Source organism: Salarias fasciatus, chromosome 20 (genome assembly GCF_902148845.1).
Source record: "Salarias fasciatus chromosome 20, fSalaFa1.1, whole genome shotgun sequence".
NCBI classification, from domain to species: domain Eukaryota; kingdom Metazoa; phylum Chordata; class Actinopteri; order Blenniiformes; family Blenniidae; genus Salarias; species Salarias fasciatus.
Window position 1 is genome coordinate 5566151 of NC_043764.1, and position 72089 is coordinate 5638239.

General features: G+C 41.8%; 3 protein-coding genes across 3 annotated transcripts; all 3 read left to right on the forward strand.

Moving 5' to 3' along the window:
* The first annotated feature begins 5091 nt into the window (after nucleotides 1-5091).
* On the forward strand, nucleotides 5092-9113 carry LOC115408488 (taste receptor type 1 member 1-like). Its single transcript, XM_030119283.1, has 6 exons — nucleotides 5092-5273; nucleotides 5740-6028; nucleotides 6146-6871; nucleotides 7328-7534; nucleotides 7840-7960; nucleotides 8182-9113. Exons 1-6 carry the CDS (start codon nucleotides 5092-5094, stop codon nucleotides 9108-9110), a joined length of 2454 nt encoding a protein of 817 aa, XP_029975143.1. The 3' UTR covers nucleotides 9111-9113.
* Nucleotides 9114-19825: 10712 nt separating this feature from the next.
* LOC115408490 (taste receptor type 1 member 1-like) lies at nucleotides 19826-28848 on the forward strand. The gene is made up of 6 exons (XM_030119287.1): nucleotides 19826-20007; nucleotides 20576-20864; nucleotides 20982-21707; nucleotides 26405-26611; nucleotides 26828-26948; nucleotides 27821-28848. Exons 1-6 carry the CDS (start codon nucleotides 19826-19828, stop codon nucleotides 28747-28749), a joined length of 2454 nt encoding a protein of 817 aa, XP_029975147.1. The 3' UTR covers nucleotides 28750-28848.
* A 5119-nt stretch (nucleotides 28849-33967) lies between these two features.
* On the forward strand, nucleotides 33968-41016 carry LOC115408335 (taste receptor type 1 member 1-like). Its single transcript, XM_030119035.1, has 2 exons — nucleotides 33968-34058; nucleotides 39906-41016. Exons 1-2 carry the CDS (start codon nucleotides 33968-33970, stop codon nucleotides 40832-40834), a joined length of 1020 nt encoding a protein of 339 aa, XP_029974895.1. The 3' UTR covers nucleotides 40835-41016.
* Nucleotides 41017-72089: the final 31073 nt, after the last annotated feature.

Sequence of the window (72089 nt, forward strand, 5' to 3'; positions counted from 1 at the left end):
AAGTGGATTCATTGTAGTCGGTGGGTCGCGTCCTTGTTGTTTTAGCTCCAATACTCTGCTTCTGGTCATATATGGAGGCGTCCAATGATCCAGTGGGGGCCTTGATGCCATTGCATCAGGCACAGGTGTGTCCAATAAGAGCATTGGGCCCTCTTCTTCTCCCCCTTGTGGAGGATACAGCTTTTGCTTTCTCTGCCTCGGTGTCTCTGCTGCTTGTGGCATTTCCCCCCCCATGTCTTTCTCATGTAATTCCTGTTTCATCCGTTCCCAGCTGTTCTGTGTTTTGCTCAAGATGTTTTTCATCTCATCCACCACTGGTCTGAGCTGGAGTTTCTTCTCTTTCTGCTTTATTTTGCCTGGGGGCTCTTCGCTCATTGTTCCTTCCACTTCAAACTTTATTTTATACACCTCCTCTGAACTATGAGTTCTTCTTATCTGTGTGGCTGCATTCCTTTCAACTCTTGACAATCCACCCTCTTCTCCCCTCTTTGAGTCTCGGCTCCTCCTTTCAATGTAGTTTCCTCCAGATGGCGCTCTCGACCTACTTCCAGCTTGGGTGCGTTGGGGGTTAAATTCTTCTGGGTGATGTCTCTTCTTTATGTTCTCATAGGCCTTTCTGTCCGCACTGCCCTCAGACAGGTGTTCCTCCAAGAGGCTGTATCTATCTTCATCATCCCCTTCTAACTCATTAGGATGATCTATTACATCAGCCGCTTCAACAGGTCCTCCCTCCTTTCTTGCTCCCCCCACGTGATCCCAGGAGACTTTGACCTTTCCTTCCAGCTGCCCGCTGCACTCTCCCTCCTCCGAGTGAAACAGTGGATACTGTCCCACAAATGGATTGACGTTTGATGAAGGGCTTTGACTTGGATTTTCTTTGAATGGATTCAAGTCTCTGGGATATTTATAGGGTGGAGGCTGCTCCCCGATCCATGGTGGTGCCGAAGCATCAGAGCCGTTCCCCTTTGCCTGGCCACTAGCCATAAAGCCCCCCTTGACATTCCCCTTGTCGGGGGATGACAGGCGGGAGGGGCTGCTGGAAGCCGTGGGCCTGGCTGGTTTCAGCTCTCTTTGTCTCCGTCCTTCCAACCAAAACCATTGCAAAATTTCCTGTTCCCGTAACCGTTTACCTCTCCTACTATTACTGAGGTCATTTGCTTTATAATGCTTAATGTTCATATTCATTTCCTCACAACATTTGTCATCAAAAGCTCCTTGTATGGGCCACTTTGCCCCTTCGGGAGTTCTGTTATTCCATTTTTTCATACATTTTAGAATTTCCTTTTCAAATTTTGGGTGCTGTCTTATTATTACCTGTACCGGACTCCTCCTGTTGTCTGCCTTACCCATTTTTGCTCCCATAATTCTTTCCACACAGCTGGCTCTTCTGTCAGCTCCACTTCAGTATATATATGGGTATTTTATATTAGTGATTTATTTTTCTTCTCTTAAAACTACCGTTCTCAATACTAGTTCTATAATATAATCCTTCAATAACACTTTACTCCCCGTATCCTTCTGGCTTTCTTACCAGTCGGGAAGATTTACCTAACTCTCACTTTCCTTTCTGTGAACCAACCAGACCATCCAGCCGAAAATTTTACTGCCACTCCGTGCCGTAATAAATTACTTAGCAGATAAGAGTCTTGCCGTGACGACTCTTCACTCAGCTGCACTAAAACCTACAAGCCCCTTTTGTATTCCAGCAGCCTAGTCTCACCAATGTCCAGGCGCGTCAGGGAATCCCCCAGTAATTCTATTAAATTAACAATCTCAACAAATGCCACAGGTTCTGCAGACCTTGCCACAGTTCAACCTCAACTTCTTTTCTTGTCCATTAAACATGGACGCTCTGTCCCAAAGTCCAAAGGTAAGGTCTTTTTCCATATATCCCAATATTTCCCAATTTCATCTATGTTCTCCGAAGAGTAATACTCTTATCTCAACTTCTTCCTCTCACAAGCAATCACTCCGTCAAGCTCCCCGCGTATTTCACTCACTCAGGCTGAGTCCATTCTTAGTATACTCAGTCAAGCAGCCCTGTAATAAAGTTCTAAATTTGATTAATTAGTTTCTTCCCCCGTCCTAAATACAGTTGTTTATCTATAATTATCCATATCAGTCCTATTACCAAAAGTATTAACGCCACACAAGCAACAGCATATAAAATACTGTTACCTCGTTTCGTTTGAAGGCGAATCTGCTGTAAATTTTCCACCTTCACAATTAGTCAGTCTTCCTTTATTGTCTATTTACACTATTTATATGATTATGCTAAGATACCCTATAATTACATGCGCATTTTATTTACATAAGTACTTTTCCAACCAAAGTTTCTACTCCTTTACCGTAATTACCTTCTCCTGTTAGAAGGCTTACTGGTTTACTGGCCTACGCTTCAGACCCAGAGTTCGCTTTGACATCCCAGTCTCTCCGCTGGGTCAACACATTAACCTCTCATAGGTTGGACCGGCCGTCCGTAAGGGACCCACTTCTGGGTCTCCTGTTTTATACCCTCTCCCTCCTAGAAGGCTTTATTTATGGCAGAGATTACCCATTCAGCCCTAAGGTTAAATTACACAGAAACAACACACTCGCATCCGAAATAGTATGGAGCGCTATTTGCTTAGAACAACCGCAACAACCATCCACACATAAAAACTATGAGTAATCGTTACCTTAGTTATTTCCAAATAAACATCACTTAACTGCATAATTCTCTTTTTTGTTTTAATAAAGATCACTAACCTTTTAAAGTACTTAATCTTTTCTAAAATTGCCTAAATTATTTTTCTTTAATTTAGTTGAGTAAATAATGTGTGTTATTCAACCGAGCAAATTAGCATGCATTTTACTCCATGTCAAATTTAGAACATTATCTAAAGTATTGATTTACAGTTGTTCCTGTCTAACAAACCCTTAGCGGTATCCGCATCTCCACACTGGCGCCTACTCCCGTCTTAGGAGAATTATCCTTAAGCGGATCCTGCCCTTATACTTAGCTGGCCCTTCTCTAGCCGCGGTGTCGCTTCCTCCTCAGAAGTTAAGACACATAGCAGGCAGGCAGAAGACAGCCAGCGCATGCAAGCAGACCCCTTTTACCCTTTCTAAATCATGGTTATTACTCCTAAACCATGGTTATTACTCATGCAGTGTGGTCTTTTTTGCATTCTGACTCCGAACTCCCCCTCTGAATTTCTTTTAAATCAAATTTTTCTTTTTTTATCTTTAAAAATCACTTTAACTTTAACTAGGTTCTTTTGGATTAATTTAATCCGGTTTTAGATTTCACCTGGGCAGAGACCCGACATAAGCACACAAAAAATTTAGACGCAGAATAAATTAATCTGCTTACCTCCAATTGTTGTGGCCACAGTGTGCTGAGCCGGTCCTCCTCCACAGATAAAAATCAATCTCCGGTTACTCCTCCTGGCTGGAGCTCGCCAATAATATGTCGTGGAATTTTATTTAAAAAGTATCCTAGGCCAGTCACGGTGCAAAAAACCCCACAAACATATATTCCAGAAAAAACGTAAAATCCTCAATTATATCCACTCCTGGTTCTTGAAATCTTCAACCGTAGTTCTCCTCGAAAAAATCAGGCAGAGTCAGAGTCAGAATGCAAAAAGAAGGACTTTATTCCCAAAAAACCCTCCGGCAGCCAGACCGACCAAAAGAACTGACGCTCCGATCGCTCTCCGATCCATCTATTTATACTATTTCTTGGGTGTTCGTCAACTCTCCATGGACTCTTCGTCAAGACACAATTGCTCCCCCCTTCCTACAAAGGTCATGGTCCGTGACCCCTTGGGAGGCCCTCTCAGCCTCCATCAAGTCTCCATCAAGTCTCCATCAAGTCTCCATCAAGTCTTCCCAAATGCCAGGTGTTGTGCAACAAATCATGATGTTACATTTCTTGTCCAATGAGCCTCATTTACACCAGAGGGAGACAGAGGGAGAATTGACCTGTAGTCTTAACTTTAGAAAAACAAACTGTCCAGCTGCCAAGAGGCTGCCGTAAAAATGAAACATGACAGACAGACAAACCTGAAAGAATTCATTGTTTTGTCCACCCATGAGTACACACGCAACCAAAAACATGCATTTTATGAATAATACTAAATAACATAAGATAATGACGACTAGATAAACATTATATGAAGAATACATAATATGAAGAATACATAATATGAAGAATACAATATAATTATTCAACACTGGTTAGTGCATATTGAGAAAAGGTCACTGTTTGCACTGTGAGAGACTGGAAACATGCACTCTGCCTTCACTCACAGTTATCTTGCATGGGTTCCAGTACCCTGTGATCCTGACTTGGAAACAGCACAATAGATGATGGATGGATGGATGGATGGAAGATTCATTGACTGAATAAACACATGAAAAAGAAGTTAAAAGGAAAGTATCAATGTAGTTCAACATAATGACCCAATTTACACCTGATTAAAAATGAAAACTCACTTGCCCATGGGTTATTTTCTGTGTTCCTGCTTCCATAATTCATAATTTGCATACAGATTTAGAAAAAGTTTTCTGACGATGTGTAGGTAACTGTGTATCTATAAATGTCAAACATTCCCACAAATATAGAAATTATGAGGTTTTTACCACCAGAATGTCTTATATGACCAAAGATGGTGGCAAATCTCATCATATGACACCCCAGTACAAAAGGGACCTATCGACATCAAATGATGAAACCTCTTGATACAATTTGGGGCTGAATGTTTTCCAAGAGACAAGTAAGTCCAGCTGATGCAACCTGATGGCTCTTACCTGAACAGATAAGAACAAGCACAGTCATATTGAAAATTTTGCATTTGTTTACTTAGTTGAAACAAACCCTCAGCTGAAAACTCAAGCCAATCACAAGAGATCAAGTCAGATGCTGTCAACCTGCCTGCACCAGTCCCCTGTAAACACAGTTCATATTACGTTTGCATACAGATTTGTGGTTTTCCACCAACTATTAGAACTGGCTTTTTGTGTCAGTCCTTCTTCATTCTCGAATGACAAAGTGTGGATTTCGCTTTAGCCAATGTATTGGCAATCAGAAAAACACTAAAGGCAATGATGGTGCAGATTTTGGCTTTTGTGTGTCTGCTGGGATCTGTCCTGAACGATGTACCTCAAAACACCATCCCATCCTCAGAGTTTCAGCTGGATGGAGATTTTTTGCTTGGTGGGCTTTTTAACATCCATCATGTCAGCTCTCCTCTTCATCTCCACAGACCAGAGGCCATCGACTGCACCAGGTGAGTTCCATGCCTTCATTTAAGCTTTTAACAAACTTCTATTTATATGAGTCAATCAGATCTGTTCATTCTTACATTCGGTCTGATGCCATTACAGAATTCTTTGTATGAGTCATGACCCAAATCTTGAATTCCCTCAGTGTTGGGAACATAAATCTGAACAAATCTTGAGAGCAGGGCTATCTATTTATTCATTCATTCATGTTTTACAAAAAGTGAATTTTTAATCCGTCTGAACAAAGATTACTTTATTTTGACACAGATCAGCATCAGTTTAAAATATTAATAAAACGAGTAGAATGTTAAAGTACAAAAACATGAAGTGTTGAGTGACTTTAGGAAAAAAAACATTAATCAAATCCAGCGGTTCAAGTTATACGTTTACTGTTTTTTTTTCTTTTTTTTTTTGCTGCCATCAAAATGGGACCACTGTGATTCAAATACATTGTCTCTTCTCTGTTTACAGCCACTCTTTAATTCTGTCAAGTTATCAAAGGTTTCAGTTGATGAGATTTGCTGTCGAGGAAATCAACAACTCCACCAGCCTCCTACCAAATATATCACTTGGCTATATTCTGTTTGACCAGTGTTCAGATGGGCATAGCTTCCCAAGCATACTCAACCTCATCTCAGTGAATGGCTTGATTGATCCTTGGGGTGAGCCACCCAAGAATTTGATCGGTGTGATTGGTAGTCACACAACCCCTAAGACAGTGAGTGTGGCTCCGCTCTTGATGATGGATCTCATTCCCATGGTAACTTTCCAACCTGTTTTCTATTGTTTCAGCAACCCCATTACTCATTCTGTTACTTCATATTTGGCAATGTATTACCACAGAAAATAATGATAAATTCTCTCTTCTTTTCACCAGGTCAGCTATGCTGCAACCAGCTCAGAATTTTCAGAAAAGAAAACCTATCCATCTTTCTTCCGAACGTTGCCTTCCAACAAAGACGTCATTGAAGTTATCGTCAAGATTTTGAAGCACTTTAAGTGGCATTGGGTGTCTTTCCTTTATAACGATAACAATTATGGCAGTGATGGTCGAGAATTATTCATAAGGAAGATTCAAGATACTGAGATTTGCCTGGCATATACCAAAGGCCTTGATCAACGAACAGATTACCCCCAAATATTCAGACAGATAAATACTCTGAGGGTACATGTTATAATTGTTTTTGCAACCGAATGGGTCGTAGAAGTTCTTTTCAAATCGGCAATACAACAAAATGTCACCAACAAGGTGTGGTTGGCAACAAATGCATGGTCCTTGAATAGAAAGCTGCCCAAGACAAAAGGAATCAGGAAAGTTGGGACTGTGTTTGGGGTTGCTGCATCTGCAACGACAATACCAGGCTTCAGTGATTTTGTCCATTCTGCCAAAGCTGTTGCTCTTTGTGAAAATGCAGAGCAAGAGACATTTTGCAATCAAATTTTCAACTGCAGTGGGTTGAGTGCTGCAGATGTCATTGATGCAGACCCAAGTTATTCTTTTCCTGTTTATGCTGCTGTGTACTCCATCGCCCACGCCTTACACAAAACATTAGAATGCAAAGTTGGCAGATGTAATGACAATATCACGGTGTACCCACACATGGTAAGCATGCAAATATTTTACTTTGATCCTTTGTGTTGGTTTATGTGAACATTAAAAGCGTCATTCATATAACTGGATCAGAAATCATTTGCGAAGTCTGAGGCTCATATCAAGTTTCACTTGAAAGGCCAAGCCTGTGGGCCAACCAACAGAAAGTCTCTCTGAGGATGGTGGAGTTATGAAACACTTTGCTTTCTTCACCACCCCATGCAGGTCGTCTGACAACCACACAGTAACGCAGATCAGAAGGCTCTGCATGCCCAAGTGATATATTGTAATCATGAAGAAATCCATCAAGAAGTACAGAAATGATTGACAGCATTGTAGATCGGTTAAAGTTATGCAATCTGCAAACAAATTAAGATCATCTGTGATCTTGTGACCTCAAAAGCATATTTAATATAAAAAAAAAAACCTTTATATTCACCTACAAGTGTTCTTTATTTCTATTTTCAGGTTCTGGCAGAGCTGAAAAAGTCAAACTTCACACTTTTAAATCAAACTATACACTTTGATGAGAATGGTGACCCCAACTATGGACTCTACTTTATCGTCTTTTGGAACCACAACGGTGAAGCACAGGAAATCGGATATTATGAATTTTTCCCACCGTTCCATTTTGTTATCAACAGCCATGAAATTCAGTGGCATACAAATGGAAAAGTAAGCCCCCCCCCCCCCCCCCCCCCCCCCCCCCACCACCACCCCCACCCCAGTGCAATTAAAAATTCCATTCTTGTAAATGACAGTGCTTTGTTTCACTATTGCACATCTCGTTGTGTAAATGGATGACAACACAAAGACAAGTTTTTTAACTCGTACCTGTACAAGTCAAAACCATCCACTGGGCAACAAAATAAATTAGTGGTTTGTTTGTTTGTTTTCACAAATATTGTGCCCTAATTTTTTTCCTGAGCCACAATCTGAAATAAAGTCAATCTTGTGTTCCAAATGATTGCCTCCAATAGGTTCCAGCTTCAGTTTGCTCCCAGGAGTGCCCTGTAGGATACAAGAAAGAAAAAGCAGGAATCCAAAATTGCTGTTTCAACTGTGAAATCTGTCAAAATGGGACTTTTATCAATGTCACAGGTGAAGTATTACACAACGAAACATCAACTACAGATGTGTAAACTATGGAAATGCTGAAACTGATGTCAGACTGCTGTGAGTTGTCTTACCAGGCAAAGATGGTTAACTATTCACTAACTGGCTCGACTCAGGCATACAAGTGTCAATTGGTCACTGCATATATAACGTATTATTTTTTTCATACCTTAACTGACAGCGTGTCTCCCTGTGTTGTGAAACAGAGGATCCCTACACTTGTGTCTCCTGCACTGATGCTGAATGGTCTGCAGAGGGAAGCACGTCATGCAGCCTGCGGGTGGTGGAGTTTGTACCGTTCACAGACACTGGAGCTGTGGTCATCATGGTTGCTGCCTTGGTCTTGGTGGGACTGAATCTGGCTGTGTCTGTTCTCTTTGCCATCAACTTTAACACACCTGTGGTCAGATCTGCTGGAGGACCCATGTGCTTCCTCATTTTGATCAGTCTCACTCTTTCTAGCCTCAGTGTGTACTTTTATTTTGGTCAGCCAACAGCAGCTTCCTGTACCTTGAGGTTCTTACCATTTCTGCTGTTCTACACTGTCTGTCTGGCCTGTTTTGTTGTACGCTCTTTTCAGATTGTTTGTATTTTTAAGATAGCAGCCAAGTTGCCAAAGCTTTACAGCTGGTGGATGAAGTATCACGGACAGTGGCTGGTCATCACTGTGGCTTTTGCCATTCAGGCCCTTTTACTTCTTATTGGATACTCTTATGATCCTCCTAAACCCGTCAATGAAACATTTTGGTACAGAGACAAAATAGTTCTTGGTTGTGACATTAATTTGAAAGCATCATCCACTTCTGTGATTTTCCTTTTATCCCTGTGTTTCCTTTGCTTTATTTTCTCGTACATGGGGAAAGACCTCCCAAAGAATTACAATGAAGCTAAATCGATCACCTTCTGTCTGCTCCTGTTCATCCTCACATGGATCGCCTTTGCCACAGTGTACGTACTTTACAATGGGACATACATCCAGACTCTGAATGCTCTGGGAGTCCTCTTCAGTCTCTTCTCTTTCCTTCTGTGGTACTTCCTCCCAAAATGTTTGATCATTATTTTACAACCACAGAGAAACACACAGCAGTACTTTCAAGGTCTCATTCAGAGTTACACCAAAACAATCAGCCAGTAGCTCCCAACAGTTTATATGTTTCTTAGCAAACAAATGTTGTTTTTTTTCTTGTTTTTTGTGAATTTTAGTGTCCATGGATAAACCTGTACTTTTTAATGAAAGTCTATTATTGTTTGAAAAGAACACTAAGTTGACAACAAATACTTTGCAACCACTTAAAAGGAGCACAACAGCACTTTTACAGCCTTGTTCAGTACTAAATCAAAACTACTTTTGGGAGCTGACAACTCCAAAGATACTGTACATTTCACATATAATATGTATTTTTCATTCACTCTTTTCTCCATTACTATAATTTAATCAATATTTACTCAGAAGACTTACAGTAGAATTCAAAACTCCATTTGCATGTATGTGTGTAGCCTTTGCAATAAAACTGTAAAAATCAGTCTGTTGAAACACGTGATATCATTTCAGAAAAACACCTTGAGGAACTCCTGAACCCGAGGAATACGCCTTGCATCGAGCAGAGCTTGAGGTCTCTGGTGTGTTGTCACCCATTTCTCTAGTTGGATGTTGTCAAAGTAGTCAAAAAAATTATTGGTGGCAGGAACTCTGGAGTGGATGAGATATAAGATGCTCAGAGACCTGGATTGGAGAGTGTGACTGTCTTGTGTGACACACTTTTACAGTTTCACATGGGCCTTAGTATATTCATACTGGCAGATTGAGGTGGTTGTCCCAATTTAAGCAAACAAACATATAATAAAACACAATAGATATATGTCAATATATGTCTGTACTTCCATTTAAAAGCTGTCTTTGAAGCATTGCGGCTGTTTTTCACACAATGCATTACGGTGTACATGCTATGTGTGTGTGTGTGTGTGTGTGTGTGTGTGTGTGTGTGTGTGTGTGTGTGTGTGTGATGGTACATATGTACAGTATAAGAAGGACATGTGGCCAAGATAAATGCCACACTGGAGACGTTTTCGTTCGTATTTGAAGGTTTACATGCTAATATGTGTCTGTGTGTACTGTCTCTGTGTGCGTGTGTGTGCATGTGTGTGTACTGGTGTACATACATAAGAAGTACATTTTTTGCTCAGCAAACATTGACAGGATGCCACCAAACACGATTATATTTGTCATAAATTTAGAGAAAATGAAAGGCTTCTGGGTACGCCACACAAAAAACCTTCAATGCATGCTCTTAAGGATATTGTCAAACTTGCAAATTTTCATCAGGTCATATCAGCTATTCCAAAAACTTAAACTGCAACTGTGATGTATTGATCATTTCTTTAAGACAGAGGTACAAAAAGAGACCAAGTCTGAGGTCATTTGGTGAAGTCAATTAACATTACTATATAAGATTGTTTTACAGTGAGCAAAAAATTTAGTTTGAGATTTGTATAACATAACAATTAAAGGGACTTAAGGCAAGATTTGTGAAAAACTACACATGCTTTTCCAGTTTATTCAATGCTAATGGATCGCGAAGCATTAAAAACCTAAAATAACAGGCCAATCCACATATCTGTCTGTTGCCTTATATAGGGTGTGTGCCAAATAATTTGTTGCTGTTTGGGGTCCGAATTTCCCGCGCACTCGTGGGGATGTGACGTAAATTGATGCTGTATGCGCGTTGCCGAACAGGAAGAACATGGCCGCCGTGGACACGGGCTCAAACACTGCTGGGATCAGGGGCGGGCAGTGTTGCCAACTTGGTGACTTTCTCGCTAAATCTGACGACTTTCCGAAGCCTCTTGGCAACTTTTTTTTTTTGTCAAAAGTGACTAGCGACAAATTTAGCGACTTTTTCTGGTCTCCGCTGTCCTCAACAAGCAGTGGGTGCTGCTGTGAGCCCCTCCCCCGTCCCAAAGCACTCACAGGCGGCCAGTCTCACGCAACGCTCCCTGCTGCAGTCAGAGCAGAGAGGAGACCCACACCACTCCGCGTCCACATTTCAAATGAATTGCGCGTGTGCAATTACGCCGCTGCTCACTTGCTGACAAACCAAGAATCAACAGAAGAAAGTTAATTTGTAGTTCTATTTGTAGTTTGATTTGTCCGCTCTCCCGGTATATTATATATTTGCTCCTGGTCTGTGAATCGAAGCACGAGCTTGATAAGAGTGGAATGCAGGTCTTTCAGGTGGACAGGTCACTACTGCCAGCCCAGCCCAGATTAATGGCTGTGTCAGAGAGAGAGAGAGAGAGAGAGAGAGAGATCTTTTGTGCTCATCATGGCAAAACAAACCTGTTGTCACTGTTATTTGATTGGATGATTACCGTATGTAAATATGACATGGCTGTAACAGTTTACACATAGTTTGTGTGTGTGTGTGCATGCATGTGTTTTTCAGAACTGAAACACCCTTCACTGACAGCTACAATTTCTTTTGTGAGACTCTCATCCATCAAAGGGTTATAGTTGACCAGGAAGTGCTGCGAATGGACAAGCTACAAACAACATCTGTGGTCAGAGGGTCTTGATGCTTCAGAATACAGGTAACCCAAATATCATGTGTTTCTCTCACAGTTCTTGTAAACAAAAAAAGTAAATAATACAAGATTAATTGTTATTGACTAATTCTCAAAAAAAAGGGTATGCGTGTATGCTTATGTAAACACACACATGCATGCACACACACATACGAATCTTTCCCCATATTTTTTGTGTTTCAGGCAGGATGTACTGAAGAGGCAGCTGACGCTCACCCTCCACTGCCCTGCCAGTTCACGACTGGATTTGTTGCACAGGTGGCATCCCAAGACAGCTCCACGCTGGAATTCCCTGAGATCCTGAGAGCGGCCCCTTCTTTCAGAAATTTTGCATGTCAAAAAGAAGAATACCTGTCTTGGTCTGCAAAGCTGGGCAGCAGTTTCAAACCTGACCAACCTACTTTTTACACGCTTAATAAATATGTGTGCCACCTGTATGGCCAGTCATCTGCCAAAAATGTAAATGATGCAAAGTACAAATCTTTTCTGTATGGCCTCATCAGCCTTGCCAGAACTCTCCATTCCCCCAACAAGTGATGCCCTGTGCCGAAACTGCAGGAGAGCAAACTACCAAGCAGCGATTATGAAACATTGTCTGACTGGTAAAATGTGTGGCAATGGGTGGTACTGTGAGGATGGGGAGCTGGCAGTGACATGGAGGACTACAAATCCTGCCCCTGATAATGCTTTGCAGGTATTTCCACTGTAGTTGCAAGACAACCAAATGTGACACTGAAAGACATTATTGTATGTCTCCAAGACTGTTTTCTACAGATTTATGTTGGTGCCAAGCATGCAAGAATGTTTCAAAAGAAACAGAGGACAGAACTGTATGGGATGATGACTTTGATGAAAATGATATTGATGAGTTATATACACACCATGTCACCATGTACAGTTTTTCTGTTTCTTTCTTTATTTTTTTTCTATATTTGTTTGTGTATTAATCAATATTTTCATATTCAGAGACACTGTCATATTTGAATAAATGTTTTATATCATAGTTGTGAATGATTCTGACCTTTTGTGCATTTTTTTTGTCTTTCTCCATTTTTGCCATTATTCTGATTTAGGAGGGCGTGGTAGCAATTTGGTTGATTTTCAACCATTTATGGCCATGGTGTGCATTTGTTTTTTTATATCTTTCATTACACAGTAGGTTGTGATATTTTTAATATATGACACATAATGTTTTAGCTAAATTTACCATATATTTCATTGTGTTGGGTGCAAATCAATTAAGTTGAAGCATTTCCTTCAAGAAATTAGCTACATTTCTCACTCTGAATTCACCGAATCACCAATACTTGTTTCAAATGTTTTGTAGATGTGTTTATAACATTTGATAAAGATTTTCTGTTGCCAGAGTTAACACAGTACTTAAAACAAGTAAAAACACCAGCACCAGATTTTCGTTTTTCTCATTCTCATACAGACACATTCCTGGCTGGTGACAAAGTTTGGACAAAAATTCTGAGTAGAACTTTTAGTTCATAGTCTAGAAGGGTACTGTCTTTGAAAAAATGCATTGAACGCATAGATCCAGCGTAGTGGAGCGAAATTCACTTTCTAGGCACTTTTTCCATGGTCCCAATACAGCCAAGAAATTTAATAAATTCAACTCATTCAAGTGCGCAATTCATTCATTCATTATCTACCGCTTCTCCCTTTCGGGGTCGCAGGTGGCTGGATCCGATCCCAGCTGCTGAGGGCGAAGGTGGGGTCACCCTGGACAGGTCGCCAGTCTGTCACAGGGCTGACATATGCATATCATACCTAGGGGCAATTTAGGGTGACCAATTAACCTGACATGCATGTTTTTGGACCGTAGGAGGAAGCTGGAGTACCCTGAGAGAACCCAGGCACACACGGGGAGAACATGCAAACTCCACACAGAAAGGCCTGAGCCCTAGCTGGTATTTGAATCCAAGACATTCTGTTTGTGAGGCAAGAGCACTAACCACTGCACCACCATGTGGCCCTATGCAATTGCTTATTTTAATATGTACATTTTCAAGGCTTTTCCGACATCTACTTGGGTGGAATATGATAAATTTGGTTTTCACTGTGTTCAGTGATAATTTATTACATTTAAACCAGGTGTCAACTTTTTCCAATTCCTGATTTACGATATTATGAAGTTGTTCCAGGTTTTTGTGAGATAGGAATAAATTTGTGTCATCTGCAAAGACAACTTTATGAAGAACTGAAGAAGAATTTGAAAAAACATTTACATAAATTAGAAAAAGAAGTGGGCCTAAAATTGACCCCTGAGGTACCCCACAATTAATAGCTTTACAGTTAGATATATTATCATTTATGTGCACATATTGCTCTCTGTCATTTATGTAGCTTCTGAACCAACTGAGCAGTAGGCCCCTGACACCATAGTGCTCCAACTTTCCTAGTAAAATGTTAAAATCAATAGTGTCAAACGCTTTTGGTAAGTCAAGAAAAACACCAATTTCACACTCACCTTTATCAATAGCGTCATTTATTTTTTTCAATGAGATCCAGGATTTCCAGACAAGTGGTACTTCCCTTTCTGAAACCATATTGTGATGAGGTGAGCATATTGTGTTTGTTTAAATAGTCATAAAGTCTTTTATAAACTATTTTTTCCATAATTTTGGAGAAAGTTGGCAAAATTGCGATAGGACGATACTGTTGCAGATTGTTTTTATCTCCAGATATAAATATTGGAATGATTTTAGCGATTTTAGCCATCTTTAGTACCACTCTGTTCTGTGGGCGAAAGAAAGGCAGAGTTGGAGTAAGTCCCAGTGAGGTACTGATGGTAGGTGGTGCCCCCTTGTGGGCTTATGTTTTTAGATAAAGTCTCACCAATAGAACTAAAATACTCATTGAAACAGGTTGCAAGGTCACCATCACTGGAATCAGTGTTTTTTTGGAACACTGTGGTGTCAGGGAGAACATTTGGTTTAAGGCCCCGGCTGAGGACTTCGTTGAGGACTTTCCAGCATTGCTTTTGATCACTGCAAGAAGCCTTGAAAGGCTCAGTGTGGTGGTTGCGTTTACTCATTTTGATCACTTTAGTTAGTTTTTTTCGATACTTACTGTATTTAATTTTATTTTCTTCAGCAGGGTCTTTTATGTAATTTTTGTACAAAGCGTTTTTCTTTTCAATCAAAGTCATAATTCCTTTAGTTAGCCAGCTTTTCTTGTCCCCGTGATTTCTTTTTATTGTCTTTTCGGGAATTCACAATTTTATACTCTCACCTAATTCCTGAATCAGAGCGTAATATGCTGCATCTGGACATTTATAATCATACACTGAGTTCCAAGATTTTTTTTTTAGATTATTGGATAATATACTTAAGTTTATCTTGGTTAATGCCTTTGCTTTGTTTTTTGAATGAGGTTTGTCATTTTTAGTAGTAAGATCTGCAAGAAGAATAATAAGGAAATAATCAGTAATGTCAGACAATATCACACCCAAGTTAAAGCTCGTATTTTGGATATTAGTTATGACGTTGTCAATAAAAGACTTACTGGAGTCTTTTTCTGTAGTGTATGTGTTTATTGTGGGATAAAAAAATGAGGAATTAAGAGGATTTAAAGTGGACCTATTATGCTATTTTTCAGTCACGTCATATAGGTCACGGACACCCAAAAACATAGTATATAAGTTTGTTTGCCCCAAATTCGTCCTATGTTCGGAGTTTGAGTGGTCTAAAAAGTGGCTCTGAGGAGCCTTCTTCAGAACAGTCTGTTTTTGACAGCCTACTTTCCGTGATGAACTTGAATGCATCTGGCCACGCCCACCTCGAAAATCCATTGTCTTTGAGAAGGCACCTTACAGGAAGTTACACCGGAAGTTTCAAAATAAAACACAATGCACGACCTCACGGACGTAAAGTTTTTCCTATATGTTGTTATTAATCCGCCTCGGGAGGCACGACAATCAGCTCAACAGGGTCCCAGACAGTAGCAAACGAGGAAATTACCGTTTTTAAATAGAATAAACCTATTGGATAAAGAAAACCACTCATGTGAGATCAAAACATAAATCATGTACTCATCCTTGCTGGAAGTACTATAAAGTACATATCAATGTGGCTTGGACAAACAGAGCGACCTTGCAGAAGCGAAATGAGGGTTTTTTTTTTTTTTTTCTGTTTATATCATGTGTTGTTCGTGTGATATTGAGAGCACGACAGCCTCTCAGAGGAGCAGCCCTCCTCATCCGGACAGCTCTGCCGGTGTGCGTGGCCCCACGTGCAGTGTGCCTCCGCTGGGCACCGGAGCTTCGCAGCCTCCTGGCGAGGAGAGACATCCAGAAGTGGCCCAGCGGCCGTGCGCGAGCAATGCTTCTCCGCCGGCTTCCGGACTTGCGGAGCTTCCGTGGAGCAGCTCCGGGCCGTTTACCCAATTGGTTGGCCCCTGGAAGTCCGGCACCCGGGCGCCGTGACAGCCGAGGCCGAGCCGAAGTGCCTCTCTGCTGGGGAAAGGAGCTCCGCAACGTTACCATCCAAGCTAATTGTGGCTAAGTTAGCGAAAACTGTCAGCTAGTCTACCGTCTTCAGGTGGTTCAGCTGACCCACCTGAAGACGGTGGATGAGCGGACTTTATAACACTGGCAATGGATGAAAAATTACAAGCAACCTATCCAGGGGCCGACCAAAGGCTGGATCCTCTTCGGGGTTTGGGGGGGGGGGGGGAATTGGTGTTCCTCTTCCTGACGTCAGAAAGAGGAAGGTTTCAGAACCACGTGTTTGAGTGTATATTTTCTTAAAAGTGGAGTGCACAATTGAGGGAGGTGACTGAATTTTTCACTTATGGGGGATCATACAGAGGCTCTGGGAGGCAATATGATTGTATGATTGTAAAGACACCTTTTTAAAGTGAATTTTGCATAATATGACTCCTTTAAGAAGTCTTTTTTTTCAGAATTGTCTTTGGCTAAATTAATATTGAAATCTCCAAGAATGAAGCCATTTTTGTTGGAATTATTTATAGAATTCAATAGTCCATCCAGATTAACAGTGAAATTATGTGGGTCAGAGTCTGGTGGTCGATAGATCACCCCAACAATTATGTTTTTGCCATTTTTGATATTAAGTTCGACAAATAATGAATCGAAGTGACCATCATTGATAAATAGATCATCACGAGTGGTAACTGTTGTGGAATTTCATCAGTCACTGAATGGCGTAGACACATACCACCACCAGCTTTCCCAACCCGATTTTTGTTGAATAGTGCATAACCATCAAGATTGAGGGTGTCTATATAAGTTTTTTTGATTAATCCATGATTCGCTACATCCAATGATGTCTAACTTGTGATCAAGACTGGCCAATAATGGCAACAGATCATCATGATGCATGATCATGATGATCTTGCTTAGGCTTCTTGTGTTTAGATGTAATAAGGAAAAAGCATGTTTTTGGTTGTTGGTTATATCTTTCAGCTTTATATCTTTCTGGGGCTTCCTTGGACAGTCTGCAGCTGGAGTCTTGTCTAGTATGATACACCCCGTCCTCTATAGATCTTGTGTTCAGTGTCTGTTCTTATGCAGCCGTGATCAGTGCCGTCTTTCAGACCTGCCTTTTCCAGCCACTCATTCATTTTCTGCCGCTTTATCCCTTTCGAGGTCGCGGGTGGCTGGAGCCGATCCCAGCTGGGCGAAGGCGGGGTACACCCTGGACAGTTCGCCAGTCTGTCGCAGGGCTGACATATATAGACAAACAACCATTCACTCACACATTCATACCTAGGGGCAATTTAGGGTGATCAATTAACCTACCATGCATGTTTTTGGACCATGGGAGGAAGCCGGAGTACCCGGAGGGAACCCACGCACACACGGGGAGAACATGCAAACTCCACACAGAAAGGCCCTGAGCCCCGGCCGGTATTTGAACCCAGGACCTTCTTGCTGTGAGGGAAGAGCGCTAACCACCGCGCCACCGTGCGGCCCTATGTAATTGCTTATTTTAATATGTACATTTTCAAGCTTTTCCGACATCTACTTGGGTGGAATATGATAAATTTGGTTTTCACTGTGTTCAGTGATAATTTATTACATTTAAACCAGGTGTCAACTTTGGTACTCTGACAGCCACTGGTATGTTCAATTTAAAATCCTTAAAATACTCCATCAAGGTCCGCCTAATGCATAATATTATTGGGTAACGCTTCCTTTTACGGTACCATGTATTAACATGGTAATTGCAAGGTAAGTACCATGTAATAAGGAGAAGTTACTGTAAAGTTACCATGTAATTACAGGGTAACTATGTTGCTAATTACCTAGTACTTTTAGAGTAATTACCTTGCTAAGTCCAGGCAAATACCAAGTAACTACCTGGTAGTAAGCATTAATTACTGGGTAATTATAATGTATATAGCAACTACGTTGTTAATTGCCAAGTACTTACTAAGTAATTGCTAAGTAATTACCATGTAATCACTGGGAAATGAAGAATTTTTACTAGGTATTACTTGATACTGCTAGGTGTGTACACTATGTATTTCCCTAGTAGTCAAGTGGTTTTTACTACTTACCCAGTAACTTCTGTTGTATAATGCATTCACATTCTAATCATTATGCTGTGATCACTCAGGTATCCACTATATTAATCACATTCTAAATCATTATGCTGAGAGTCACTTGTTTATATACAGTTTTAATCACATTCTAATAAATATGTACTGATTCAACTGTTCACTATATTTTTACCTCATATATATGTAATCTGTGATTATTTCAAGATTTTGAGGCCTTCAGTATAACAGGCTGTAACTGAAAGCTCATTCTGTGTGCATTCTGACGGTCCCAGGCCGGTTTCAGGGTCAAAAGCAGGGAGTAAGCTCATCCTCCCTGCTCACTCCCTATTCTTTCTCATGAGAAACTGGACTTCTTTGGCCTGATTATTCTCTTCAGAATACATGTGACCTTCATGAAACAATTGCTGTCTGTATTGTTCTCCAGGAAAAACAACCTTTGACAGTCAGAGTTTTATCAAAATGTAACCATCAATCAGCTTGAGTCATGCAGAGACTAGAGTATAATTTCCCAAGCAATGAAGAGATCGGCACCGTTTCTGCTTGAGATTCTGATGCTGTCAGATCTTCATAGCTGAGTCCCGAGGCGCCCTGTATTTATCTATTGCTAGCATTCAGGTTATCTCCCTGTCTGATCAACCTCCCACTGAATTAAAAGAACTTGTGCAGAGACTTGAAACTTTTGAGCATTCTTGATTACTCCTTTTTTCAGTTTTTTGCTCCAGTCTCAACACTTCTTAGTATTTCCCAGTAACTACAACATTTACCTGGTAATTATGGTTGAACTGTACTCTTTATTACAGTCTGATCTATGCTTACTTGACATATTATAATGTTGTGTGGGGAAATACCTTCACAACATACCTGAACAAAATTCACATTTTACAGAAGTGATTCTTGAGAATTGCTATCATGCTACGAGTGCACCTTTGTTTATTAAATTTAACTTGTTAAACATTTTTGACATTAACACTTTTTTCACATGTATATTTGTGTACCGAGCTCTCAATGATTCTGACTGGCCGACTCACATCAAGCTCTACTTCTCCTTTAATAACCAATTCCATAATTATGCCATAAGACAGGCTCCTGGTTTGCACTTACCCTTATACAAGAGAAAAATTGTGAGCAGTTCTCGCTCAGATTTAATGGACCTAAAGTGTGGAATATGCATCTGGACTTATTAGAAGCGTCTTCGTCCATGTTCAACTACAAAAGAAACTTAAAGAAAATTTTAATTCTACAATATCTGACCTAATCCAAACACAACAACATATACATGATATATGGGGATTGCTTTAGATTGCTTTGTTTATTCTTTGTGTATTTTGTAGGATCTATCGACATCTAATGGGACCTATCGACATCAAATGATGAAACCTTTTGATACAATTTGGGGCTGAATGTTTTCCAAGAGGGTAAGTCCAGCTGATGCAACCTGATGGCTCTTGCCTGAACAGATAAGAACAAGCACAGTCATATTGAAAACTTTGCATTTGCTTACTTAGTTGAAACAAACCCTCAGCTGAAAACTCAAGCCAATCACAAGAGGCCAAGACAGATGCAGTCAACCTACCTGCACCAGTCACCTGCAAACAGAGTTCATATCACATTTGCATACAGATTTGTGGTTTTCCAGCTGGCTATTTGTGTCAGTCCTTCTTTATTCTCGGGTGACAAAGTGATGATTTCGTTTTAGCCGATGTATCTGAAATAAGAAAAACACTAAAGGCAATGATGGTGCACATTTTGGGTTTTCTGAGTCTGCTGGGATCTGTCCTGAACGCTGTACCTCGAAACACTGTCTTGTCCTCAGAATTTCAGCTGGATGGAGATTATTTGCTCGGTGGGCTTTTCGACATCCATCATGTCAGCTCTCCTCTTCATCTCGACAGACCAGAGGCCATCGACTGCACCAGGTGAGTTCCATGCCTTCATTTAAGCTTTTAACAAACCTCTATTTATATGAATCAATCAGATCTGTTCATTCTTACAGTCGGTCTGATACCATTACAGAATGCTTCGTATGAGTCATGACCCAAATCTTGAATTCCCTCAGTGTTGGGAACATAAATCTGAATAAATCTTCAGAGCAGGGTTATCTATTTATTCAGTCATTCATGTTTTACACCATTCATTTGCTTCAAAACATCTGGTGGTCTCATGTGAACATGCCCTGATTCACCTCAGATATGAATGACAACTTAACTGTCACTGCCAAACCAGCATTTTCCTTGAATTGTCCTTCAAAAAAAAAAAATCTATAATCCATCTCAACAAAGACGTGTTTAGTTTGACACAGATCAGCATCAGTTCAAAATATTAATAAAATGAGTAAATGTTAAAGTGCAAAAATGTGAAGTGTTGAGTGACTTTAGGAAAAAAAAGATCAAATTTAACAGTTCATGTTATACATTAACAGATTTTTTTATGCTATCAACATGGGACCACTATGATTCAAATACACTGTCTCTTCTCTGTTTACAGCCACTCTTTAATTCTGTCAAGTTATCAAAGGTTTCAGTTGATGAGATTTGCTGTCGAGGAAATCAACAACTCCACCAGCCTCCTACCAAATATATCACTTGGCTATATTCTGTTTGACCAGTGTTCAGATGGGCATAGCTTCCCAAGCATACTCAACCTCATCTCAGTGAATGGCTTGATTGATCCTTGGGGTGAGCCACCCAAGAATTTGATTGGTGTGATTGGGAGTTACACAAGCTCTAAGACAATGAGCGTTGCTCCGCTCTTGATGATGGATCTCATTCCCATGGTAACTTTGCAACCTGTTTTCTATTGTTTCAGCAAACCCATTACTCATTCTGTTACTTCATATTTGGCAATGTATTACCACAGAAAGTAATGATAAATTCTCTGTTCTTTTCACCAGGTCAGCTATGGTGCAGCCAGTTCAGAGTTGTCACAAAAGAAAACCTATCCATCTTTCTTACGAACGTTGCCTTCCAACAAAAATGTCATTGAAATTATCGTCAAGATTTTGAAGTACTTTAAGTGGCATTGGGTATCTTTCCTTCATGATAATAACAGTTATGGCACAGATGGTCGAGAATTATTCATAAGGAACATTCAAGATACTGAGATTTGCCTGGCATATATCAAAGCCCTTGATCATCAAACAGATTACCCAGGAATATTAAGACAGATAGATGCTCTGAGGGTACATGTCATAATTGTTTTTGCTTCTGATTGGAGGGTAGAAGTTCTTTTCGAATCAGCAATACAACAAAATGTCACCAACAAGGTGTGGTTGGCAACAAATACATGGTCCTTGAACAGAAAACTGCCCAAGACAAAAGGAATCAGGAACATTGGGACTGTTCTTGGGGTTGCTGCTCCTGCAACGACGATACCTGGTTTCAGTGATTTTGTCCATTCTGCCAAAGCTGCTGCTCTCAGTGAAAATGCAGAGCAAGAGACATTTTGTAATCAAGTTTTCAATTGCACTGGGCTGAGTGCTGCAGATATCATTGATGCAGACCCAAGTTTCTCTTTTCCTGTTTATGCTGCTGTGCACGCCATCGCCCACGCCTTACACAATACATTACAATGTGGAGCGGGTAGATGTAAAGACAATATTACAGTGTACCCAAATATGGTAAGCATGCAAATATTCCACTTCGTTCCTTTGTGTGTGTTTATATCAACTATTAAAACAATATTCATACCACTGGATCAGAAATAGTTTGTCAAGCCTGGGGCTAATATCAAGTCTCTGTGATGAACAAACCATTGAATGTCCATCCATCCATCCATCTTCTTTTCCCCTTAGTGCGTGCAAGGTTATGGTGGCAGTATAGAGAGCATAGAAGTCCAAACATGTCTGTTCCTCACAAAGTTCCTCCAGCTACTCTGGGGGGATTTCAAGTCGCTCCCAGACTAAGTCAAAAATATAGTCTTTCCAGTGACTGCAGCTAGAAACTTGAAATCCTGACTGTATCAGAAGGATTGATGCTCACCACCTTGTGGAGAAATCCCATTTTACCTGCTTGTGTCTGTGGTTGCATTCCTTCGATCATGATCCAAATCTCATGACCACAGATGAGGGTGAAGATGTAGATTAAAACAGTAAACAGAGAGATTTCCTATACAGCTCAGCTCTTCCTTTATCACAATATTCTGGTGCTGTGAGTGCATTACTGAAGTCACCTGTTTGAATCTGTGGCTGATCTTATGGTTCCTCCTTCAATCACTTGTGAAAAAGACCTCAAGATACTTAAACTCTTCTCTTTTTTTTTACCTGCCTTGTCCAGCATGGAAGCAGCAGAGTGGAGGTCTGGCTGCTGTTATGTGTCCAACAGATTTGCTCTTCCAAGAGTAGCTCATAAGTATAAAGCTCCTCTTGTTAACATGCTTTCTTACTTTACTTTCTTTATTTGAGCACTGATACATGATATTGCTGGACCTGACAAGAGGACAGAAAGACATATAGAGACAAAAAGTGAAAGAAACAAACAAAAGAGACAAGCAAACAGCAAAAAAAAAAAAAAAAAGAGTGAAGAGAAGGAAGAGAGTAAAGTCCATGACTGATGTGACATCATATGAGTTATTGGTGGTGAAATTACAAAACTGGAGAGAGCAATATCTGGAGGTCTGGAATTTGTTTCGGTGTTATTTAAGGGGTCAAATGCATTAAGTCTTACCTTGTATTTTTAAATGACTGCTGCAGTCTGTAGTGTGTAGTTTGTTTGGCCTGTGGTTTTTTTTCTGTTTTGTTTTGTGTGTGTTTGTTTTGTTGTGAAAAATCAATAAAAATTTGAATAAAAATAAAAAAAAGAGAAGGAAGAGAGTGCAAAGATATGATGAACTTTTAATTAGTATCAACACTCCAGATGAGTGCCAACTGTACCTGCTTAAATATATGACAGCGGGCATCCTTCGGACTTTTGTTGGACAACATAGCTGGCAGTGAACTGGGGGCGTGCAAACTAAGAATCCAGGTGTGAAATTACACCAGGGCATCAGGAGAGGCCTATTACAGATACACATTAGTCTACCCAATCCCCAAGGAAACAAGGTAACCAAGTCCACATGCAGATTATCAAGGGTGATTAAAGATCAGTGTGATCATGCAAATGTGACAAGGATCATGCACATATGACGTCTGACCCCTGGGAAGACCAGATGCAGGCCAGAGAGGCCCTCAGGGCCCAGACAACTGGCGGCCATCAGAGAGCCCAGATCCAAGCCACTCCCCCAGGCAGACGTCAACACACCAATCCAGAAGCGGGCAGAGGAAGACCCCAGCCAGGACCCCCAGTGGTCACAGGACTCGGGCCCCAGGGAGCCAAGCAGGCGCTGGTCACCCCGGGCCACCCTGGGCACTGGACATCCAGGGCAGGCAGAGCTGAGAGAGCCCAGGGCCCAAGAGCTGAACCCCCCCCCCCTCAGGCAGAGGGCCATGACCATATGAAGGAGAACCAGCCCACACAGGCCGCTACCCACCCCCCAGGCCAGCACCCCCTCAGAGCTCCAGCCACCTACCCCGATATCCAAGGTATTAACCCCCCCAACAAGAGGCCTGTCCCTCAGGTGGATGTACACTCTGAGCACAGCTTGAGAGAGACCCTTACAACCCCTCCTGAGAAACTAGACAAATTTTTTTTTATAAATTGCATATATTTTGCTTTGTAACTTGCTAAAGGATTTGACAATTTTGCTCTACAATAAAGTCCTCTAAAATTCTTGGCAAACTCTGCAAATTTGTGACAAATGAGCGTGTCCGTGAATGCATTTAGTAAACAGATGGACCCAGGGAGGCTGAGGCTGCCCACTGCCTGCCAGAACAGAATCCTGACAATATTCTCCGTTATATCGCTGTGTCAGTGTGGTGGCCGGTCATCTGGAGTGTCGCTTCCAAATGAAGGATTGTCATATCTTTTCACTCTCTTCCTCCTCTCCACTTTGTTTCATTTGCTTGTTAGTTCACTTGTTTTTTTTTTTTTTTTCTTTTTTCCCTCGCACTCTCTCTATCTCTGTCTTATACTTATAAGCTCCTCTTGGAACAGCATATTTGTCCGACACATGATAGCTGCCAGACCTCCATTGTATTGCATTTATGCTGGACAGGACAGGTTAAAAAAAAAAAAAAGGCCAAGGTCCATTTTACACTCGATGCAGAACAATGCAGAAAGGAAGCAAAGCAGAACCATTATGTCACACAGTGTTAGCTACAAGCACAGATGTATGGCGACAAGTTTTAGTGGTAATTGATGGCATCAGGTGGCATCTGACCTCCAGCTGTGAGTCTTGGACACTCAGGTGAAGCGAGGGGCAGAGCTGTTGACAGATCACCACCTGGTAGTGAGCTGGTCCGCTGGCAGAGGAGGAATCCGGATAGACATGGTAGGTTTAAAAGTGGTTTAAAGGTCTGTTGGGATATCTGGCAGAGACCTCTGTCAACACATTTTTCAACTCCCTCCCCAGAGAGAGTTTCTCCAAGATCCCAATTGAGGCTGGGGCATTGAGTCTGAGGGGACCATGTTTTATACCTCCATTGTTGAATCAGCTGCTCAGAGCTGTGCTCACAAGGCGCTGCAACCCCCAAACCTGGTGGTGGACACTAGAAGTAAGGAATTTCTTCAAGATGAAGAAGGAGTCTATCGAGACTTGTTGGCTTGTGAGACTCCCGAAGTAGCTGATGGGCACTGTCAGGCCAGATTGCAGCTCAAGTGGTTGTCGAGGCAAAAACTTGGGTCTAGGAGGAGTTCAGGAAGGCCACCGAGGAGGACTGTCAGTTGACCCTGAAGAAATTCTGGAAAACTGTCTGGCACCTCTGGAGAGGAAAGCAGGTTTCCACCAACACCATAGACAGTGGACGTGGGGAGTTACTGACCTCAACGAGGCATGTCATCAGGCGGTGGAAGGAATACTTCTTCTCAATCCTGCTGCTACATGTTCCTTGGAGGAAGCAATGACGGTCTCTGAGGTGGACTAATCCATCACCCAAGCTTAAGTCACTGAGGCATTTGGTAAGTTCCTTGCTGGCAGAGCACCAGGGGTAGATGAAATTTGCTTAGAGAACCAAGAATTTCTGGATGAGCAGGGACTTTCTTGGCTGACATGTCTCTGCAACATCATGTGGTGGTTGGGGTCAGTACCGCTGGATTGGCAGACAGGGTTGGCGGTTTCCCTTTTATAAGGAGGGACTGGAGGGTGTTCTTGAAGTATATGGGGATCACACTCAGCCTTCCTGGGAAAGTCTTTTCCTGGGTAGTGGAGAGAAGGATTCCACTGACAGTCAAACCATGGATCCAGGAGGCACAATTTTCACCCAAGTCACACAACCCTGGGCCAGCTCTACACTCTCCATCTGGTGCTTGAGGGTTTGTGAGAGTTTGCCCAACCAGTACATACATGCCAAAATTTGTAGGTGCAGCCAGGGATTGACTTCGAGGACCATGGGATTTTGTTTCTGCTTATCGCAGATGTTGTTCCCCAGGATTTACAGCATGCACTGCAGTTTGTCGCTGAGTGTCAAGTGACGGGGATGAGCATAAGAATCTTCAAATCTGAGGCCATGCTCCTCGACTGAAAGATCGTTTGCCCTCTCTGTGTCAGTGGAGAGTCTCTGTTGTCCCCCATGTTGAGGAGTTCACGTATCTTGGGGTATTGTTCATGAGTAGGGAAAGGATGAAACATGAGATTGATTGGTGGACAGGTTCAGCATCTGTGGTGATCTGTCAGGGTGATGAGGCAGCTGACCCAATTTACCAGTCAATCTACATTCCCATCCCCATGGGCTCTGGGTCATGATGGAAAGGACGAGATCCTTGATACACTGGGCCAAAATAAGGTTCCATAGGGAAACTCAGTGCTTCCTTAGAGATCTGGTCAGGAGTTCACCATGGAAGAGATTGGATCAGGGCCACTAGTCCTCCACAACCAGAGGCACCGTTTGAGGTGGTTTTGACGTCTTTTTTGAAGACCTCACAGACTCCTGCCAGGGGAGGTGTTCCAGACATGTCCTACCAGGAGGTGGCTCCGTTGAAAACCTAGGTTATTCTGGAGAGACTATCTCTTGGCTGGCCAGGGAAGAAGGGATGGATGGAGGATGTGTCTGGGGACAAGGAAGTCTGGGCATTGTTGCATGGACTGCAGTCCCTGCAGCCTTGGATCACCAACCAAAGATGAATGAATGAATGAATGAATGAATGAATGAATGAATGAATGAATGAATGAATGGCTCTCAAAAGTCTTCAGTCAAACTTTAAATAGCATTTTCTGTGATCTTGTAACATTTCATGAAGAACCCCTTGTTATTCACTCCAAAATATTTATTAACACTTTCCTCAGGTCCTAGCAGAGCTGAAAAAGATCAATTTTACACTCTTCAATCAAACTATACACTTTGATGAGAATGGTGACCACAACTATGGATTCTACTTAATAGTTTTTTGGAACCGCAATGGTGACGTGCAGGAGGTCGGTTATTATGAATTTTACCCACCCTTCCATTTGGTCATCAACAGCACAGACATTCAGTGGCACACAAATGGAAAAGTAAGTATTTTTTTTCTCTAATTGAAAAGTGTACACTTGTTCACAAGAGCACTATATTTTGGTATCCCACATCTGCTCGGATGTGATGATGGATGAGCAAAATAATCAAATAGTGATTTTAAGATTGTTTCCACAAATGTTTGAACCTAAAATCTTCTCCGAAACCTGAGCCTAACCCATAGTCTTTTGTATGTTCCCAACTATTGTGCCCAATAGGTTCCAACTTCAGTTTGTTCCCAGGAGTGTCCTGTGGGATACAAAAAAAAGCCAGAAGGAATTCATAGATGTTGCTTCAATTGTGAAATCTGCCCAAATGAAACTTTTATCAATGTCACAGGTAAAGTATTACTGAATAAATTGTTAAACCATGGATATGCTGAAAACAGTTTCAAACTGTGTTTTCTTTAAAAACAAAGATGGCTTTTGTTGAGGACGGAGTTTTTCTCATTCCGGTGCCGGGCCAGGTCTCCCTCTGATATCTCCTCGAACCTTACAGATTCTTTCTTGGATTCCAAATTGAGTGAAGAAGTACATAGTTCCAATGCAGCTCTCCAACACTGATTATAATTTATTTGTGCGAAACCTCTAGACATAATTCTGGTCCATATGTCCCAGTTATCCGCGAGGAGCCCTCACCGACAGAGTCAGAGGAAAAAGGCAATGTCTAATCTAATGCATGTGCATTTATCAATTCTGCTGCTCAGGCCCAGGGGTGACATCTTCATCCAACTTGCTCACACATCACTGGAGCTGGTTTGGGCTGGTTGGACTTCTGCTTCTCATGCACTGATGTGGATACACTGCTTCTCCTGATGTTGCAGTACAGCCACTCCGTGCCTGAAACAGAGTTGTCTTTCTGCACAGAGATACTCAGAAGTTCTTGCATAAACATTAGTCTGATTAGACGAGCAAGATTATATGAGATCACTGTATTTCAACTGTATTAACTGTATTTTCCCATAATAGTAAACAGAATGGAAAATAGTAAAATAGTAATACAAATAGTAAATTCGCACAGTTCCCCCTCTTGACCTAAGCTAGTCTTAGGTCAACAAAGCCAAATAGAACAGAAAATAGTACATTTCCACATTACCCACACAGGTTATTGATTTGACTCAGACATACAAGTGTCATTTCAGTCTCTGCATATGTAACTGATTATTTTTTCACACCTTCACTGATAGTGTGTCTCTCTGTGTTTTGAAACAGAGGATCCCTACACTTGTGTCTCCTGCACTGATGCTGAATGGTCTGCAGAGGGAAGCACGTCATGCAACCTGCGGGTGGTGGAGTTTGTACCGTTCACAGACCCTGGAGCTGTGGTCATCATGGTTGCTGCCTTGGTCTTGGTGGGACTGAATCTGGCTGTGTCTGTTCTCTTTGCCATCAACTTTAACACACCTGTGGTCAGATCTGCTGGAGGACCCTTGTGCTTCCTCATTTTAATCTGCCTCACTCTTTCTAGTCTTAGTGTGTACTTTTATTTTGGTCAGCCAACATCAGTTTCTTGTGTCTTGAGGTTATTACCATTTCTGTTGTTCCACACGGTCTGTCTGGCCTGTTTTGTTGTGCGCTCTTTTCAGATTGTTTGTATTTTTAAGATAGCAGCCAAGTTGCCAAAGCTTTACAGCTGGTGGATGAAATATCATGGACAGTGCCTGTTCATCGCTGTGTCTTTTGCCATTCAGGCCCTTTTACTTCTTATTGGATACTCTTCTGATCCTCCCAAACCCTTCAATGAAACATTTTGGTACAGAGACAAAATAGTTCTTGGTTGTGACATTAATTTGAAAGCATCTTCCACTTCTGTGATTTTCCTTTTATCCCTGTGTTTGCTTTGCTTCATTTTCTCCTACATGGGGAAAGACCTCCCAAAGAATTACAATGAAGCTAAATCGATCACTTTCTGTCTGCTCCTGTTCATCCTCACATGGATCGCCTTTGCCACAGTATACTTACTTTACAATGGGACAAACATCCAGACTCTGAATGCTCTGGCAGTCCTCTCCAGTCTTTATTCTTTCCTTATGTGGTACTTCATTCCAAAATGTTTGATCATTATCTTCCAACCCCAGAGAAACACACAGCAGTACTTCCAAGGTCTCATTCAGAGTTACACCAAAACCATCAGTCAGTAGCTGCAGAAGTAAATGCTATATAATGAAATGTATTGCCTTGATTAGTTTAAAATTATTTGATCATTTACTTCATGATCAATAAAGATATTATCATGTATGCTTTTTCTGTGGGAAGTAGTTCAGTTGTTTCTTGATACAAAAAGTTTCAAACAGATTTAATTTACTGTTGATTTGAGAGTTTTTTGTTATGTATGAATGCCTTGAGTCATTAATATTGGCAATAAAAAAATACTGTTTCACAGCACTGAAATCCTTGTTGTTGTTACGTGTGAGGTCACAAACACCTGGATCACTGCATCTGTCCAGTAATGTGATACTAGAACTAAAGGAGCTGTGTTGATTTCAGGAAATACTGGATCAGAAATCTAACAATGAAATTTTGAAGGTAGATCTTTGGAGATTCTCACAAATAATACATTTGTTGGGAATTTACAGTTTCCAAAATTGACTAAAAAAAAAAAAAAGAAAATAAAAAAAACAAGACTTGAGCCTCTTTGTTTGTGCAGTTGTGTACGACTGGTCCATGATGATAAATCCCAAAATGAGATCTTCTGTTATAATTTAAATCCATTTTTCATCTAAAAAAACCATGATTGTTTTGCTGGCACCCGGATGCAGTTCATCTGCCATTTTCTGTCTTCTTACCTAAATAAAACACCTGTCGTTCACATGCCCCATTGTTCACATTTTTATTATACAATTACTATAAACTCAAAACTCACAACTGAGATAACATTTCAGGAGATATAAAATGAAAAATATTACTACAGTATTGAATAAATATATTCTCTTTCTCAAAATAAGAAACAATAAGCAACAAATAAGAAGCCTCAAGGGGTCCAAACTGCATAAATGATGTAAATAACTTTCCAGTGCCTTCAGCTGAATCAGGCTCTGGTGGTGGACATTCCGTCTTTCCGTCTTTCAGAGACGTATTCACTCACCCTTCTATCAGTCTCTCTGAAGCGTCGCTCTTGGGACCACGGAAAGCTTTTCTCATAGCGTTAGCATCTGTAGGGGTTTATTCAAGACGTTTCTCTTCGATGCAGCCTATGATCAGGTCAGCTAGGGATTCTAAACTAAACTAAACTAAACTAAACTAAACTAAACAAACAAACCAAACCAAACTAAAGTAAACCAAACCAAACTACAGTAAACCAAACTAAACTAAACTAAACTATAACAAACCAAACCAAACTAAAGTAAACCAAACCAAACTACAGTAAACCAAACTAAACTAAACCAAACTAAACCAAACTAAACCAAACTAAACTAAACTAAATTAAACTAAACCAAACCAAATTACACTAAACAAAATTAAACTAAACCAAACTAAATTAAGCTAAACTAAACTATACTAACTAAATACTAGTTTAAACAGTTAAGTATCCACAAAGCTGCCCCAGGAGCTAGAATGCTGTGGGAAGTACGGTGCACTGAGCCCTATCCTCTAATGTCTGAATGTTATTCCCTTTAGTCCGTTCATTGCTTTTCACCTGTTGTCCCCCCCTTCGAGGGGGAGTCTTCTCCAGTTTCAGTTGCTGACTCCACTATTACGAAGGCCTATGAACAAGCTCCGTCCGGACCGGGAGGACACCCCTGTCGGTGCTGCCCGCGGACTGGCTTCGGTTCTACTGCTGGGATCCGTGGTTCTTGTGCTGGACCGTCCAACGGACTGTCCTCAACATTGTCCTAGGCTTTACTTCTTATTGTCTCATGCTAGCTGTTGCCAAAGCTGTCCGTCCCTGGGAGAGGGATCCCTCCATACTGTGGTTCTCCCCAAGATTTCTTCTTTTCCCACTGGGTTTTTGGAGTTTTTTCTTGCCGAATGTGAGGGTTGAAGGCGGTGGTTGCTTCGTTCTGTCTCGTTACTGTAAATATTGACATATTACCATTATGCTTATTCACTGTTTTTACTTTTACCGACCAATGTAACATCTTGAAGCCCTCTGAGGCAACTGTTGTTGTGATACTGGGCTATACAAAAATAAATTGATTGATTGATTGATTGATTGATTCTGTGCTCTCCAATAAGAAGGAGGCTCTGCTACACCAGATCTCCTGGTGGCTTGGCAGTTGTTTGATGACTCTGCTGCGTTGATCACCATCAGTTTAAAGTTGGTATCATAACTTCGCCTCTGTTGTTTGCTCAGTTGTCCAGCGTTCAGCCCCTTTGTTCCAGATGATCCGCCATTTTTCATCAGATCATTTGATCTCATTTCATCGCTCCACTCGCTCTCTGGTCAGTGATACTTTGGCTCCATCTAGCGGCGCAGATGGGTATTGACATCTACCGTAAGTCCGCGATTATAACACGACCCCACTTTTGAGGATGCAATTTCTGGAAAAAAAACATCGTCTTATATTCGGGCCAATACGGTATATATATATATATATATATATATATATATATATATATATATATATATATATATATATACATATATATATACACACACACACACACACACACACATATATGTATATATATATAAATATATGTATGTATGTGTGTGTGTGTTATTTTCTCTGAGCCGACTACCTCCTGTCAGCGGCAAAACAAACCCAAAACCCAGCTTCATATTTCACAGCCAGCACCTCAGATCGCATCTTTCTCACACACTTCTTCGCCATAACTCAAAGCTATTCACACCAAAAACAGCATATTTTATTTCCTTACCATTTTGTGGTCATTTCCCATCTAACCACTCTCTCCTCTGACCACAATTAATGTCATAATCCTCTGGAGTAGTTGCCAGAATGTGATGTGCTGCCCCTTGCCGCCATCTTGTGGGCTTGTTGTTAATCTTGGGAGTTTAAATAAAGTTTGTTGACGTTCTACATCTGGCAAGCTTTTGAATGATATGTTACACATGCCTGAGGCATCATCCAGCTGGGAGATATCTTTGAGCGTAACCGCACAACCGCTGCCAGCATTAGGCATAAAAAGTCTTGCACAATGTGGACATGCAAGTGCTGGGGGGGAGCCAGGCTTAGAGGTGGTGCTCGCTCTGCATTTGCGTCGCTGGCGTTTCTGCTCCTGCTCCTCCACACGCCTCTGTTCATAGTCTGATACACCAGAGCTGACCACGGTGTGCCATGCACAGCGGTCTTGTGCCGTTGCTTCCCAGGTGTCAGGGTTGATAATGCAGCACTTCAGGGAAGCTTTCAGGGTGTCCTTGTCGCGCTTCCTCTGACCTCCTTGGCAGCGCTTGCCTTCTTTCAGTTCGCCATACAGCAGTCTCTTTGGCAGACGCTTGTCGGGCATACGAACAACATGCATTTATCTGCACTGTGCATTTTTACAGCACATTACACTTTTTTTTTTTTTTCTTGATGTGCATTTTGCATATATTATGGTATTTACATATTACAAAGAGGAGTTTTTTTGGTTTTCCCTGTGATATAATTGGCTATTCTTGTATTGATGTGCATATGGTGTTGTGCATCAGTATGCATTTCATATTTCATTCATTGTCTTTAACAGAAGTTCCTAGGTGCTGAGTGAAAGCACGTCAATTTGTCCAACTTGATTCTGAAGAATAGATTTTATCAGAATGTCTATATTTGCTTTAAGCCACTTTAATTTTTTGCAGGCTGTTGTTGAATAAAATAAATAGGCATTGAAAAAGTACTTTGGTGTTTGTGTTGGTGCACAATGGATAATATTCCATGGCTAGTTAGTAGTTAGATTCAGTGATGTGGTTGCACATAAACTGAAATGGTCAGTTTCATCAACAGTTTGTAATATAACATCAGTACAGATGAAAATAAGGGCTAGTTCAGGGGAGTTCAATCAGTCAACCTTTATTGAAAAACGTGTAAAAGTAAGTAAAAAGTTACTTTTTTCAGTAACACATTACTTTTTGGTTTAAGTAACTGAGTTACTAACTGAATTACTTTTTTCATGACGTAACTAATAACTGTAACTATTGTTCAGTAACTAGCACGACACTGTCTATAACAGTGGCGTGTGTGCAGGTATGCAAAAGTCAGTGTCCATAGTGAGAAGGTAAGTCACATGTCAAAGAAATAACATTGACAATTTCAATGTCTTTGAACATAATTACCCAATATAGACTTAATCAAAACAGAAAAATCACTCGCCCATGATTTTTTCGTGTTGCAGCTTCCAAAATTGTTTGCATATGAATTTGCAAAAACCTTTCTGACAATGTGTAAGTAGCTATGTGTCTGTTAATTCCATGCATTCCCTAGTATATAAAATTATGATTGAGGCTTTTACCATCACCAGTATATCTTATATGACCAAAGGTGGAAGAAAATCTTATTATTATGGATTATCACAGTTTGGATTAAATGTCTTCCAAGACATAACTTAGTCTGACCTGACCTAGTCTGGCCTTTTACCAGAACAAATAAGAACATCCATTTTCTAAACCGCTTCTCCTTCTCAGGGTTGCAGGTGGCTGGATCCCAGCTGCTGCAGGGTGCAGGGTACACCCTGGACAAGTTGCCAGTCTGTCTCAGGGCTAACATAGATAGACATACAACCATTCACACCTAGGGGCAATTCAGGGTGACCAATTAACCTGACATGCATGTTTTTGGACCGTGGGAGGAAGCCGGAGTACCCAGAAGGAACCCACGCACACACGGGGAGAACGTGCCAACTCCACACAGAAAGGCCCTGAGCCCCGGCCGGTACTTGAACCCAGGACCTTCTTGCTGTGAGGCAAGAGCACTGCACCACTGTGCAGCCCAAATACAAACATGCATACAAATATTCAGTGTTGGGAAAGTAATATATTATTTGCTCTAGCCAGTGTTGTGCAATCTGTTAACTGCAATTTAATTACATGTAAGTAATATATTACCTTCAAAACATTGCTTATATCAAAAAGTCTGGGTTTGATTATTTTGCAGCAACAAACCTTTGTTAAAAACTCAAGCCAATCACAAGGGGTCAAAACAGATGCAGTCAACCTACCTGCACCAGTCCCCTGCAAACAAAGTTCATATGATATTTGCATACAGATTTGTATTTTTCCACCATTAGAGCTGGCTGTTGGTGTCAGCACTTGTGGATTCTCAAAGGTGACAAAGTGATGATTTCGGGTTAGCCGACGCATCCAAAATAACAAATAACAAATACTAAAGGCAGTGATGAAGCAGATTTTGGCTTTTCTGTGTCTGCTGGGAATTCTCCTTAAGGCTGTACCTCAAGCCAGTGTCCCATCTTCAGAGTTTCAGCTGGATGGAGATTTTTTACTCGGTGGCATTTTTGACATCCATCACGTCAGCTCTCCTCTTCATTTTGACAGACCAGAGGCCATCGACTGCACCAGGTGTGTCCCATGCCTTCATTTAAGTTTTTAACAAACAGCTATTCACAAAAGTCAATCAGATCTGTTAATCCTTAAGTTTGATTTAAGTTTAATACCACGGCAGAACGCTGCATATCAGTGATGACCCAAATATAGAATTTTCTCATTGCGGTGGTAAAATGAAACTTACTAATTCTTTAAGAGTGCATGGTAAGTGTTTTAGGTTTTACACCATGAAATTGACCCACTTAAGTCGATCTCTAATTCCTCTCTTTTACTTGACCCAAAACAGCCTCACTTTACGTTTATAGCAGTGGTAGGATGTAGGACTAATAGAAGTATCAAAATTTGGACAGATGAGTCACTTTAGAAAATGTCATCAAATTTTATATTGAATATTCAACACTTGCAGTAATTGTGTTGCTGTCCAGTTTCAAAATGCATTGTTCATTCTTTCTCTGTTCTCAGTCACTCGGTAATTATGTCGAGTTATCGGAGGTTTCAGTTGATGAGATTTGCTGTCGAAGAAATCAACAATTCCACCTGCTTGCTGCCAAATGTGTCCATCGGCTATATTCTGTTTGACCATTGTTCAGAGAGGTATAGCTTCCCAAGCATGCTCAACCTCATCTCAGGAAATGGCTTGATCGATCCTTGGGATGAGCCACCCAAGAATCTGATGGCTGTGATTGGGAGTTACACAAGTTCAAAGACACTGACTGTGGCTCCTGTCTTCATGATGGATCTCATTCCCATGGTAACTTTGCAACCTGCTTTCTATTATTTCAACAAACCCATTAAACAGCCTGCCACTTCATATTTGGCAATGTATTACCACAGAAAGTAATGATAAATTCTCTGTTCTTTTCACTAGGTCAGCTATGGTGCAGCCAGTTCAGAGTTTTCAGAAAAGAAAACGTACCCATCTTTCTTACGAACAGTGCATACCAGCAATGATGTGGTTGAAATTATTGTCAGGATGTTGAAGCACTTTGAGTGGCATTGGGTTGCTTTCCTATATGATGATAATAGTTATGGCGATGATGGTCGTGAACTATTCATAAAGAAGATTCAAGATACTGAAATTTGCCTGGCATACTCTAAAGACCTTGACCATAAAACAAACTACCCCCAAATATTCAGACAGATAAATGATCTGAGGGTACATGTTGTAATTGTTTTTGCAACCGAATGGATGGCAGAAGTTCTTTTTGAGTCAGCAATACAACAAAATATCACCAACAAAGTGTGGTTAGCAACGGATTCATGGTCCTTGAACAGAAAACTCCCCAAGACAAAAGGAATCAGGAATGTTGGGACTGTGCTTGGGGTTGCTGCTCCTGCAAAGACGATACCTGGCTTCAGTGATTTTGTCCATTCTGCAACAGCTGCTGCTCTTTGTGAAAATGCAGAGCAGGAGACATTTTGCAATCAGGCTTTCAACTGCAGCGGGTTGAGTGCTGCAGATGTCATTGATGCAGACCCAACTTTTTCTTTTCCTGTTCATGCTGCTGTGTATGCCATCGCCCACGCCTTACACAAAACATTGCAATGTGAAGCTGGCAGATGTAATGACAATATCACGGTGTACCCACACATGGTAAGCATGCAAATATTTCACTTTGAGACTTTCTGTTGGTTTATGTGAACAATAAAATCATCATTCATACAGTATAACCGGATCAGGATTAGTTTGCTATTCAAACAAAAATAAGATCGTCAGTGACTTCAAAAACATATTTATTAAATTACATATTATTTAAAATTTAAATTACATACTATTTAATTAAAAAAACTCTTGATATTTACTTCCAATCATTCTTTATTTTCAGGTCCTAGCAGAGCTTAAAAAGTCAAACTTTGTACTTCTAAATCAAACTATACACTTTGATGAGAATGGTGACCCCAACTATGGATTCTACGTAATAGTCTTTTGGAATGGCAGCGGTGAAGCGCAGGAGGTTGGCTATTATGAATTTTACCCACCGTTCCATTTCGTCATCAACAGCACTGATATTCAGTGGCACACAAATGGAAAAGTAAGGTGTTTTGTTTTTTCATGAATTTAAAGTTCCAGACTTGTGAATGACAGTACTTTATTTCAGTATTCCACATCTCTTGGATGTTTGCATTGATGACAAAACAAAGACAGTCAAAAGTTTAGTCATAGCCCATTTTACAATGGATGCAGAGTGGATCTGAAACTCTGCCATCCCCCACCAGATGTGTATGCATTGCGGAGTGCAAGAGGGAACTTTTGCTTTGGAGAACCGGCATCCGATCGCCCCTCGCATTACGAGTCTGTCATCGTTCATGCAATCCCTTTTCTGTTGTTATGCGGAGAAAATATACCCACTGTCAGATCACATGCAACTCTGTAGTGGCCGTGGGGTGCATCAATCTGCAAGTAGGCTACATTCGATGGAAATACAGCAGTTAATTAGAATGGGGGTGTGGTGGTGAGACGTGGTTAAGCTTGAATATAGGGGAGAGAGTGTGAAACTGGTTCAAGAAAAGTGCTGGAAAGAGATGACAGGGAGCACTTGTGTCTAATGCCCATTGATTATCTGTCCCCCTCTCTCTCCTAGTAGCTGGCTGGGATTAAAAAGGAAGCTGCTCCAGGGGGTGTCGTTGGAAAACTGACTGACACATTTGCCGCCTTGAGACCACCCTGAAAAGGCTCTCCAGTTACTTCTTGTACATGACAACCAATAAAAGGTTGAAACGCCAACGGGCAGCATCCTAATTTGTACTGGAAAAATTCAAAGACAGAGAAAGAGCCCTCACATTGGCGTCCCAACTCACCAGCATGACAGAGATGCAGCCAGTGCAGCCAGTGGAGGCACTGGCCAGAATGCTCATAGATATGGCCAGAATGCAGCAGGAACAGGCTGTGGTGAATCAGCGGTGCCTTGAGTCACTTATTGGGCAGTCAGACAGGCAAACCCAGGTCCTGGAAAGTCTGCTGTTCAGGTCAGACGGTGTACCAGTAGATCGGCCCATCCCTCCACTCACCGCCCTCACCCTCCCCAAGATTCTGCAATATGGACGACCCCCAGTCATTCATGAAAATGACGATCAGACAAGAGTAGAAAGCACCCAGGTGCTGGTGCCCAAAAGCCCTTGGGAAATGATTTTAAAGGCGGCTCACTGTAACCCAACGGCTGGTCAGATGGGGTACGACAAAAGTCTGGAATGAATTCGGGCCCAATTTTATTGACCGACATTCAGGGGATGTGCACCGCTGGTGTGCATCTTGTCCTGAGTGCTAGCAGGTAAAGCATCCGACTGTCCCAAAAGCACCCATTATAATCAGTGGAGGTTCCATTTGAGTGCATTGGCATGGACCTCATTGGGCTATTTCACTGGAGTGCACATGGCTAATGCTTTGTATTTGTTCACGTGGACTACGCAACGCAGTACCCAGATGTAGTGCTACTGTGCACCATCTCTCTGAAGAATGTTGCACAGGCACTGTTTCAGGTCGTCTCCTGAGTGGGAATCCCAAAAGAGACTCTAAGTAACCAGAGCACCTCGTCCATGTGTCACACACTTAAAGAACTAGAGAGATAACTGGGCATTAAGTGTTTTTAGACCAGTGTCTATCGTCCACAGACTGAAGTTCTGATTGAGGGGCTGAATAAGGCCTTTAAGTCCATGAACCTTAAGTTCATGCATGAGGATGAATGCAACTGGGATAAATGGGCTTGACCCTCTGTTGTTTACAGTGTGGGAGGTTCCCCAGGGACTTTTTTCCCTTTGATATACTGTTTGGTTGGAAACCACATGGGGTGTTAGACTTCATCAAAGAAAGCTGGGAGGAAGGTCCAAGGCCAAGTAAAAATGAGGTTCATTGCATCCTGGACCTGAGAGCAAAACTTCAAAGACTTTGGGGGTTGTCATGGGAGAACTGCTCCAGAACCAAGAAACGTCAACACCACCTGTACAACAGAGGTTTAAAGTTAAGGTAATTTTCACCTGGAGATAAAGTTCTTGGATTTCTGCCTACATCCAGTTCCAAGCTACTCTCCAAGTGGCAAGGACCTTTGTAGTCTCACACGGCAGGTAGTGGATATGGATTATGAGGTTGTGCGCCATGAAAGCGGTGAGTCCACACAGATTTACCATCTCAGCCTCCTTAAAGCATAGAGAGAGGCAGAGTCTGTTTCTCTGGTGTCTGCAGTTTCTGAGAGTTGGGAACTGAGGTGATAAATTCCTCCAATTCCACCTTCCTCACTTACGATGACCATCTCTGTGCAATCCAGAGAACAGAGACTGCCCAGATGCAACAGCATTTTACTGACATGTTCTCTCCTCTACCAGGATGCACACCACTGATACAGAACCATGCTGAGACACCCCTCAGGGCCATATAGATTGCCTGAACACAAAAGAAAAGTGGTTCAGGAAGAGTAAGCGACCATGCTGGCAATGGGAGTAATAGAAGAGTCCAATATTTCCTGGTGTAGTCCCATTGTTCTTTTTCCCAAGAGGAATGTGTCAATACAGTTCTTTGTGGGCTATGGCAGGGTGAATGAGGTGTCATATTAGATGCCTACCCGATGCCCCAGATCAACCAGCTCCTGGACGACAAGGCATGGTTAATTTTTTTTTAAGACACTGGATTTCACCAAGCACTACTGGCAGACTCCCTTTTCTCCAGAGTCCCATGAGAAAACAGGCTTCTCCACTCCATACAGTTTGTACCAGTTTTTCACACTTCCTTTTGGGTTGTTGGGTGCACCTGCCACCTTCCAACATCTCATGAATTAGGTGTTGCAGCCTTACATTACATTTGCTGCCGCCTCATTGATGACGTGATCATCCATAGTGCACCTGTCTCTGAGATTTGTCGGTCTTACTGCCAGTCAAGGGAACTGTGTAGTGCAGTTGGATGGAGGGAGGTATGGTATCTGGGGTACCACCTTGAGATGGGCAGTTGCGGCCACAGGTAAACAAGACCCAAGCGATTTCAGCTTGTCCACAACCCAAGTCCAAAAACAAAGTGAGGCCATTTTGGGGGCTGGCAGGTTACAGTTTATTCCGGACTTTGTAGACCTGACCAGTTCACTGACCGACCTCACCCGAAAGGGTGCTTTATATCCAGTCCAGAGGACCGAGCCATGTCAACTTGCATTTGAGAGAGTGAAAAAGGCCTTCTGTGAGGAGCTACTGCTTCACACACCGAACTTCTCTCTCCCTTTTGTTCTCCAGACTGACGGGTTGAACAGAGGACTGCGGGTGTCTTTGTCCCACCAGTTAGAGGGGGTCGACTGCCCCATGCTGAACATCAGCAGGAAGCTCTCACAGAGCTAATGCCTGTGGGTACTGTTACTTGATGCATTGATTCGGCATTGGTTCCCATCTGCATCCAGTGTAAAATGGGGAATATCTGAGGCAGAGAACACAATCCAAAATGCTAAAATAATAAATCACCGGTTAGTTTGTTTTCAGAAATATCATGCCCTTTTTTTTCGATGCATAAATCTCACCTATTGTCTTTCATGCGTACCAAAAAATTGCCCCTAACAGGTTCCAACTTCAGTTTGTTCCCAGGAGTGTCCTGTAGGATACAAGAAAAAGCAAGAAGGAATCCACACATGCTGCTTCAATTGTGAAATCTGCCAAAATGGGACTTTTATCAATGTCACAGGTGAAGAATTACAAAAGAAAACATTATCAAAAGATGTGTAAACCATTTATATGCTCAGACCTATTTCAGTGTTTAGTTTTCTTTAAAGGCAATGATGGTTTACCACTCAGGTAATTGACTCGACTCAGAAATACAAGTGTCAATTTAGTCACTGCACATGTAACTTATTTTTTGATGCCTTCATTGACAGTGTCTCTCTCTGTGTTTTGAAACAGAGGATCCCTACACTTGTGTCTCCTGCACTGATGCTGAATGGTCTGCAGAGGGAAGCACATCATGCAACCTGCGGGTGGTGGAGTTTGTACCGTTCACAGACGCTGGAGCTGTGGTCATCATGGTTGCTGCCTGGGGCTTGGTGGGACTGAATCTGGCTGTGTCTGTTCTCTTTGCCATCAACTACAACACACCTGTGGTCAGATCTGCTGGAGGACCCATGTGCTTCCTCATTTTAATCTGCCTCACTCTTTCTAGTCTCAGTGTGTACTTTTATTTTGGTCAGCCAACAGCAGCTTCCTGTGTCTTGAGGTTTTTACCATTTCTGCTGTTCTACACTGTCTGTCTGGCCTGTTTTGTTGTGCGCTCTTTTCAAATTGTTTGTATTTTTAAAATAGCAGCCAAGTTGCCAAAGCTTTACAGTTTGTGGATGAAATATCACGGACAGTGGCTGGTCATCGCTGTTGCTTTTGCCATTCAGGCCCTTTTACTTCTTATTGGATACTCTTTTGATCCTCCCAAACCATTCAATGAAACATTTTGGTACAGAGACAAAATAGTTCTTGGTTGTGACATTAATTTGAAAGCATCTTCCACTTCTGTGATTTTCCTTTTATCCCTGTGTTTTCTTTGCTTCATTTTCTCCTACATGGGGAAAGACCTCCCAAAGAACTACAATGAAGCTAAATCGATCACTTTCTGTCTGCTCCTGTTTATCCTCACATGGATCGCCTTTGCCACAGTGTACGTACTTTACAATGGGGCATACATCCAGACTTTGAATGCTCTGGCAGTCCTCTCCAGTCTGTACTCATTTCTTATGTGGTACTTCCTTCCAAAATGTACTATTATTATCTTCCAACCCCAGAGAAACACACCGCAGTACTTCCAAGGTCTCATTCAGAGTTACACCAAAACCATCAGTCAGTAGCTGCAGAAGCAAATAGTGTCTTCACATACTCTTAGAACTTTTAGTAACAGCATAATTTTCCAATTTCATTAAGTGTATAACAGGTGTATAGTGTGATATTTTCACATATAGCAAAAGCATAACCAAAAGACGTGTTTATATCTAATCTTAACTGACCCAGCATGACCTGGACTGTCCAAGGCTATTCTGCAAATATGACAAACTCCGAAAACTTTACACTATTAAGTAGACCATACTAGGGGTGTCCTCAGATAGTCGACGATTTGATGATTCGTTTGAAGGGGCCTGATTCGACTGCCAATCACGCAGTCAAAGCATCGAAAAAATGTGGTTATTAAACGAGGACCATTCCATTCCAGCTGTGTGGAGGTGCTGAATGACTGATTTTACATAGAATTGCTTGTTTTTTTTTTTTCCAAATAAACATGATATAAAGCCTATTTGATATACATGTTAGTCTATTAAATACACTGTGGAAAAATTTACTTAACTTGTAGTTTTATTCAATATTCTATCTATTTAGTGTTTGTGAATGAACCACCATGGTGAGTGGCACAATCCGATTTTGTGCAGAGCTCCATCACAGAGCAGCACTTCAGCGGTGATTTGGCTTAACTTTAAAAGGCTCAAAATGTCGAAAAAAACCCAAAACTTTAGACCAAGTCAAAGACAATTAAAACAAAAGTCAAATGCAAATTGTGTCCTTTCATATCACTTCACAACAACATGGCTTTCCACCTTAAACGGGTAAGTAGCCAGATAATTGGGCTAATAAAAGACGGTTCTGTTACTCAATTCTCATTTTTAATGCTGACTTTTATTTCGTTTAATTGTAATATATTTTAGGTTATTATTATATTATTATTTTTATTTATCTAAAAGGCTAATTCTATTTAATTTAGTGTTTGTTTTTGCATGGATGTTGCGCTGCGAAACGGACCGGACACAGTGCAATTAAGCCTATTTCATTTAATTTGAGCAGATAATGTGAGAAATTGTTTAGCCAAAAAATGTGAGCTTATCTGCAGAGATTATAGATACAAATAAATAACATGCTTTAGCCTGTTTGTTAGAAGAGGGTTTGGTGATGGTCATTTGAACTACTTCATTTGTTTGATGTTTAGAGTTACCGACACTTTGTTCCAGTCTGTGTTTCAGTGTGTAGGAAAAAATAAGTGTTGTTTTACCTGCCTGCGCTGTTTTTTTTTTATTATTTTATTTTTATTTTTTATTATTATTAGTGCAATCAGGGCCGGCTGTAGGTATAGGCGCCCCGACGCTCCGTGTGCCATGTGAGCACCGCTCTGCACTGTGCTGCGCTGCTCCGATGCCCCATGTAGGCACGCTCTGCAGCGAGCCCCCGCTCCCCCCGTTCTGCCAAACAAGATGACAGATTCGACTATCAGTCGACTATTGGCAGGATCAGACGAATCAGATTCGACTATGGAAATTCTTAGTCGGGGACACCTCTAGACCATACTCTAAAGCGGATGTGCCTAAAATTAGTTTTATTTTTTGACTAGTTTAGTCATATGTGAAACAAAGATCAATTGTTATCTCAGAAATAATTTTTATTCTACATAATTTCATCTTTAGAATATAATCCACATTTTGAAATGTTTAATAAAATAATAATAATAATAATACAATTTCATTTTCATTTAGCATATCATTGCATAATAATAATCCATTTTATTTCACAGCACCTTTGAAAACACTGAAGGATACTTTACAATAAATTAAAAATACATTACAAATAAAAAAAACAAGACAGACAGACATTTTTGAATTATTGTCATTGCAATCCTTCCTGTACAACAACCAGGCAGTCTCAATCAACATGCAATGGTAGCACATTTTCAATATGATGTTTTTACAGTACAAAGACAGAATTCAGTAAATCCAGTATTTTTGGAAATTTAAATGTACTTTCATGGAAATTTTGATTAGCCCCTAGTAGTCCATAAGAAAAGAAATAAAAACAACTAAGCACCTGATTGGGTATACATGACTGCCCTCTATCCAATCAACAGCTGATCATTTTGTCTTTCAATCACACAATGGCAAAATGTCCAACAAAGTTTTCACATGGTTGTCACAGACAAAATAACCATCCACAGCAAGCAGAGGGGGACTGTGACCAAGCTTATATCTGTATAGCCACAGTTACCTGGCAAAGTTACTGGCAAGGCTCATCAAAACCACAAAACCTCCACAAGGTAGTGTTTCCAGATGTTGACAGTACTGAGACTCTGTCTGACTTTACCTGTTGCCAACACCAGCAAGGAACACTCTGTCTCAAAACTGATTTGTGAAAATTAAACTGAGTTCCACAATGGGCCAACAGACTGAATCACCTGTCTCTAATGGCCATGGAGAGTGCTGTTCTCAGACATTATGACTTTACCAGCTTTATAAAATACTTCTCAGCCAGGAAAACAAGAAGGAGAGCCCTGTAAACATAAAGTGCATTTATTGAGCTGCAGCACTGTTGTATTCCTGCCACTATTATTTTTCATATTTGCTGCTTCTGTGTTGCATGTTGATAAATTGTTTTTTTCCCTATCTGACTGATATGTAAGAGTGCGTAATGCTTTTCCTCCCCTGAAGAGATCATTGTCCAAGATGTCATCTGGTGCTGCAAGAACCAGTTGAAGAGATTCCTTCTTTCCTGAGGAAATGCAAGGATGAGAGAGACACTTGTAAAGCAGTTGTTGAATAAAAATCTTTACTTATGTTGCTTTGGTATTGGCTAGAGTGGGTGGAAGATAATGTTGCCAATTGTTCCAACACCTGGTAACTCTGGGCAGGTTGCACAACTCTTCTTGTATATTTCTCAAAGTGGTGTATGATGCCTTCAGAGCTGTACATGCCAAGCATTTTGTAACTCAATTTCTGAGGCTTAGTTGAAAGATTTTGCTTGTTCCTCCCCTTGAATGGGATCTGTTAATCTACAGCAAGCTTCTCAGTTATTGGGATGGTTTCAACTTTGATATGATGCAATCTATTAGTGGTCAGATCTTGTTCCTACTTCTTTGTTGATGAAGTGCAGGGCTTTCTTGATGGCTTCCCATAACTTCAGATTCATTGTCTGGAGCACTCTTTCCAAAGCATGCAGGTGGATGCTAATCCATACAGTGACAGGTAGACCACAGTACCGGCGGATTGGCTCAGATCTTTCGTCATGAGGTTTCTCTGCTATTCTGTTTATTAATTCAAGTTGGTACTGATGGCTGCTCACCATCTGGGTAGGTCTGGAATACCAGGCATGGTATGTAAGGTACATCTTTATTTTCTTATTCGTCTTTATTTTCTTCTTCACTCTCCTCAGCAGACTGCTTATCACCCACTGGTCCTTTTGCTTGGAAAATAGAATACTGATACATACTATTTGAATAAACCTCTGTTTCTATTACTTACACATTCAGGTGCTTGCTCTGTTCACACACCTCAATCACCTGAAGTCTTCAAACCTGATTCGGTGGCCCACTCCTCCCCACTGTCACTCTCAACTATCAAGTTCACTGTCCTCACTGTCTGTTTGAATGATGCTTACTTGCATAATGAGGATCCTACGACTGCAACATGTAATTTGGTCCATTTAATATAATTGTGTGTGGATTATATATCAAAACATGGATTGCATTGCTTGTTTTAGTGTCTAGTTCTATAAATACGTGATTGGATGAATCAGAGAATAATGAGGGGAAACACAATTTTAATATTATACATCAACAAAATAAACATATTTAAGCCATCATATGTGCTTTTATTTTTATTTGTGCATATTATCATATTTTTTGTTTCTGAATTATTTCTACACTCAACAAAAATATAAACGCAACACTATTGTTTTTGCTCCCATTTTTCATTAAATGGACTTAAAGATCTAAAATTCATTCCAGATACACAATATTACCATTTATTTCAAACATTGTTCACAAATCTGTCTAAATGTGTGATAGTGAGCACTTCTGCTTTGCTGAGATAATCCATCCCTCCTCACAGGTGTGCCACATCAAGATGCTCATCAGACACCATGATTAGTGCAGGTGTGCCTTAGACTGTCCACAATAAATGCCCACCCTGAAATGTGCAGTTTTGTCTCACAGCAAAATGCCACAGATGTGGCATTTTGCTGTGAGACCACAGATGTGGCATTTTGCGTGGACACCATCCAGCCCACGCTCTGTTCCAGTGGAGAGACTTGGGCTAGAACCTGAGACACCACAGGCCTGAGAGCATCAGCGCTCACAGGGCCCGCTTCCACAACAGCTTCTTCCCTGCTGCTGTCAGGCTGGTGGCACAGGACATGAAGGAGGGGAAACACCTCATGCCACTAGCCTCCACACACAACACACTGTAACCCCCTCAAATGGACAAATCTACTCATGTGCAATAACCCTCTACCTCAGTACCACTTATCTATTCATGTTCACTTCCTCGTGCAATATAATTTATTAAACTGTGCAGAGCAACTGCAGATCAACATGTCACACTCAGCTTCTCAATCCGCACATAACACTGTTGTTCTTAGTATTTCCCGGAAGCTGTATATATTTCAGGATATTGTATATTTGACAGCTGTTTATTTATTATTTTTTACTTTCTATTTTTACAGTTATAGTCTATACATATATACATTGTTTTTAGGGTAATTCTCTCCTCATATTTAATATTTTATTCTTTCTGATCACACAAATCTGACTGGTGAAACGCACAAGAATTCCAATGTACCTGTTGAAAACTGTTTTTTAACCTGTGCAAATGGCAATAAACTCTAATCTAATCTAATCTAATCTAATCTAATCTAATCTAATCTAATGTCGCAAGCATTGAGGGAGCGTGCAATTGGCATGCTGACAGCAGGAACGTCAACCAGATCTGTTGGTCGTGCATTGAATGTTCATTTCTCCACCATAAGCCGTCTCCAAAGGCATTTCAGAGAATATGGCAGTACATTCAACCGGCCTCACAACCGCAGACCACGTGTAACCACACCAGCCCAGGACCTCCACATCCAGCAGGTTCACCTCCAAGATCGTCTGAGACCAGCCACTCAGACAGCTGCTGAAACAATTGGTTTGCATAAACAAAGAATTTCTGCACAAACTGTCAGAAACCATCTCAGGAAAGCTCAACTGCATGCTCGTCATCCTCATCGGGGTCTTCGGGCCAGCGCCCACATACTGCGGAATGGCTGCGCCGTGCTGTGCCGCGCAGGTCGCAGCCCTCACGCAGTAATTATGCACCCATTGAAGTCAATGAAATCGCAGGCAGAGCGAACCCACTGCCTGCGTGAGTGCTGCATCGAGCGTCCGCCCGGCGTCGTACTGCGGAGAGCTCTCTGCACAACTTCGGTCCAGTTCTATTTTTCCTGGAAGCACAACGGAGCCGGAGTCAATTTTCCATAATGTCAAAGCACCAACAGGAAACCAAAAGAGTGCAACATCCGTTTTATCAAAACAAATTACTACAAAAGTTAACTTTTTTTTGTTCCGATGCATATTATTTATATAAATACGATATATAAATTCGTATCTATATAGATTACTGTTGAAGCTGTCACACATGTTTTTACATGTAAATAAAAGCGTAAATATACGCTTTTATGGATGAGTGTTTTATTTTGAAACCTGAACACGCTCTGGTGTTTCAAAACAAAGGCGTAGTGGAAGTTTTTAAACTCGAGAGCAAGCATGGATGATGAAGAGAAACTGATCCTGGAGGTACAAGAGTACAAAATACTCTATGACACCAGCTATCCTTTCTATAAAGACACCAGCAGAAAGGAGAACACTTGGGCAACAACAGCTGAAGTTGTTGGCGTGAGTGGTAAGTAAATTGTCACGATATAAAGTGCATGTTCAAACATGTTTACATGGAGATCGTCATGGAAACATAATCCCACGCATGCGCTGAGCGCATGTCTGGTCAAAAGGCGGAGTGCTGTGGTGCAGCCGTACCGCATCAGGTGGGCGCACTAGTACGGCTGGGGAATGACTGCGACCTGCGCGGCGCAGCGCAGTGCCGCCGTTCCGCAGTATGTGGGCGCTCGGCATTAACCTGACTCCAGATCGTTGCTGTAACAGATTTTAGTGGGCAAATGCTGGCGTCTGGCACATTGGAGAGGTGTTCTCTTCACAGATGAATCGCAGTTTACATTGTTCAGGGCAGATGGCAGACAGTGGCGTTGTGTGGGTGAGTGCTTTGCTGATGTCAGTGTTGTGGATGGAGTGGCCCATGGTGGTGGTGGGGTTATGGTATGGGCAGGCATCTGTTATGGACAAAGAGCACAGGTGCATTTTATTGATGGCATTTTGAATGCACAGAGATACTGTGATGAGATCCTGAGGCCCATTGTTATGCCATACATCCATGTTGCAAGGATCTGTACACAATTCTTGGCAGCTGAAAATGTTCCAGTTCTTGCATGGCCAGCATACTCACCAGACATGTCACTCATTGAGCATGTCTGGGATGTGCTTGACCGGCGTATACGACAGCGTGTACCAGTTCCCACTAATATCCAGCAACTTAGCACAACCTTGGAAGAGGAGTGGACCAACATTCCACAGGCCACAATTGACAATCTGATAAACTCTATGCGAAGAAGATGTGTTGCACTGTATGAGGCAAATGATAGTCACACCAGATACTGACTGGTTGTGAGTCCCCAGACCCCCAATAAAGCAAAAAAAATGCACATTTCAAGGTGGCCTTTTATTGTGGACAATCTAAGGCACACATGTGCACTAATCATGGTGTCTGATGCGCATCTTGATGTGGCATACCTGTGAGGTGGGATGGATGAGAAGTGCTCACTATCACACATTTAGACAGATTTGTGAACAGTGTTTGAAAGAAATGATAATATTGTGTATCTGGAATGAATTTTAGATCTTTAAGTCCATGTCATGAAAAATGGGAGCAAAAACAAAAGTGTTGCGTTTATGTTTTTGTTGAGTGCATTTAATAACAGGCCTATGTCATGTCCATTTGAAAACTGGAAGTACCTGTCTAAAATCAAGGAAGCAGCGTACTTTCACTCCCAGTTAATCAACTGCAGAGGCTGATAGTTATCGCTGGACAACATCGCTCTATAAACTCCCCCAAAGTTGGACAAGACGATGAGGTTTGACTGGTGAATGAACTCTCCGAAGTGAAAATGTCTAAACTGGATTAGGGATACAGGTTCTTTTACGATAAGTTTACCTTCAATCATTGTAGTAAGTACTCTGATTCTGGTGACTCCATCGCTAGTTTGCTATGTTTAATGCAAAGTTCAGCTACTAACAAAGAATACGTATTTAACATAGGGCACATGAAAGATAGAACATCTCTCAGTGTCAGGACAGTGTCAGGACATCTCAGAGGCTGGAGGTGGTCCCGGTGCCAGTCCAGTGTAGACGGGGGGGGGGGGGGGGGGGGGGGGGGGGGGGGCGGCGGACAGGGGGGCGGCGGACAGGGGGGCGGCTGAAAACTGTGGGGGCAGGTGGAGAAAATGCAACGGAGCAACACAAAAACAGAAACCACAGATCAGCGGCGCTGATCCAACATGTCCAACAACGTATGATCATTAACCACATTGCTAAAAAGCACAAACGGTAACAAAACAAATGATAAAATGACCAGCTCTCACCTTTAGTAGAGCTGGAGTCTCCTCTTTTTTTGAGTTTTGAATAGCACAACACTTCATATTGATTTGACCAAGCCAGCGGAGTTTGCTGTTGTTTTTTAAGCACATAATATACTGAAAACTTTATTTTTTTAATGAAATACTGTACTTTGACTGAGGGGGCGATGCCCCCTCACGCCCCCCTTTGATGCCGGGTCCGGCTGGAGGTCCATGGCATCCTTTAACCCGGTCAAAAACTGATGCTCGAAGAGTCCGAAGTTCCATGGAAACCGACTTGGTGTAGAGACAGTTTTTAGACTCTTCTGCTCAGTCTTCAACACATTAATGCTCTCCTCATCAAAATGTAAACTGCAGACAAACGTGATACCCGGGAGAATATTAAATAAAGGAGCTTCATCCCTCCTTATCAGCCTCACCCAAGAGTTGCAGAGGAGTTCATCTTTCGGGGAATTGTGGAATCTGAGATGTGGCTGTCTTTGTTTTGAGGTTGAGCAGCCTGGCATGCTACAATAACAGTGACAAGAGGAGACACTCATTGTTCACAAGTAACTGGCAGCCACCTGAAGTGATTGTACACTGCTCTGTTACTGGAAACGTACCAGAAGCAGGAAGTGTGATATAGGCCTATTTAGAAAACCGAGCTTCAATCTTTCCTTTCACCATCACTCTGTCACATACATCATTGCTTCCTGAAATGACTGTAACCCCCAAAAAATCCAATTCCAACTTCAAATCCTGCTTGTTTTGGAAAGAAATATATCACACAACAACTTAAAGGTATAGTGGATGATGTTTTTAGCCAGTGAATTGCGTGATGCGAATCTCAACTATTGGTCCTCCAACATGTCAATCACGCTGGAGAAATGCTTGCGACAATTGATAGGCGTTTCCTCCGGAGGAGTAGTAGAGCATGATAGGATGGTGCGTTTTTCAAAAAGCGAGTAAGACGTTTGGCTTCGACTTTTGAGAAAATTGTCCACTAGGGCTGCACGATATTGGAAAAAAGTGACATTGCGATTTTTTGGGGACTTGCGATATATTGCGATATATATTGCGATATTAAAAATAGAAGAATTTTCACCAGATGACCTGAATAGCTCTATGTGGGGAGATGACCACTTGAGAGAAATACGTGGCGTTTCATACCCCTTGTCGAGCATGCGGATCATTTTTTTAAATCCCTCTTTAACCATTGACGGTGTTCAATGGCACCATGTCTTTCGCGAGGTAAAAAGTTATTGCATCCGTGATTTGTCGATGCTGTTTGGAGTTCCTATCATATGGTGTTATGCTGGCAAAGGCTTCTGTAATTGTTTTTTGAGAAGATGAAGTTTCACCCGGGGTCTTTGGTTTTGCACTGGAAATACAGGAGCTTGTGATGGTGTTTCAAATGGTCCAACAGGTTTGACGTATTACCTCGTGTTGAGGCAACCACGATGAGGCACTGTCGGCAGAGAATGTTTTTTTGTTCCATATCGTCTTTTTTTATAGTCAAAATACAGCCCGAACCCCCCCCCCCGCCTGCTGTGGAGGAGGGAGGGGGGTGGTGAGTACCAAGCAGGAGGGAGGGAGAGAGTGGCTGTGCGGAGCATGGAGCAGCTTGCTGCTTTTACGAAGCAAAACAAAAGTTAAAAATAATAATAATAAAAAAAAAATATTGCACATCCTGCGATGTGACTATTGCACATGTGCACATTGTGATGGCGATGTTCAAACGATATATTGTGCAGGCCTATTGTCCACTATACCTTTAACATAATAATCATCATCATAATCATCATCATAATCATCATAAAGGTCCCGGGCTCAAGGACCCATCCAGGGCGGCAAACACGCTCCGATCTACCGCACGAGGGAACCAGGTAAAGAGAGCCTCACTTCGTGAGGATTCGTGATTTGGGTAATGCCTCCGAAGGCTAAGCCGGCTGAGGAGGACAGCTATGCCAGCGTCAGCTTGCTGACTGCTATGCTGGAGCAGCAGAAGGAATTTTATAAAGACATGATCAAACAGCAGCAAGAGAACTTTAAATCGTTTGTGGAGCTGCTAATGGATAGCACAACTAAGCGGCTGGATGGGATTGTGAAAGACTTGCAGGAAGTCAAATCTAGTTTACAGTTTACCGACAGCGCTGTGGATAAACTTCGCGCCGAGGAGAAGCGCACTATAGCCAAGCTGCAGAAGTTTGATGAGGACGTAAACATCACTCGCGAGGAGCTGAAAACATGGTCAGATAAACTGGATTACTTGGATGGCTACACTCGAAGAAATAACATTGTTGTGGATGGGATGAATGACAATCGAGAGGAAACGGCTGAAGTGACTGAGAGTAAAGTCCGACAACTTTTTACAACCAAGTTGGGTCTGGACGGCTCTGGCATGGAGATTGATGCAGCTTTTCGAGTGGGCCAGTATCGGGGGCAGGGAAGGCCCAGGATGATCATGGTAAAGCTTCAACGTTTCCGGGATAGACAGAGCATCCTCTCAGCATCCCCCAGGTTGAAGGGAAGCAATGTCTACATTAACGTGGACTACACGGACGCCGTCAGAAAGAAGAGGAGAGAACTGCAACCGCAGCTAAAGGCAGCGAGGGAGCGAGGTGATCATGCTGTTCTGAAATATGATAAACTGATCGTTAAACCGAAATCACAGCTTGCGGAGACCACAACAGACGACTAGGCTCATCTATGTGGGCTCATGATATGATCGTTTTTAGTCTTCCTGTACATTTGACATGGCTGTGCTTGCGTCAGCATTGAAATCTAAAGGTCTTTCAATTGCCCATATCAATATTTGTAGTCTGAGGAACAAAATTCATGAGATTGAATCACTTCTTTTAAGTGGTCTAAACGTGTTAGCTCTGTCTGAGACTCACTTGGATGACACATTTGATGAGAGTGCATTTAAAATTACAGGTTATTCACTTTACAGAAAAGACAGAAATATGTTTGGAGGTGGTGTTGCTTTGTACATTAAGGACTGTATGTGCGCTAAGCTTCGTTCTGATCTTATGCCACAAGATATTGAAAATGTATGGGTTCAATTACAGTCTCCGTACAGCAAACCAATTTTAGTAGGGTGTGTCTACAGACCTCCCAATTCAAACATGATGTATACTGAGCAAATGTTGGACATGATGAGTAGAGTGTCGGAAGAAAATAAGGACATGTTCTTACTAGGGGATGTTAATATTAACTGGCTGGATATTACATGTCCAGTGAGGAAGAAACTATGCTCTGTCTGCTCAACTTGTAACATCTCTCAGCTGATGACTGTTCCAACTAGAATCAAAGGCAATAGAGCTGGTTTTGACACCGCCACTTGCATAGATCACATCTATACTAATTTGCCCAAAATTTGCAGCAATGTAACATCAATGCCAGTGGGTTTTAGTGATCATCACCTCGTGGCTCTGAATATAAAAATGAATTCTCCAAAATCTGGACCCAAAACTATTTATAGAAGGTCGTTTAAATGGTTCAATATTGCTGACTTTTCTATTGAACTTGGGAATATTAAATGGGACAATATTTACTCTGAATCTAACCCAGTGGTGGCGTTGTCGATGTTTAATAATGTTTTCTGTCGATTTATAGACAAACATGCTCCATTGAGGAGAAGAATGGTCAAGTCAAATCATGCACCCTGGTTAGATCAAGAGTTAAGAATTTCTATGTCAGAGCGAGATGCTGCCAAGGTCACTGCCATCAAGTCAGGCAGACAATTGGACTGGACTCATTTCCGCAAGTTAAGAAATGTTACGGTAAAACTAAATAACTGTAAAAAGAAACAATATTATCAGCAAAAATTCAAAGAAGCCAGCAATAATAGTAAAATGATCTGGAGAACATTCAACACACTGTCAGGAAGGGGAGTAAACTCCATTCCTGCACATATTGACTCTGATAAAGGTTGTATTTCCAGGCCTGAAGATATAGCAAATTATTTCTCTGCTTATTATAACGATAAAGTTCAGGAATTAAGATCTAATATGAGCAAAGGGGACTCTGCACCTTCATCAGAAATAATAAAAAATGTAATCATGAAAAACAAAACTTGCACTTTTGATTTAACTGGAGTCGATGTGGACAAAGTTGAAGGGCTTCTCAATGCTCTATCTGACAGTATGTCAGCTGGTCTGGATTATATTGATGGTTGGTTTCTTAAACTCGCGGCAAAATCTGTGTCACGTCCCTTATGCCACATATTTAATAGGTGTCTGATATGTGGGGTGTAATGGGAGCATTGGGGTAGGAACCATAGGATGGTGAAACCTGGTGGGACACATTAGGAGGACGGACATGTGTATGTATGGGCTGAGCAGCGGTGCTATTAAAGAGCATGTAAAAGAGTATTTATGTCTCCGGGATGTCTATTACAGCACCTAGACATCACAGTACATGGTGTCAGAAGCCAAGAAGCCCGTCTCAGGCAGAGATCGGAGAGAGACGCTGGTGAGAAGCAGTTTTTTTTTTTTGCCGTGAGCCCCGCGGGTGAAGCTAACAAGCTAGCAGCGCTAACAACAGGGAGTCCGGAGGACAGCGCGGCATGATGGAGTCTCTGTTTTCAATCAACCCACCGGAAAACTTTGATTTCAGCGACTACTCGTCGTGGACCAACTGGAGTCGCCGTTTTGAAAGGTTTCGTGTGGCGGCGGGACTAGACCAGGAAGACGAGAGCTACCAGGTAAACTCGCTGGTGTACACAATGGGTGACAAAGCAGATGACATCCTGACCACGCTGGGCCTGAGTGACGATGAGCTTAAAAGGTACAAAAGTGTGAAAGAAGCCTTTGACAATCACTTTATTGGCAAACATAATATGATTTATGAGAGAGCACGTTTCAATAAGAGATGCCAAGAGCCGGGAGAATCAGCTGAATCCTTTATTGCTGCTGTCTATAAGTTAGCAGAAAACTGCAAGTACGGACCACTGCAAGACGAAATGATAAGAGACAGGCTAGTGGTGGGCATACAGTATCAAGCCTTGTCAGAAAAACTGCAGATGGACAGTGCATTAACACTTGAAAAGGCAGTGCAACAAATAAGGCAGCATGAAGAGATAAAGAAACAGCAACCGGTCGTGAGAGAAGCAAATAAAAGTGAAAAGAAAGAAGCAAATGTGGATTTGTTAAAGTTCAAGAAAAAGACTTTCAAGGGAAATCTAACACACAAACCAATGGAGACAAAGAATGAAAACCAAAAAGGACAAAAGTACTGTGGGCGCTGTGGAAAATCACCTGTACACTCCAAATTCACCTGTGCTGCACGGGACGCAGAGTGCAGAAAATGCCGAAAGAAGGGACATTTCGCAGCAGTCTGCAGGTCCGGCAGAGTAGCAGCAGTAGTTGAGGATGAGGACAACACACTGTTTTTAGGCGCAGTGTCAGGAGGTGCAAATTCCACCAACTGGAAGAAAACAGTGGAAGTGAATGGCAAAAATGTTACCTTCAAACTGGATACAGGGGCTGACGTGACCGTGATACCAGCTGCCACCTACTCAAACGAACTGCATGGCTCACTCACCAGAGCAGAGAAACCCTTATGTGGCCCCAGTGGAGAAGCACTGCAAGTGAAAGGTCGGTTTGATGCAGTCATGAAATACAAAGACAAAATGACAACACAGGCTGTGTATGTTATTCAGAAACTGTCTACCCCCCTGTTAGGCTTTCCAGCTATTTCAGCGTTAGGCCTGCTGCATCTTGTAGACAGTGTGAAAGAGTTAGAGGCTGACGTGAAAAAACTGTACCCCAAAGTATTCACTGGTCTGGGCCTGCTAAAAGGGGAGTATAAAATAAAACTGAAAGAAGGTGCCAAGCCATATGCATTGTCGCTGCCGCGACGAGTCCCACTGCCACTGCATGATAAAGTTAAGGCAGAGCTGGAGAGAATGGAGAAGATGGGCGTGATTGAGGCCATTGAGGAGCCAACAGAGTGGTGTGCGGGGATGGTGGTCGCCCCTAAGCCCAATGAAAAAGTCAGAATCTGCTCAGATATGACTCGCCTGAATGAGTTTGTTTGCAGAGAGCGCCACATACTGCCTGCTGTAGACGAGACCTTGGCCAAGTTCGCAGGTGCGACAGTCTTCACAAAACTGGATGCTACAGCTGGATTTTGGCAGGTACCACTACACCCAGAATCAGTCCCCTTGACTACATTTATAACCCCGTTTGGAAGATACTGCTACAAAAGGTTGCCGTTTGGAATCTCATCCACACCAGAACACTTTCAAAAGAGACTCACTCAGATGCTGTCAGGACTTGAGGGAACCGTATGTCACGCAGACGACATACTGGTTTTCGGGTCCACTCGAGAACAACATGACCAAAGACTGCACCGCGTGTTGGAGCGGCTCCAGCAAGAGGGCCTCACTCTCAACAATGATAAGTGCCAGTTTGCTGTTGAAAAAGTCATGTTTTTGGGACACATCATCACAGCACAGGGCATTGAGGCAGACCCTGGCAAAATCAAGGCGATCAGAGAGATGCCCACACCCAAAGATGCATCAGATGTGAAAAGATTTGTCGGCATGGTGAACTATGTTGGAAAGTTTTCCCCACGAATAGCTGAACTTACACAGCCACTAAGGGAGCTTCTTAAAGCAGACACTACTTGGGAGTGGGGGACAGCACAGCAGCGTGCCTTCGATGAACTCCGTCAAGAACTGAGCTCACCCACAGTCCTCGCCCAGTACTGTCCGAATAGAGAGACAAAAGTGGCTGCGGACGCTTCTTTCTTTGGATTGGGAGGGGTCCTGTCTCAAAAGCAACCAACAGGTGACTGGCGTCCAGTGGCATTCATCTCACGCAGCATGACAAATGCAGAGCGCAGATATGCCCAAATTGAAAAAGAGGCACTTGCGCTGACCTGGGCATGCGAACGGTTTCAGTCTTACCTGGTAGGAATGGACTTTTTGATTCAGACAGATCATAAGCCACTCATTTCCCTACTGGGCAGCAGAGCTCTTGATGACCTGCCAGCTCGTATCCTAAGGTTTAGGTTGCGACTGCTTCGCTTTACATACAAAATCGAACATGTTCCAGGAAAGAACTTAATCACAGCAGATGCACTGTCCAGAGCTCCCATCCAAACCCCACCCACAATGCAGGACAGGCAGTTGGAGGAGGATGTGAGCGTGTCTGTTGACCAGATCGTGCAACAGCTACCAGCATCTGAAAGCAAGCTTGGGCAAATCAGACAGGCACAGGACATGGACAGTACGTGCAGAAAACTAAAAGGCTTTGTACAAACAGGGTGGCCAAACAACAGAAAAAATCTCCCACAGGAACTTCAAGTGTATTGGCAGTACCGCCAAGACCTTCTGATTGCAGATGAACTGTTGATGAAATGTGAGAGAATTGTCATTCCATCAAGCATGCAAGAGGAAATGCTGACAATCATACATGAAGGTCATCAGGGCATAACGAAAAGCATTGCAAGAGCACAGCAATCCATATGGTGGCCGGGTCTGACCAAACAGATCAAACTCAAAGTGGAGAACTGCACGGTGTGTGCACGGGAGGTGCACAACGCGCCTGAGCCTCTCATGACAACACAACTTCCTAGTAGGCCATGGCAGCGTGTTGCAGCAGATCTTTTTCAGTGGAATAAAGGCATTTACCTTGTAGTGGTAGACTACTTCTCAAGATATATCGAAGTTGCGAACCTTACATCTACCACTGCAGTTCCAGTGATCAACAAACTGAAGGCCGTTTTCGCACGGCATGGGGTCCCTGAAACTCTTATCACAGATAATGGCCCCCAGTTTTCAGCAGCAGAGTTCACAGCCTTTGCAAAGGACTACGACTTCAACCACGTCACTTCGAGTCCCCACTATCCTCAAAGTAACGGGGAAGCAGAGAGGGCTGTAAGGACTGTCAAATCTCTTCTCAAGAAGGGGGAGGACCCTCACAAAGCTCTCATGGCGTACAGAGCCACACCTTTGGCACAGGGCTCTTCACCTGCACAGTTGCTGATGGGTCGTAACATCAGGACACCCTTGCCTGTCAGTAAAGAGAAACTTCAACCAAGATGGCCAAACCTTCATCGGTTCCGAAGCAAAGACCTGGATCAGAAACAAAAACAGGCGTTCTGGTTCAACACGAGACACAAAACTCAGACAAGACAACAGCTCAGACCGGGACAACAGGTCTGGCTGAAGAACAGCAACGACTCGGGGATCATCAGCAGCCCAGCCAACACCCCTCGATCCTACAACATCGACATACCGTCAGGTTGCCTCAGAAGAAACAGGTCTCACATCAGAGTGATACCTAAGGGCTCCACGGTTACGAGGTCAGGGCGGGTTGTTCACACCCCGCAAAGACTGGGCTTGTGATTAGTACTTAGAGTAGAAAGCTGTGGTCCACAGGGCAGAATAATCCCTGCACAGCTTTGGGGAACCAGGTTGTCGACCCTGACCCCGAGACAGGTTTGGTTCAGTGAAATGTTTTCATACAGAAGTGTTGGCATTATTGTAAAGAAAAAAAAAAGGAAGGAATGGAAAGAAATAAATGCTGTTTGTTTTGTTACATTGTGAAAAAAAAGGCACTTTAGAAGTTTATTGAATGTATTGTTTATTGCACTGTTTAGTGTTACAGGTTTATTAGAAGAAAAATGTTTATTAAGGAAAAAAAATGCTCTGAGAAGAACACAGAAGAAAGAAGAATATGGACACTAAGCTAAAAGGGGGAGATGTAATGGGAGCATTGGGGTAGGAACCATAGGATGGTGAAACCTGGTGGGACACATTAGGAGGACGGACATGTGTATGTATGGGCTGAGCAGCGGTGCTATTAAAGAGCATGTAAAAGAGTATTTATGTCTCCGGGATGTCTATTACAGCACCTAGACATCACAGTACATGGGGGTTTTTCCTGATGAATGGAAAAAGGCTAAGATTATCCCTATTCCAAAAAACAATAAGGTGTCATTTAATGGTATGAACAGTCGACCAATAAGTATATTGCCGGTTTTGGGTAAGCTGATGGAGAGCATTATATGTGAACAAATTCAGAAGTATTTTGTGGACAATTGCCTACTCACGAAGTTTCAACATGCATATAAATCTCATCACTCCACTGTTACAGCTTTAGTTCACATGATCGATGACTGGTATCGTGCCTTGGACAATGGCAGCTTAGCGGGAGCTGTATTTCTTGATTTCAGTGCTGCCTTTGACTTAATTAACCATGACCTCCTCATTTCTAAGCTTAAGTGCTATGGACTTTCTTCAAGGTCTTTGTTTTTGTTCAGAGACTATTTAAGAGATCGAAGCCAGCAAGTGTTTTATAATGGCTCTCTGTCCAGTAGCACTGGTGTCCCTTGCGGCCTTCCCCGAGGCAGTTGTCTGGGGCCATTTCTTTTTTCTGTTTTTACAAATGATCTACCTTATGTTTTAGAGAAGGCATCTTTTGTTATGTATGCGGATGATTCGACAATGTCCTATGTTAATCCAGACGTAAATGTGATCTCTAGTGTGCTGGAAGTGGAGCTGTCAGCTGTACTGAAATGGGTCAGAAATAATATGATTTTGAATGTTTCTAAAACTAAAACCATGCTTATAGGGAGTAAATTACGTCTGCTGAAAAATGTGCAACTTGCACTTACCATGGATAATTCTTTGTTAGAACAGGTTCAAGAATTTAAGTTGCTGGGAGTTATAGTGGATCATCATCTCTCTTGGTCAAATCATATCAATCATGTGATCAGTAAAATGGGCAGAGCTATAGCTGTGATCAGAAGGTGCATGTATTATGTCACTCCAGAGATCATCAAACAGATCGTCCAGTTTCTTGTCTTATCTCAGCTTGAGTATTGTCCCGTTATATGGTCCGCCGCAAATAAATCTGATTTAGCTAAGTTGCAGGTTGCCCAAAATAAGGCTGCCCGTTTAGTTCTGAAATGTCCTTATACTACCAGGGTGAAAGACATGCACTCTACGTTGTCTTGGTTAATGTTTCATAGTAAAGTGCAATATACGCTGTTAATGTTGTTGAAGAAGATCATTATATTTAAAGAACCTGACATTTTATTTCAGAGAGTGTCGTTTGTAAATCAGACCCATGTTCATTCCACACGAAGTGCCTCTGGAGGAGACATAGTTGTTGACCGCCCTAGAAGCTGTTTTTTGCTGAAGTCATCTTTATACAGGGCTTCTCAGCTATGGAACAAACTACCTCATAGAATTAGAGACTCAAAGTTACAAGCATTTAAAAAATCTGTTAGATCTCTGGTGAGTGACACGTTGATTGAGTTGGGCTAAAGAGTTTCAATGTATGTGCGGCGAGAAGTGTCTTTGAAAACTTTTGTTTTAACTTTTTTTTTTTTTTTTTTGTGACTGTAATTTTCTGTTAATGTTTTTATTTGGGACCCCAGGAAGACTAGCAACCACCACGGTGGAAGCTAATGGGGATCCCTAAAAAAAATAAACAAACAAATAAACAAATAAAGGTAACAGAATCAAAAGGGTTAGTTTCAGGACCAGAAATGTGCTTTGTTGCCAGGCGTACCTTATATTACAGTACCTAATTAAAGGTGTAATACAACATTTTGATTTCTGGGTGGATCACCTAAATAATTGGTGGGTCTGTTTGTCAATCATTCTGACGAGCTGCTTTCGTAAGGCGGTTCTCTGTGCTTGCGCCCAATCAGCTTCTCCCTTTTGCGCATGCGCATTCAGAGTGTTTATGTAGCCGGTGAGCTTCTGAGCTCGTACTTACCGATGGCGAGTCTGACATAATGAAACTGTAGCTGTTTCGGAAAAAAAAGCTTTATTTATGAGCGAGGCAGATCGCAGAAACTGTACAGAGCCGTGCACGCCGGAGAAGAGGAGATCGCGCTCGTACACTTCCGCGTTGTTCAAAAAGTGAGTAACACGTGGGGCTTCGTCTTTTCGAGAAAATGTTGTATTATACCTTTAAGTGGATGGTGAAAGCATGTTTGAGAAAAGGTTTTTACACAGTTAAGATGATTATAGATGATAAGTTAGCTGAATTTACGGTGGCATTTTTAACTCTGTTTGGTTTTCTTCAGAAAACTATAAAAGTAACTATAAAAGTAAGACATTTCTCCAGTATTTCTCCATATTTGTTGAGTTGTGACCTGAATAGCTAAATAATATAACTACAGTTTCACCATCTTTAGTAGAGTGAAAACACTTTTTTTAACATACAAATAAATGTTGGATCATATTCATGGTACATTTCTGTAATTTGTTACAAACCAAATCTTGTGGAAATGTGCTGCACACTCAATAATTACCAGGATGTAGTGCCAATACACAACTTTTAAAATCTTATAAAACTGGTACAGAGTTATCAGTTTTTGTTGCAATTTCCTCATTGTTTTAAGAAACCAGTAGGCATGTACAAAACACGTTTCAGTTCCATACTGCCACCAGCTGTCTGCAGCATACTCAACTTACTCTGTTTACTGATTCCATTTGATCTGATAAAAAAAAAGCAAGCAGAAAGAGAAAAACAGTCAGACTGCAGTTCTTTTCTTGTAAGAGTTGTCTGTCTCCCATACTTCTGCTGTCCTTATTCTTCCCTGGTTTCTTTCTGTATCATCAGTTCCATTTGTGGTTTGTCTGTCTCACCTCATATTTTAATCTTCCTATTAGCTTACCGTCTTTCCGTTACCCTGTTGAATGTATTTAGCCACTGACAGGAAATATTTTATTTACACGTAATACCACAACAAAATGTTTCATATCAGTGAAGACCCAAACCTAGAATAAACCTTAATAATTTCTTCATAGGGCAGGGTAGTTGTTTTAGGTTTTATACTAAAAAGCGGGGCCTCACGATCCTTCTGACTTTTGGGTTTTAAGCAGGAGGTGTCAGAAAAGTTACCACAGGGAGAACTGGCTTGTGCGGCCAAGCGTTCATAGCGGTGTCGCTTTTGACCCTTCGATGTCGGCTCTTCCTATCATTGTGAAGCAGAATTCACCAAGTGTTGGATTGTTCACCCACTTATAGGGAACGTGAGCTGGGATTATACCATCGTGAGACAGGTTAGTTTTACCCTACTGATGATGTGTTGTTGCAATAGTAATCCTGCTCCTGCGAAGATGATACCAGGCTTCAGTGATTTTTTCCATTCTGCCAAAGCTGCTGCTCTTTGTGAAAATGCAGAGCAGGAGACATTTTGCAATCAAGTTTTCAACTGCAGTGGGTTGAGTGCTGCAGATATCGTTGATGCAGATGGAAGTTTCTCTTCCTGTTTATGCTGCTGTGTACTCCATCGCCTACGCCTTAACACTAGGAATACCAGGATTTTCTGGCCTCCCTGGGAAACCCAGAGAGGCCAAAGTGGTCCAGTGCTTTTGAATACACAAGTCGTTCTCCTGCAGCCAGCCACCATTCATTTGTAAATGCAGCCGATACCTTCCAGCTAGTTGGTTCATGCATACCTCTGAGGGGGAGGAGGAGGCTTGAAAACAGCCAGGGACTACTTTGAGATGTCCTCCTGAGTTTGGCAGAGAAGATTCTTTCCAAGCACAATTAACTTTTTTACCCATCACAAATTGTAATGTAACTCCCAGGTGTTTGACTGGGACCCAGTTGAGACTGACAGGTTTCCCCCAATCTCTAATGTTTGGAGTTTCTTTGTTGCAAACTGCATTTGGTCCTACAATCCAGGCAGGCACATCACCACAGACAAACAGCTGTTCCCAACAAAATCTCAATGCTGTTTCTTGCAATACATTGCAACAAAACCAGACAAGGTTGGGATAAAGTTCTGGGTGGCATGTGACCTGAAGACTAAATATGTGTGCAACATGACCCCCTATGTTGGGAAAGACCCCAGCCATGCCAAGGGAGTGAGAGTGGGAGAGGATGTGGTGATAAAGCTGATGGAGCCGTTTCTGGACAAAGGCAGAACGGTAACAACAGATACATTTCTTCATGTCTCTGGCTCTCGCCAAACAACTCCTCCGACGGAAGACCGCCATCCTTGGCACAATGAATAAGATTCATCGGGAGGTGCCCAGATCAGCCAGGCAGACTGAATTCTGTGCATCATCAATAAATCACAGGAAGAAATTAAAAACATAAACTGCGTCGACCTCTTACTTCAGTTTTACATTAGATGCTGATTCAGTGTTTTATTTTCTACAAGCACATTCAGCGCCTTGCAAAAGTATATTTCCCCCTTGAATTTTTTGGCCTTTTGTTAAATTTCATACTTCAAACATAAATATATAAAATTGGCAAATCGGCCAAGAAGGAAGATTCTTTCCAAACTCAATGAATTTTTTGTAATCCCAGGTTCTTCTTTCCTACCTATGAAACTCTTCCCCTTTTCCCCTGGTTTTCAGTGCACAGCTCAGCGGCCACTCACTGGCCTGCTTTTCTTTTGTAAACACAGCCGATACCTGCCAGGTTGTGGGCTCATGCATACCTATTGGGGGGGGAGAGTCAGGAAGGAAGATTCTTTCTCCAAACAATGGATTTGTTTTTTGTGGTGGGGGTTTGGGGGCCAGAGTGTGAGGGGGAGAAAGGCACTTCAGTGCAGGAGGTAGCCTTATGAAAAGGCCACCTCAAACCTCCCCTCAACAGAAGGACTGATTTTGTGGCAAAGAGAAGAGTGTAGTTTTGCGTTTGTCACATCTGTTCTAAGACTGGATTGCACTCAGACTCTGTTTAGTCATTAGCTCAACATTTGATCATTGAGGAAACGATCAGACAACTTCTGAAGCCACTATGAGAAAAGGGGGTGAATAATATTGCACATCCCACTTTTCAGGTTTTTGTTTCTAAAAAAAAAGTTTAAATGTTGTACAAATTTCATTTCACTGCACTTGATGTTGGTTCCTCACAAAAAATGCCAATTTTATAACTTAATGTTTAAAGTATGAAATTTAAGAAAAAGGGCAAAGAATTCAAAGGAGGTGAAGACTTTTTCAAGGCACTGTACATACTATGTTATAACAAATATTGTTTTCATACGCAGGACCCACAGATGCACCGGAAGAAATATATCTTATTTTTTTAACTATGAAATACACACTAATAAAATGTGCAACCCCCTCAATTCTCATGCAAAATGATACTTTACATCCACAACAAAGTTTTCTCTTCTGAAAATGGTCATTTGTGTCAAACTGATACAAACTATCACATGAAGAGAGTTTTAGAAGCATCAGCTGAACATTGGTGTGTGTGCTACACTTCTCCCTCTGTTTGGGCCTCATTCCTGCATGATGCATTGCGTAGTGGTTGCATTTACAAATGAAAGGTGGCTGGCTGGAGGACACCGACTTGTGTATTCAAAAGCACTGAGCCACTGTGGCCCCTCTATGGGTTCTGGGACGGGTTGGACCAAACCGGCCCCTAGTTGGTATGCAAAGTTGGCAGATGTAATGACAATATCACGGTGTACCCACACATGGTAAGCATGCAAATATTTCACTTTAATACTTTGTGTTGGTTTATGTGAACATAAAAGCATCATTCAAATAACTGTATCAGAATTCATTTGCGATGCCTGAGGCTCATATCAAGTTTCACTTGGAAGGCCAAGCCTGTGGGCCAATCAATAAAAAGTGTTTGTGTTGGCACCATCGGAAGTTGATCCAGTTGAACAGGTGAAACTTGGCATTGTTTTATATTCCTAAAATGTGACATTTTATGTTTATTCAAACTGAATTTAAATTGAACTGAAATAGGCAAATGCAATTAAAAAAGTAAATGTGGGACTTCCACGGGTCAAGTTTGATATTCTTGAGCGAATCCAATCATGGGTGATTATAATCCTTTTAGTGACACCTGCTTTACTTTGTAGCTTGTCAGTGAAACTGTCTCTGAGGATGGTGGGTTTATGAAGCACTTTGCTCCCATCACCACCCCATGCAGGCCTTTCACAACCACACAGTACAGCAGCAGGTCAGAAGGCCCTGCATGTCCAACCGATGTAATATAATCATAAAGAAATGAAAAAATGATTGACAACATTGTAGATCAGCTAAAGTTATGCAATCTACAAACAAAAAAAGATGGTCGGTGGCCTCAAAAGCATATTTATTAAAAAAAAATTAAACCTTTTATATTCACCTCCAGGTATTCATTATTTCTATTTTCAGGTCCAAGCAGAGCTGAAAAAGTCAAACTTCACACTTTTAGATCAAACTATACACTCTGATGAGAATGGTGACCCCAACTATCGATTCTACTTCAACGTCTAGTGGAACCACAACGGTGAAGCGCAGAAAGATGGATATTATGAATTTTTCCCACTGTCCCATTTTGTCATCAACAGCAATGAAATTCAGTGGCAGACAAATGAAAAAGTGAGCCCCCCCCCCCTCACAGCCAATGAAAAATTCCATATTTGTGAATGACTGTGCTTTGTTTCACCACTACACACCTCGTTGTGTGCATGGATGACAACTCAAAGATTTTTTCTTTTTTTTCGTCGTACCTGTAGGAGTCAAAACCATCCACTGGGCAACAAAATAAATTAGTGGTTTGTTTGTTTTCACAAATAGCGTGCCCTAGTTTTGTTTTGTTTTGTTTTTTTCCTGAGCCAAAATCTGAAATAAAGTCTTTCTTGTGTTCCAACTGATTGTCCCTTATAGGTTCCAACTTCAGTTTGCTCCCAGGAGTGCCCTGTAGGACACAACAAAAAACAAGAAGGAATCCACAAATCAGCAGGGGTCTATTTCACCAAGCAGGTTGAAAAAACTCTGAGATTAATCCTGAACTCTGTGTTGATCTACTCAGAAAGGGAAAACGCTGGGTTTTTGGTTACATAACAGCTGATTTGAGTTGTATTACTCAACTTCAAGTAATTCCACCTGGAGTTAAGCACGTGCACGACAACTATAAAAAGCCAGCATTAATGGAGCGCCGATTCGACGAGTCACCATGGCAACAGAGAAGCAGAGAGCGACATATAGAAGCTGGAACACATTTTTCGAAAAAAATGCAATACGCTGCAGCAGCGAAAGAGAGGGAGATGCCGTGGCAGATAATTGCTGCCCGTGTCAATGAGTAAGTTTAAATGTAGTCCTTTATATCAGAATATTTTTGAATGTTAAATATTACTACAGGGAAACTGGTTGAATGGTCACCAGTTAAGGTATTTCATTTAGTTGTAATCCCGTGGGGAAGACGCGCACATGGCAGCAGCTAAAGATGAAATATAAAAACATTGTTCAAAAGACCTCGGCATAATCTCATTGAGGCACATCTTTTTAAGCATGTTTAACATTGTAAAGTAGCATAAATACTAAGTGGCTGATGGACTGTGCAGTTATTTTATGTCACACATCTATATCATGTTATGTTAAATAATTAATCCTATTTAATCTAATATTATTATCTATTATTTGAGTATAATACGAGGGGGGACCCAAAAGTTTCCGGACTGATTCTATTAATAAAAAAATACAATGAATTTCCGACTTTGGCCGCTAGATGTCGCTACAGGATAGCCTCATGCATAACTGTGCCAGGTTTGGTCTTCCCCCGTGATGCGGTCAGCTGACAGTCACTGTTTGTGTTAACAGAGTGACACCCCGCTCTTCGATTTTTCAAGATGGCGGATATCCACGGATATGCGCTCTGTCAAAACATTTTGTTTTTTATTGGGAAAACAGCGGCAGAAACACTCACCATGTTGCAGACATTCTTTAAGAAGGATTCTTAGGGTGTCTGAGTGGTTTGGGCCCTTTAAGAGGGATCAGATTACATCACGAAGACCAGGCACGCAGAGGACAACAATCCACTTCCAGAACAGAGGAAAACGTCACAAAAACTGAAGAAGACATCATGGTAGATCCACGCAGGAGTTTTGATGACATTGCAGAACTGATGGGAGTATTGTAGAGATCCAGACAGATCATCCTCAGGCGGTTATTAGAAGCAGTGAGATGAAGGCACCTGGAAATGGCCGCATCATAGCAGACAGCAGACCACAGGACGCCCCGTTACGCACAGAAATAGCACCAAATGTTGTGCGTAAAGCATATTTTTGGACTAAAACCGTGACCAGCCAGCCTCCCCACCGCCGTATTCACCTGATCTGGCCCCAGGCGACTGCTTTTTGTTGTCAAAGATGAAACTGGAGCGGCAACGGAAAGGTAAGACAGGCATACAGGTGGGGGAGAGAAAATCGAAGTTCTATCTTTCCGGCACAGTTACGCACGGTCATGGCGACTCTTCTTAACAGTGAAAATCTCGGGTGCAGCGTTGTATTCAAGCCAAAGGAGAGTATTTTGAAGGTGACAGTTTCAAATAATAGACTCCTGATGCAACCCCTCCCACTCTGGACTGCTCCTACGGAGGACATCCCCATGGCAACTATCATCTGCAAACGGAGGTCACCATGAACTGGACCACAGAGAGGACTGGCCAACCACACACACATACACGGACTGACAAACTGATAGAGCCACACACACACATGCATACCCCCCCCCCCACCCAACACACACACACACACACACACACACACTTTCTCAACGTCTCCTCCCAATTCTTCTGCTGATGACTAGTGATGATGATGTGTTCCACTGATGTTGTAGTTGCGACCGCTGATCTGTTGGTCTGAAGCAATTTGTCTCATGCGTCTTGCTATGTATGTGCACAAGTTGGCTTCTTTTGGTCTCTCACTTGTAATCACGACTCCCATTGGAACCGTGATCTCAATTGATGTATCTTTTTTTTTTAACCACCCCCTGCCCCTCCCCCCCTCCCCCATTCTGTCTGAGTTCCTTTAACTCTGTTCCTTTTCAAGACGGAGTGCCGTAATTGGCTGCCTGGGCATCTTTAAAACCCAAGTAATTTTGATGTAATTTGTAACTTTTGTAACTTGATGCGATGACAATAAATGAGCATCCCATTCCATTCCATTAACCAATGTTTACTGAGAAGATTTACAGTAGGATTCAAAACTACATTAGCATGTATGTGTTTAGCCTTTGCAATTAAATTGTACAAATCAGTCCGTTGTAACACATGATATCATTTCAGAAAAACACTTTGAAGAACTCCTGAACCCGAGGGATAAACCTCCCTTACATAGAGCAGAGCTTGAGGTCTCTGGAATGTTCTCACCCATTTCTCGAGTTGGATGTTATCAAAGTAGACAAAAAATTCATCAGTGGTAGGACCTCTGCAGTGGATGTGATACAAGATGCTCAGAGACCTGGAGTGGAGAATGTGACGCTCTTGTGTGACACACTTCTACAGTTTCACATGGGCCATGGGTACAATACATTCAGACTATCAGATTGAGGTGGTTGTCCCAATTTAAACAAACAAACAAGCAAACAAACAAACAAACAAACAAACAAACAAACAAACAAACAAACAATCAAAACATACTAGAGAGTGGGTGCAAATTAACAGAGTATCAAAGTCTTTGTAGGGGTAGAAGAAAGAAGACATGACCAGTGTTTGCCAAGTTACTTTTGAAAAGTAAGCACTTACAGTTACTAGTTACTTCCTCTAAAAAGCAACAGAGTTAGTAGCTCAGTAACAAAAATTTAAAAGGAACAAATTATTAAGCATAGAAACTTTTATATTACATTTTAGAAAAAAATGTGTTTAAATATGTCAAAGAATTTGGATCCCCTCTTAATGGAACTTTAAGATGCATGTTTAATTATTTATTTGAAAACTCTATATATGATTATTAAAATAAAGGAACACTTGACAGAATGAAATACAAATAGGAAACACTGCATTAATCCAAATTATTCCAATATTGCTATGTGTTAATATGAGACAAGACACCAATCAGATTTGATTTATAGCTGTTGAGCGCATTCCTACATGTAAACAAATAGTAAAACACAATAGATAAATGTCAATATATGTCTGTACTTCCTTTTAAAAGCTGTCTTTGAATGATTGCGGCTGTTTATGACACAATGCATTATGGTGTATATTCTGTGTGTGTGTGTGTGTGTGTGTGTGTGTTGCTAAATATGCATAAGAAGGACATTTGATCAAGATAAATGCCACATTGGAGAAGTTTTGTATTTGCAGGTGTATATGCTAATATGTAGTGTGTGTGTGTGTGTGTGTGTGTGTGTGTGTGTGTGTGTGTGTGTGTGTGTGTACACGGGTATTTCTGTCCTTGTGGGGACATGGTCCCCACAAGGATAGGAAAACCTGGCACGACCTACCTCATGGGGACATTTTTTGGGTCCCCATGGGGGGAAACAGTGTTTTCTTGGCCATGTTGTTGTTACTGAAAAAAGTAAAAGTGCAAAAACATTTCTTTAGGGCTACGCTTTGTTTTGGTGTGGGTTAGGGTTAGGGTAAGGGTCAGGGTTAGGAGTTAGACATGAATGGGAGTCAATGGAAGGTGATGTGGAATAATGCTTTGTTTTCAAAGTTCTCAGGAACACAGTGTGAAGGCCGCTCTGTTTTGTCTGAAGTCACTTGGAAACAGCGTCTGCTAGTCTCGTGAGATCTAGCTATATGAGATGGCGTGGCCGGAAGTCCTGCCAGAGTCGGGCTGGATTCTCCCCGGAGCAACAGCCTTGCTCTCAATCAGCTGATTTGTGTGTGCTTCCTCTGCAATCCTCAATAAATCCTCCTTGTGCAGCGTCAACACCTTGACTCGTCATCTTTGGCTCTGATTCACCAAAAATTCCACAACAGTTTGGGGGCTCGTCCGGGATCTAAATACAACATAAACGAGGTGAGTGCAAATGTTTCCTCTGTTAAATATTTAACTCAGGAAGTAATGCCTTACCTGTGGGGATGTTTGACTAGATAAAAGAACTATTTCATGGTTGATTGGAATTGTTAAAGCAAATTTCTAAACATAAAGAGCCAAAGATGTCCCTAAATTTTTTGATTGATTTTTATCAATCAACTGCTAATCATTGATTAGTAACAATTGGGTTGTAATAATAATTTTATCCTAATTCGGAACTGTGGCTGAGAGAGCTTAGGAAGAGTTTCTAGACTTGGAGTCTGGACGGCCCTGGGGGCCACTGGCGTGGAAGGGCTGAGCCCCTGAAGCGACTTTGTTTTCACTCGGATTGGATCCGAGATTGGCGTGGAAGGGCTGAGCCCCTGAAGCGGCCTGGTTTTCACTGGGGTTAGATCCGAGACGGGCGTGGAAGGGCTGAGCCCCTGAAGCGGCGTCGCCTGAGGAGATTTCTGCTGGTGAAGCTTGTTGAAAACTGGGTGAGTGTGATTCTGCAGGTCACACCTCACGACTCTGACTCTCTCTTTCACGTTAAAAAAAGGGGGTAAATAAAGAAGAAGGTCATGATGCTGGGAGGTTGTTTAGGTTTGTAGAGGACATGTGTTGCTGTTTGTGTTGCTGTTTTGTGTGCAGTTATTGTTTGTGCTAACCGTTTGGTAAACACCAAAGTGTTAAACATAGGAAAAGAAGAGACAGGAAGTAGAACAGCACAGCGTGGTCTGATCCCGTTGAAAGTTTTCAGCAACTATTCGATGAGTTCACACCGGTCGGGGTGGTCAACAGGACCAAGATATTGGAATGTTTAGAAGAGTCACAATCTACGGCCCGAGCGATGATTTCTGGCTGGTTGCGCAGACAACCGAGTGATCTGAGAACACCGAGAGAATTAAAGTTTACTTTAATGCATGGTGGTTTTGATTTGCTGGTTCTGTGTAAAACACGGATTGCAACTCCTCACTTGTGCCACAAAACCGGTTGTTGAAGAGAAGTGTGAGGATAGAAATGCTGACGTGAGAGAGACACAGAGAGAGAGAGAGAGACAGAATAGAGAGACAGAGAGAGAGACAGAACAGAGAGACAGACAGAGAGACAGGCAGGGTGAGAGAGACAGAGAGAGAGAGAGAGGCAGAGAGAGAGCGGCAGAGTGAAGTGAAGAGATGAAGGGTTTGATGAACAGGGAGGAAGAACAGGAAGTTAAGAAAAATAAGCAGGGTTTTAACCAAAGGGAAAGGTTTTCAACCTGTTTGTTTTGTTTCCTGTTTTTTTACATGTTTAAGATAAGGAATCCATCAACGAGTCAACAAATTTGCTTGTTGAACATGTAATCTACTCCACTATTTTTAACCTGAAGTCTACTGAGGACACCCAAAATTTGAATTTATATTCAAATCATTGAATCTAATAGCCTGTCTGATCACGATGGGTTGATTAATCTATGATGTGATTGATGATTGGTTCTCTGAGAGAGATTCACTCTGCAATCTTAAAAATTTGATTAATCTAAAAATTGAATTCATCTGCAGATTAAACCAAAATAAAGAAAAACAGTAACTGTTTTCTAATGAGAGGGAATTCATTTAATAGAAATAAATTCCTGCTTATATCTAAACACAAGACAAGCTGTCTTGGCATAGTTTTTCATTATTCCTCTGAGGAATAAACTTTGAATGCAGTATTTTATCAGATGAATCAAATAAGATGTCTGCTACTGACAACACAAAACATCCATTGGTTAAAAGTAACAATACTTTGAGCAGTTTGTCTAGAGACATGCTTTGCACTCATAAGTATTTTCTGACACTGGTACTTTTACGGGTCATTGAGCATTAATCAGTGTAGCAGTATTTGTACTTCAGTACTAAATTTTCAAGAACCTCTGCCTCTGGAAATTTGTCAAAATGAATTTCTTTTTTTCCATCTTCAGTAGGTGGGCAGAGGCCAGAAGTTCCAACTGTGAACCGTTTCCTGGATAGTGCTGTAAAGCAGTGATTCAGGCCTGTTCGAGAGAAAACTGATTTCTCCAAGACTGCCAGCTGCATGCAGGGTCAGAGGTCGCTGCTTGAGTCATTGACAGGTTTGAGGATGGTTCCCTGAGGAGAAACTCTCAGGATGATTATTCATGATTTTCTATTGAATTCACTATTTTAAACCCTCCAAAGTGAGCTGAAGAAAGCAGTTTCTTTCAGTGGTTCCTCCTTATCAGACTGTTGAGGAGCCAAGGACCCTGAACAGAAAACAATCCAGAGAAAATATCAGCACTAGTGAGAGAATGGAGACGAAGGTCCACCAGTCACACTGTTTGATAGACAGATATGATAATATACTAATATGTTTTTCTCTTTTGAGTGTTTGTTTTGTTATAAAGTCCTGTACAGGCACTCGCCGCTCCGATCCACAGCCCCGATCCCCACGGCCAGCTACACTGCACCAGCCAGCCGGGAGGGAGAAGCTCTGTCAGCAGCGGGAAGTGCAGACATACACACACACACACACACAGGAGTGATGAAACTCAGATTTTAGCGAGAAAATTGGTTTTTCTATGATGATGACATGTGTGGTGATTCTCTGTTCTTCTGTTCTGCTGAGACTTTCCATACAGGAGGGGAGATGTTGTGACTGCAGAAGCAGTGGACGCATTCTTGGAGACGGCTGCTCCTGGTGGCTGGGTGGCTGGCTGGGAGGAGGCTGTGGAGGCGGTGGGTTTGATTACGACGTGAAAACATCGGACGTGAAAACATCGGACGTGATAACGACGTACCGCAACGTGATGGAAAATATGAGGCAGCATGACCGCGACAAGGTCAGGCCATGAACACACACACTGGGGGGAAGAGAGATTAGACTTTAAAAAGTTTTAAATTCCTTACTTTTTTAGCTTTTGAATGAATTATGTGTTTTGTTTGTTTTATAAGTCACTAGGGAGATATCAGTGGGTCGACGGGCTGAACAGTCCTGATCAGACTGAACCAGAGGCAGCAGGAAGCCTCCATGATGGTCACTTCTTCCCCACATCGCTGTAACCTGAACACAGGGGGCGGGGCTTTAGTGAAATGGTTTTAATTATCGACCAATTGCTCAGTTGGGTGAAGAATTAAAATGAATTAATTAAATGAATTTGTTTCAATACAGTTTCAATGAAATAACTTGGAGGTCACATTCCGGGTTTTCAAACTGAGTGGAGGGGGAGACAGAAGCGAGAGGTTTATCTCGACCTTCCCCTTCGACATAACAAAACTAGCATGACAATGTTTTTACATGACTGTGCTACAAGAATTTGTTACTGTCTATGAATCTACATTCTTAATTTTGAAATCTACTGAAATGAATGACATTTTCACCTTTATTTGATTTAGTTGGAGAATTTGTGGACTAACTATAAAGAGATTACTCAGATTTAGCATTGACCACACCTCACAGAATCACACTGGAGCTCAATGTTGAACTGCTACAGATAGAAAATAGAATCAGTTTTCTCTATTTGTCCAGAAGTCATGGGAGGTACTGAATGTCTTATGAAGTCATTGAATGATTCAATGATGTTTAGTACCGACTCTTTCTACACCAAGAAGAGGAGAACCTGATGGGTGGACATTTTTCCAAGATTTTATAGAAATCAACTGAACAGTACTATCTGCTACATCAAAATCTACTGATTTTAAAATCATTTTGTCTTTTGGACCTCTGACTCATGCTACTATCCAGTCGTTGACCTGTCTGACCTGTCTGCTGCATTATTTTCACTCAGATTGGATCCTGAAAGGCAATATTTGCCTGCATTCACCTAAAAGGTAAATAATGTTTCACATTTGGCCCAGGACTTTGTCTCTAGTCTGGGAGTTTGTGCATCGGCAGTGAGGGGGTCTGGATCTGGACCTGTCAGGTGGAACTCTGATACAGTATGAGGTTGATGTTTTCAGATCAAAAGGTTGAAGGAAGCTTGAA

Coding starts and splice junctions, on each gene's coding strand:
- LOC115408335 (XM_030119035.1), top strand. CDS start 33,968: ATGGAGATTTTTTACTCGGTGGCATTTTTGACATCCATCACGTCAGCT. Junction 34,059..39,905: donor GAGGCCATCGACTGCACCAG/GTGTGTCCCATG, acceptor GTTTTGAAACAG/AGGATCCCTACACTTGTGTC.
- LOC115408490 (XM_030119287.1), top strand. CDS start 19,826: ATGGTGCACATTTTGGGTTTTCTGAGTCTGCTGGGATCTGTCCTGAAC. Junction 21,708..26,404: donor TTACAGTGTACCCAAATATG/GTAAGCATGCAA, acceptor CACTTTCCTCAG/GTCCTAGCAGAGCTGAAAAA. Junction 26,949..27,820: donor AACTTTTATCAATGTCACAG/GTAAAGTATTAC, acceptor GTTTTGAAACAG/AGGATCCCTACACTTGTGTC.
- LOC115408488 (XM_030119283.1), top strand. CDS start 5,092: ATGGTGCAGATTTTGGCTTTTGTGTGTCTGCTGGGATCTGTCCTGAAC. Junction 6,029..6,145: donor TGATGGATCTCATTCCCATG/GTAACTTTCCAA, acceptor TCTTTTCACCAG/GTCAGCTATGCTGCAACCAG. Junction 6,872..7,327: donor TCACGGTGTACCCACACATG/GTAAGCATGCAA, acceptor TTCTATTTTCAG/GTTCTGGCAGAGCTGAAAAA.